Source organism: Lactuca virosa, chromosome 4 (genome assembly GCF_052849685.1).
Source record: "Lactuca virosa cultivar CGN04683 chromosome 4, Lactuca_virosa_CGN04683_v6, whole genome shotgun sequence".
NCBI classification, from domain to species: domain Eukaryota; kingdom Viridiplantae; phylum Streptophyta; class Magnoliopsida; order Asterales; family Asteraceae; genus Lactuca; species Lactuca virosa.
The window spans coordinates 457,328,682-457,400,770 of record NC_136429.1 but is presented as its reverse complement, the minus strand read 5'-3'; the positions used below and the strand labels follow the sequence as shown (position 1 = coordinate 457,400,770).

Genomic DNA, 72,089 nt, shown 5'->3' with positions numbered 1-72,089 from the left:
AGTCCAAGAACACTAGTGTGTGTTCTTGGTGTTCTTGGTGAAACTTGAAGATCAAGCCCTTTTGGACAAATTTTTTGGATAGAAGTGTGTTAAAACACTAGATTAAGTGATATACTAACTAAAAAGGGCTAGAAACACTTACTAGATTGAAGATCTTGAATAAAACTTGGATGATACTTGAGAGGATTTGATATTTGTTCTTGAGAATTTGGAAAAATGATATAAAATGACTAAGTGTCATATATATTCTCCAAATTTTTGGGTTTTTGGCTGAAACTATTTTATTCAAGCAGTAAACTCCAATTTCTTGGAGTTTAGGAATAACAGTGTTGCACTATAACCCTAAGGCATCCTCTCTCCTGATATCTCCTAAAGTGTAAATCCTAAAATACTCAAACTCATTCCAAAAAGTCTGAAAAATTTAACAGTAATTGTTTTGACTTCTATTGACTTGATATGTTATACAGAATAGAAATTTCGGGTTGTCACATCATCCCCTCCTTAGAAGGAATTTCGTCCCGAAATTAGAATTTAAGCAAATAAGTAGTTACAAATAACTAAGTAAAAAGACGAGGATATTTCAGTTTCATCTGATCCTCTCGCTCCCAAGTGAACTCAGGTCCTCGCTTGGCGTTCCAGCGAACCTTTACTATTGGGATGCGGCTTTGTTTCGTTTGCTTGACCTCCCGGTCCATGATCTCTACTGTTTCTTCCACGAAGTTGAGGCTCTCGTTGATCTCGATCTCGTCGAGTGGGATTACAAGAGTCTCGTCGGACAGACACTTTTTCAAGTTCGAGACGTGGAAGGTAGAATGTACGTTACTGAGTTTGCTCGGTAAGTTAAGTTTGTAAGCTACATGGCCGATTCTGGCAAGAATCTCGAAAGGCCCAATGTACCTTGGATTTAGCTTTCCACGCTTTCCGAAGCGTATTAAGCCCTTCCAGGGTGAGACCTTTAATAGAACACGGTCGCCCACCTGGAATTCCAACGGTTTCCTTCGTTTATCAGTGTAGCTTTTATGTCGGTCTCTGGAGGCTTTCAATCGTTCACGAATCTGAACGATCTTCTCCGTCGTTTCCCGAATGATTTCCGGACCTGTGAGAGTGCTTTCAGGAACTCGTCCCTTAGCTAACTGGGTCTCACCCACCTCGGCCCAGCACAGAGGGGATCTGCACTTGCAGCCATAGAGGGCCTCGAATGGAGCAGCCCTTATGCTTGTGTGATAACTGTTGTTGTAGGAAAATTCGACAAGAGGTAAATGAGTATCCCATGCTTTCCCAAAGTCAATCACACAGGCTCGTAACATGTCCTCCATGCTTTCCCAAAGTAAATGAGCCCTTATGCCCGTCTGTCTGCGGATGGTAGGCTGTACTCATATCCAGCCTAGTTCCTAGGGAATTTTGTAGCGACTGCCAGAACCTAGAAGTGAACCTACTATCTCTGTCCGAGATAATGGATATAGGAACACCGTGCAGTCGTACAATCTCTCTAATGTAAGTTCTTGTAAGCTTCTCCATCTTGTATGTCTCTTTGATAGGCAGGAAGTGCGCGGACTTGGTCAACCTGTCGACGATGACCCATACGGTATCAAGTTCACCCGTTGTCTTGGGCAACTTGGTTATGAAATCCATAGTGATCCGCTCCACTTCCATTCTGGAATCTCAGGCTGTTGAAGAAGACCTGAGGGTTTCTGGTACTCGACCTTGACCTTTGCGCAAGTAAGGCATTTACTTACGAAGGTAGCAATCTCTGCTTTCATGTTAGGCCACCAGTATAACTTTTTAAGATCCAGATACATCTTATCTGAACCTGGGTGGACGGAATAACGAGTGTTGTGCGCCTAGTTCATGACCAAGTCTCTGAAACCACCAAGTTTCGGGGTCCAGATCCGATCCATGAGATAATAGGATCCGCCACCTTTGACTTCCAAGTTCTTATCCATCCCTCGAAGGGATTTACTGTTCACATTTTCAGGTTTCAAAGTGTCGAGCTAAGCTGCCTGTATTTGTGTGGATAAGTGTGAATGGATAGTCATAGTCAATGATTTGACTCTACGACCAGAATATTCTTTCCGACTTAGGGCGTCAGCTACTACATTGGCCTTGCCGGGATGATAACGAATTTCGCATTCGTAGTCACTGAGTAGTTCGACCCACCGTCGTTGTCTCATGTTGAGCTCCTTCTGGTCGAATATATGCTGCAGGCTCTTGTGGTCTGTAAAGATTGTGCTCTTCGTATCGTACAGGTAGTGTCTCCGGATCTTCAAAGCAAAAACAACTGCTCCTAGTTCAAGATCGTGGGTCGTGTAGTTGACCTCATGTGTCTTCAGCTGTCTCGAGGCATAGGCGATGACCTTACCTCGCTGCATCAGAACACATCCGAGACCTTGGTTCGATGCATCACAATAGACAACGAAGTCTTCTATCCCTTCGGGGAGGGATAGTATTGGTGCGGTGCACAAGGCTCGTTTGAGCGTTTGGAACGCTCTCTCCTGCTTTTCTTCCTAGTCAAAGGGTACGCGCTTCTGGGTAAGCGTTGTAAGAGGCTTTGCAATGCGGGAGAAGTTCTGAATGAACCTGCGATAGTAGCCAGCGAGGCCTAGAAATTGACGAATTTCTGTAGGCGTCTTCGGTGCTGACCAGCTCTCAATGGCTTTGATTTTAGATGGGTCCACGTGGATTCCCTCTTCGCTAACCACGTGTCCTAAGAATTCGACTCGTCGGATCCAAAATTCGCATTTCGAGAACTTCGCATAAAGCTTCTCCGCGCGCAGGGTTTCTAAGACTAATCGCAGATGTTGGCTATGCTCCTTCTTAGTTCGCGAGTAGATAAGTATGTCATCGATGAAGACGATGACGAACTGATCCAAGTAAGGACGACACACCCTATTCATTAAATCCATGAATACAGCGGGCGCATTTGTTAATCCGAATGGCATCACTACGAATTCGTAGTGCCCATAACGAGTTCGGAAGGCTGTCTTCGGAACATCCTCCCCTAGTACTCGTAGCTGGTGATATCCGGATCTTAAGTCGATTTTGGAAAAGAAATTCGCCCCTTGAAGTTGATCGAATAAGTCGTCTATCCGAGGCAAAGGATAACGATTTTTGACGGTTAATTTGTTGAGCTCCCTGTAGTCGATGCACATACGAAATGATCCGTCTTTCTTCTTGACGAACAAGACTGGAGCTCCCCAGGGTGAGAAGCTCGGTCTTATAAAGCCCTTGCTGAGCAGTTCGTTAAGTTGACAAGATAGTTCTTGCATCTCTGCAGGTGCTAGACGATAAGGCGATTTGGCTACGGGAGTAGCCCCTGGAACTAAGTCGATTCTAAACTCGACTTGTCGTTGCGGAGGTAATCCTGGTAGCTCTTCTGGAAAAATGTCGTGAAAGTCGCGTACTACGGGGATGTTCTTGATGTCTTTCGCTTCTTGGCTCACATCGACCACATGAGCAAGGAATGCGCGACATTCCTTTCGCAAGAATTTCTGAGCTTGAATGCTCGAGATGATACGAAGGTTTGTGCCGGGTTTGTCGCCATATACTACTAGGGTTTCGCCAGACGAAAGATTAAGGCGGACAGCCTTTTCGTAACACATGATGTCGGCACGATGAAAACTCAACCAATCCATGCCAATGATGACGTCGAAACTTTTAATTGAGACTGGCATGAGATCGATCGAGAATGAATGGCTATATAAAGTTAAGGTACACCCTATGTATATGCAGCTAGTGCTCTCTGTCTTCCCATTAGCCATTTCTACTGTGAATGGTTCTTTGAGTGCTCGTGATTTTTGCTTAAGTAAATGAGCAAACTTTTGGTTCACGAAGCTCCTCTCCGCTCCACTATCAAATAGTATACAAGCATAAGAGTTGTCGAGGAGAAACGTACCAGTGACCACTGTGGGGTCGGAAACCGCCTCCTCCTGACCTATAGCCAGAACTCTTCCTACTCCACCGGCAGTCCCTGCCTTGGGGCAGTTCCTTTTGTAGTGGCCCACATTGCCATAATTGTAGCAAGCTTGGCCCACTCCAGCGCCGGGGACTTGGGTGATTGGCCTCACCGGAGATTTGCAGAAACGGGTTGTGTGCCTCTTCCTGTTGCAGTTTACACACTGCATTTCCCGGCAGGCTCCCACATGGTGGTAGTTACACTTGTTGCATAGTGGCAAACTTCCAGAATACTGCTTTAATGGAGCAGCAGCAGTGGCAGGTGTTGTCGCACTATGAACTGCCACGACCTGCTGTTTCTTGGCAGCCTTCTTCTTTTTCTTGTCATCCCAGAATTTCCGCTTGGACTCTGCAGTTCTGGCAGTTTCTGAGATGGCCAGGGTGGTTGTTGCAGCCGGGGTATGGACCCCGTGGTCAATTAGCTGCTGTGCCAATCGCTTGGCACTATCAAATGTAGTGGGGCGTGATGACAATACATTTCCCTGGTATGGTGGCACCAGCCCCCATATATATCTCTCGATCTTCTTTCCCTCTGTATGAATCATGTTGGGACAGAGGGCCACCAGTTCACAGAACCTGGTGGTATATGCGATGATGTCGGAGCCCTTCATGGTTAGGCGCCAAAGTTCTTCCTCCAGCTTTTGGATCTCGCCCCTCGGGCAGTACTCCTCAATCATGAGGTCTTTCATGGTATCCCAGCCCATAGCATTAGCCACCACTAGAGATAGTTACTTAACATGGCTATTCCACCATGTTAGGGCTTTTGATTCAAAGGTACAAGCGGCAAACTTGACCTTACTTCCCTCCGGGCACGAGCATATTTCAAAGACCGACTCTGTCTTCTCGAACCATTGCGAGAGGACGAGTACTCCGCCGGTCCCTTTGAAGGACAATGGCTTGCAGTTTGTGAAGTCTTTGTAGGAGCACTCTCTCGAGCGCATAGGGGTTTCAACCTGAATAGTCGGAACAGGAGTCCCTCCTCCAGTGGAACTTGAGGAATGATATTCAGCCATGGCCGTTGCCACAGCCGCAGCTACAGCAGCATTGAGTGCTGCTGTATCGAATTGAGGAGTAGGTGGAGTTAGTGCGGGAGGATTACGTCTTGTTGATTTACGTGGAGGCATCTTTTAGCTGAAAGTTTAGAATGACAAAGACATTGATAAGAATTTGATAGGAACCTTGAAGAGAATGACTCATGGACTAACTCTCCATAGCCCAACAACATAATTGAATGGAATACTTGAATGAACATGAAGGCATTTGGATAATAATTTCCATTAGATTAGATATCTGTCAAAGAAAGTGGGATTACAGATGTAACAAGTTCGGGAAAAATGACCTAGAAGTAGGTCTTACATCAACCAAGATTGGAAATTTTTGACAGAACTACGACCTAATAATTGACCTAACAGGTCTAAGGTTGAACAAGATAGGAAATTAGCCTAAAGTTTTTACATAAACTAGGTTATATCCAAAAGAGATGTTGGTAAGACTCTAACGGCGACGAGAACTGCTAGAGTGAGTTCTTGAATCCGATAGGAGACGCTCTATGTCCCTCACACGCCTATCAGATCTTGCTTGCTGAGTTCGAAGTTCCCTGACTTCGGCTCGGATTTCAGCAAGTTCCCTCTGAAGCATTGCATTACTAACCTGAGCCCTTTCATGAGCGGACTCCAGCTGGCGAATGCGGACAGTGTTAACACCAAAATTGGCATCCACTTCTACTACCCGGTCGATAGCTGCTCGACCATGTTCGGTGTTCCGAGCAATCCTACGAACCATGATAGGTAGGACCCTATCAGCTGTACCTCCATCAGTAAGGTTGTAGAAACTTCTGTCTCCATTGTAGGGAAAAGGTTGACCTTGTTCCTGACTCCACCTATTCAAGTTTGTGGCCCACAGAGGTGTGGGTCCTTGGAATGCGGGACGAGGGTTTGGGTTTTGAACAGCTGGGGGTTGGTTGTTGACTTCTGGCTCTGATTCGGAACCATCAGAAAAACCTTCAGCTTCATAATCATCTAAAGGAACTGGATGATTATCTTCTGGTTCTTCTTCCAGCCATCCTGCGTTGTCGTGGTTTGGGAAGTACGGGTCTCCGGGATGATGAAATCCAGCCATTATATCTATGCGAGAAAAGGGATATAAGAAATAAATAAATTAGACTAACTAATTAGATAATTATAAGATGATCTTTATTAGTTGCTTCAATACTTGTTTAAAGCATACTAGTTACATGTAACGCAGATGGGATAGACCTTCGAATAAGTGACCCTAACCCTAAGCCCACAACCAAACAAGGAACAGGAAGTAAGGCAAAGATCACAGATTCTAAGTCTATGACATCTTAGCACATATGACCTTAGTGTATCCACTAAACAACCATTGATATACTAATAAAGACCTTTAGTTTTCAAATAAGTAATTATTGTAACACAAAATACTCCTATAGTATTTTAAGTTTACAGTTCTGTTCTACTGTTCTTGTTGTAGTAGTGTTGGTAAGTTTTTAGACTTGTTCCAACCTCACAACCATACTTAGGCACATGCTAATCACTCCTCGGATAATGTAGTTGATCAGGCTACATCTTCCCAGGGTTTACCATATGTCTCTAAGTATACTTGTGTTGTCCAACAATCGTAATACTTTTGTTCTGTCCTAGTGACACTGATTTTAGTATGAATGCAGGTATGTATACTTTATTAAATATTTTATTATTTAAAGTATAAACTCTTCATCAGAGTATTTTAAATCCCGCTTGTGTTTATAGTTCGTATATCTTTTATGGGTTGATACACTCGATTCACTATAAACAATGCTCTGATACCAATCTGTCACACCCCCAAAACCTATGAACGGCGGAAACGTTCTGGGGTGGAGGACGTCATGTACAGTATCACAACAATGCAAGTAGTAAACAAGCAACAACATCATCCATTGCATTAATAATATAATTTCATACAAGTGTGTTCTGTCAAGTTTTAAAGACACCAAAACAATATACATCAAAAATATAAGATGAGTCTTGAACGAACTCCATCTTCTCAAAACCTGGCTCCGGTACCTGTCTACTGGTGACCTGAGAATACAAGTTATTTTGAAAGAGTTTATCAGCTTTAAAGCTGGTGACATCATAAGTATATTAGTGTCTGTGTTTGTATGAAATCATTTGTAAGATGTTTTGTAAAATGTACTGTATTTGTTTGTAAAAAGTTTGTATTTGTTTGAACTCTCCTAGAAAACCCTATGTTTCCTACTAAAAGTAGCCTTCTACCAAGGCATCTAGTGTCTATGTGTGTATCTCTTGTAAAAGTGTGTATTTTCCCAAATCCGACTATCATTAACCAAAAATATAGTTTTTACATCATTGTTTATTGTGTGTATAACACAAAGTAAAATGTAAGGGAAAATGTTATAGTACTGTAGTGATGTATTAAGTAACTACTACTGTACTAACTACCTTAAGCCAAATGTAAAATTTTAAGGTAACATGTGATCGGCCTGTATCTTGCTACCGACTCAATAGTAAAACGACAATGTAAGATGCCGTAAAAATGATGTTTGGCACCCGTACACTTGCAAGTCCCACTGTAGCGAGCAGCAAGGTGTAGGATAGTCAATCCAGTATAGATCTATACACAAACTCATACGCTCCCCAATTAAGGAGATTCTGATACAAAAACAGTCATGGCAGGTAGTGTCATGCCCTGTTTAATGGCTCACATAAATGTATTATTGTAAATGTTATGTGATTTGTGTGCTAGCTGTATTGTGTGTTCTTTCTCTGTCTAGCCTGTATGTTTGTTTCTCGTCATAGTGTCTATTGTTTGTTTCTCATCACTCTGTTTTATGTTTGTTTCTCATCATAGTATGTATTGACTCATGTATGAACTGACTCATTGTATGTTTCATTGTTCTAGTAATAGTATCTTCCTAAACTACCCCTATGGTAGCTTACTAGCAATGTATGAACATGTTTGTATACCCTTGCTACCCAAGGGCATGGAACTGAATGAAAGAAATAACCTTTTATATCTATATACATATACATAATATATAACTAGGATTTAAACGACCTTCGGACAACTAACCTTGATACCCTAAGTCCACAACCAAACAAGGAACAGGAAGTAAGGTAGGCTAGCAGTCCTAAGTCCTTTCAATCCTACTTATATAACTATATCTATATAGATACATAAAATATAAGTTTAAAAGAGTTTAAGTAAAAGTATTTGATAAGTAAAAGAGTTTGTAAAGTAGTTTGAGGTAAAACAGTTTGATAAACAGTTTGAAAAGTAAGGAAACCATTTGTTTGGTAGTTATTAATCATAGGTGATTGATATAATAACTATAGTTGTTCAACTTGTATCCCCCCCCCCATAAAAGCATTTAAAAACATTTAAAAGGTTAATTAAGGGGGTATGAACTCACCTATAGTGAGTGGTTTGGATGAACTGAGGAGATAGGATTGCTAAGTGTCAAGTGAAGACTTGTACACACACAATGATCCTATTTAACATATAAATACACATATATGTATTCAATTAGTCTTTAAACAACTAATTTATAAAGTTAAGACATCCTAAGACAAGTTAAACACTTTATATAAGTGTTATAAGTCCCAAGGATTGTATCTAAGTGTTGTAGGACCAAGCTATGGGGTTTAGGGTTCAAGGGAACCCCTTTCATGAGTTTACGGTTTCTTGACCATAACCACATGAGTTTACGCTCGTAAACCCATGCGTTTACGGCCGTAAACTCACACCCTTTTGACCATTTGTTGTTTTGAAGGTTTCTAAGTCCTTAGAAGTGTTTCCTCATGAAGTATAAGCCTAAGGAAGAAGTCAGGGCACCATTTCACTCCTATATGGAGTTTACGGTCCTAATACCATTTCCCTTTGGGTTTACGGCCGTAAACCCTTATGGATGATGGTATTTTGATGTTTCCAAGTCTTTAACACATCAAGGCATGGATCCAAGATAGTTACCTAGGCTTAGGAAGGAACTAGGGATACTTTGCCCTTTTAAGAAGGGTTTACGGTCCAAGGTGTTCTTGGACCGTAAACACCTTTGATCTTGGTGTTTCCTTGTGTTTTCTTGATGTAAAGATGTGTAGCAAGCTTAAACATACTCTAGGATAGAAGTACTTACAATATAGAAGCTTGAAATGAGCCAAAAGTCCAAGAACACTAGTGTGTGTTCTTGGTGTTCTTGGTGAAACTTGAAGATCAAGCCCTTTTGGACAAATTTTTCGGATAGAAGTGTGTTAAAACACTAGATTAAGTGATATACTAACTAAAAAGGGATAGAAACACTTACTAGATTGAAGATCTTGAATAAAACTTGGATGATACTTGAGAGGATTTGATATTTGTTCTTGAGAATTTGGAAAAATGATATAAAATGACTAAGTGTCATATATATTCTCCAAATTTTTGGGTTTTTGGCTGAAACTATTTTATTCAAGCAGTAAACTCCAATTTCTTGGAGTTTAGGAATAACAGTGTTGCACTATAACCCTAAGGCATCCTCTCTCCTGATATCTCCTAAAGTGTAAATCCTAAAATACTCAAACTCATTCCAAAAAGTCTGAAAATTTTAACAGTAATTGTTTTGACTTCTATTGACTTGATATGTTATACAGAATAGAAATTTCGGGTTGTCACAAATACCTCCCTCAGGTGCTCCTCATGCTGCTCCTAAGTCTTGGGATAAACCAGGATGTCATCAATAAATACCATCATAGACCGATCCAACATGGGCCTACATACGCGATTCATTAGATCTATGAATGCGGCTGGAGCCTTGGTGAGCGCGAAAGGCATCGCCACGAACTCGTAATGACCATAATGAGTCCGGAAGGCCGTCCTTTACATGTCCTCCTCTCTGACCCTCATCTAGTCATAACCCAAACACAAATCAGTCTTGGAGAACTAAGATGTGCCCTGAAGCTGATCAAATAAATCGTTGATCCTCGGGAGCGGGTAACGGTTCTTCACCGTTAGCTTATTCAGCTCCCAGTAGTCGATACACATCCGATACGTCCCATCCTTTTCTTCACAAATAAGATTGGCGCTCCCACAATGAACTACTCGGTCAAATAAATCCCTTTTCTAGCAGCTCTTGCAGCTGAGTAGACAAATCCTGCATCTCTAAAGGTGCTAACCGATAAGGTTCTTTGCCTATTGGAGCCGCACCTAGATCCAAATCAATTTGAAACATCACATGCCTCTCTGGAGGCAATCTTGGAAAGTCCTCCGGGAATACATCCAGGCACTCCCAAACAATCGTTACATCACCTATGGTCATCCCACTCTTCTCTTGGGTATCCATCACATAAGCCACAAACTCGGAACATCCTTGCTTAAGAAAATGTATGTCCCGGGCTGCTGAATAGAAATCCGACCCATACTGAGCACCCTTACCATTGATCACCAACTCTCCCCCACTTGGGGTCCTAACACGTACCAACTGAAGTCCACAATCAATCATCTCCTCATTGGGGCTTAACCAATCCATCCCCCATAATGACCTTGCTCTTGCACAGGGGAATCAAAACCAAGTCAATCGAATACTGCTCACTAACTAACTCCAAGGTGCATCCCCGGTGAATCCACGACACTCGCACCGGACAGTCATTAGCAATATCAACCTCTATTTGATAATCCAACTCTCCTGGGACATCATCAAACCTCTTCCCTTGCAGGATCCGTCATGTGCCCTGTCTTGTAGGCTCCGTCATGTGCCCTGTCTTCAGGATCCGTCATGTTCCCTGTCACACTCCCCGGTGAATCCACGACACTCGCACCGAACTATCTGCCTTGCAGGATCCGTCATGTGCCCTGTCACACTCGCCACATCGGCTCTGTCCCTATTGGCCATTCGATCTAGAATCGAAGCCCTTGGGTTTCTTCGTTGAAACCCTATTCGTCTGCTCATGCTCTGCCTTGCTCTTACATAGGTGCTCTAAATTAATCTCCCACTCTCTGGCCCTAGCTATCATGTCATCCAATGTCGGGCAGGTGGAAAAACTAACAAACTCCCGAATATCTGATCTCAACATATCATGGTACCAAGTCCTTCGCATTTCCTCATCTGCGGCACACCGGGGTACCAATAAAGCTCTCTCCCAGAGCTTAGAGGTGATCTTTGCCACGGTCTCAGTCGTCTGTCGTATATCCAGAAACTCCCTCGCTTTCTGTTGCATCTGAACAGCTTGTGCAAACTCTGCTCGGAATCGGGTTACAAAATTTGGCCAGATCATGGCCTCAATGGATGGGGCTCCTAGAGTATAGCCAACCTCCTCCCACCAATCCCGAGCACGCTCCCTCAAACATGTTGCAACGGACCTCACCTTCGACCCCTCGGGGCAGAAGCTCGTCGCGTGGGCACACTCAATATCAGCTAGCCAACTCCTGGTGGCAATAGGGTCCTTCACCCCAAAGAAGTGTGGTGCCCCATATCCCCTAAAATCCTTGAAGGAGAGAGCACGGGCCCCAGAATGGCTAGCGGACAGATCGGCCTTGAAGATTCGAAGAGGATCCTCCATCAACTCCATGATACCATCCTTGATCGACCCGAACATCACTGGGGTCGCATCAATGATGCCTCTAGTAATCTTAGACACAATGAACTCCAGTAATCCCTCATTAATTGGTTCAGTGTCCGTTCCCGAACCAGATCCAGATCCCGAACCCCTTGCTCCACCGCAAGTCATCACCATGCTGAAACATAACACATAAACAATCAGTATAGACACAAAGAGGTTCACACTCTTGAGCTTCCTAGATTCATCGTGGTCTTCCTGGTCTCGGGTATAAATCATGTGCTTCCAGTATTACGGTCCCAATACTACCTTCCACACCTATCTATACACTCCTCAATGGCTACCTTGATTCCTCCAAGTCACTCCTTTCCTCACCACTCTCTGCTATCAATTGCAGAAGGAACTCCCTCCAATACTATCTAACTACCACACAAATACAATTACATATTATTGATGCTACATAATTCTTTGAATGAAAGGTCCCACACTACAACGGTTGGACTCAAACAAGAGCTGCGTAATAGAGTTAAACCTAACCTTCTAAAATTATCTAATCTCAACAATACGTAACCAAACGCATTCATCAACTAGTCATCTGGTACTAATAAAATTCCTAAAAGCACAAAGCATGCAACATTCGAGCATCAAACAATTCAAATCAGAACACACCCTAATCATGCCATCCTATCTGATAACTGATCTCATACTAGCATGCAAATCTATTAGCTCATACAATAGACACATAAATGCATCTATCCTAGCATTCTATCATGCAATTATGAGCATAACCTAAGCCCTAATCTAGCATGTAATTCTCATATCATAGTGTAAAAAATATAACAGGTATGTGTATTTTGGGAAGACAGACTTCAGCTCGGCTGATTGCACACTTCACACCCTTTTCTTTTATTAAAATTGTTGGATTAGGTGTCTAAGCCCATAACTATAATTGGTATGTACTTGATTTTATTGTAGCATGGTCCTTTCGGGTTGCCTTCACTCATGTAACTTGACAAGATGACTAGTGGAGAGATAGTAGGATTTATTATTTGAAATAATAAATTGGTACTAAAAAAATATTTTATTAATATATTATAAAATTAATATATTATTTTAAAATCATATTATTAATTAGTATTTAATCAGAAATTAATTTGATATTAGTTTTAGGATTAAAGGAACTGATTAATAATGAAGGGGCAGTTTTGCAAATCATTGATAGTTGCAGAACTAGGCTATTAGACTCCTTAATTAGGAGTGGACGAAATCCTATAGGGAAGCCCTATAGATTTCGTCCAAGGCCTCATAAGGAGGAGTCCATGGGCTGCTTAAGCCTTAAGCAGGAATTAGGGTTTCCTCCAGAAACACTAGCAACCCACAGCTATATAAAGAGCTCCATGTCATGGGATTTTCGGCCAATGCACTATTGATTGAAACCCTAGCCGATTTTCCACCTCTCTCCATCTCATCCTTTGCATTGGGTGTTTGTGACTCCATTAGAGGTGCAACACTTGGGGCACTAAGCTTTCAAAGGTCAAGATCAATCCAAGAATTCTTATTATTACAATATAACAAGTGAAGTAATCTTCTAACCCTAATTTATACATGAATTTCGAAAATTGTATGCTAGTTCTAGGGTTATTGCTTTGGTGTTCTATTTACATGTTCAATTAGTGAAAAACTTAGATCCAAAGCAATTAGGGTTGCATGATCACATAGGAATGTAGATATGCTCAAAACTCATCAGTGGTATCAGAGCCATGTTGTTTTTCAATTGAATTGATGCAATAGTGAATTGTACAAAGAACAAGAAAGTCGAAATTTGTTGTCTCGAGCTTAAACTCAACGATTTCATTACGAACTCGACGAGTTCACATGCCAATTCGATGAGTTGACTCGTCAGTTTCCAGCTTTTTCGATTTTCTGATTAGTTTTTGAATAGGATAATTACCATAATTCGTTTTTATTGCCTAAAACTGAATTTTTTGAGTAGTAACTTGATATCCTTATCAAAATTAAAAAGATTTAGTTAAATATGGATAATTATAAGATTATTTTAATTTGAAATTTAACCTAGTATTTTTGAAAATTTTAAAAATACACGCTTATGGTTTTATAGTTTATATTTGAAATTAAAAGTTTTAATTTTTGGAAATTTAAATGGTTAAACCATAGTATTTTTTAAATTGTTAAAAAAATACACCCTCATGGATTTTATTTATTAAGTGTTTAATTAAAAGAGAATTAAAAATCCATTACATGGTTTAAATTTAACTAAATTAAAAGTTCAATTTATTAAAAGATTAAACCTCTTAGTATTTTAAAAGTTTAAAATACACCCTTATACTATATAAAATTAAAAGTTTAATATATATATATATATATATATATATATATATATATATATATATATATATATATATATATATATATATATAAGAAAAGTCAGTCTTACCGTTAGTAGGCCTCATTCACGAAGCTGGTCTATAAGGGGTGTTTGAGGAAGCGGCCTGTAAAATGACTGTCATTGGGTACCCAGTCTTACCCACCGTACTCTTGACTAGTGGAGGGTTGTTAGCCAAAAGGGTAGGATAGGACCCAAAATCGTCATTAAAAGTATAATGAATTATAAAGTAACTAAACGTTTTTATAAATTTCCAATCTTAGTTACTTTAGGGAAAATGTGAATTTGATGTTAACCCATTAAATTGCACATTGCACCTTATTGGTCGTTAGTGGAGCGTGTGTGGTTAACCGGGACACTAATATGGGACAAATGAAGGATGGCAATGGGTAGCTCGTAAATTATCGTTGATCAATGGAGCGTGTGTAGTTAACCGGCACATTGATTAGATAATAAATGACATCGAGAGTACCAAGCTAATTTGCATGGTTATTCACACCTTGTTTGTGATCCTCGGTATCCCAGTCACAAACTTGAAGGGCATAATCGAGATTAAACATGCCATTGAAAAGTTCAATGAATCTCAAAAGATGTAGGAATTTCATTTAAAACCTAATTCGTTAAAATTTTGTTTTGATGGTGAAATTGGTAAATCGTCATTTACCTACCTTCAAATAATTTGCAATTGAATTACAGCATCCCTTTGCCGAATTGTAAATTATTGTGTTGGGTCCTAGCCTTAATATTTCATTTCGGTGTTATATTAAGGATTTAAATCAACTAACTTGAATTTCTCCCTTTTGTAGATGTCTAGTTCTGACATATATAACTTTCCTCAATCCTTTGGAAAAAGCTATCCTTTTGAAGATGATGTTCCACGTGTCGATCAAGGTGAAAGATCATTCCCTTCTTCGTGCATTGGTGGAATTGGAAATCATACTTCTCTTCCTTCTCCTCCTCCCATGATTCTCCCTGACCCATGTTTTCGTCGACTTGAAAAGTTCAAGGTCACTCACGCCCTATTGGCATGCAAACACAGAGATGGAAGGTCTATGTGTGCACACGTCTTGAAGATGAAGTCGAACATTGACAGACTGGGAATGTTGGGTTTTGTTTTCCCAAGGAAGCTGACTGTTGACTTGGTTCTTCAATCGCTTCCCGAGTCGTATAGTAAATTCGTTAAGGATTACAATATGACAGATCACGACGTGACCCTCATAGATATAACATATTTGCTAATTGCTGCTGAAGCAGCAATGCTTTGGTGCACTGGTCAAGCAAATTTGTTTGGAAGATCTACCTCCCAAAGTTCCATGGACGTTGGTGACGGCAATCGTCATAGTATAGAAATGGTTTCGACTCCTAAGGGAGGGAAACCGACCAAGGTCAAATAGTTTGACCACAAGAGAAAGGCCAATTCTAAGATAGTTTCACGTGTCACTCCGGAAGAGTCCAACTGTATATATTGCCGATTGAAGGGGCATTAGAAACGAAGCTGCCCAGACTACCTGAGAGATATTAGAGATGGTAAAGTCAAATTGTATGACTCTACTTCAGGTACATCCACTATCTAACTCTATTAAGTTCTTGTTTATAGATTCTTATTACATGATGTGTTTATCACATTTTGATGTTTTGTAGTATCAAATGAAATAAAGGAAGCCTAAGAGGAAGTAAAGGCTGATTCTGATCTGAAGAAATGGATTTTGGTCACATGGTTCAAAAAGATCGAAATTTGGAGCTGCTACTTAGGAGTTATGATAGATTGCTTAGGAATATTAAGAAACAAAGTTTTCATATGTATTTGCATTGCAAGGACAAGTTTTCTGCATTATATCAATAAAATAAATTTTGATTTTATCTTATTTTACGTTTGCTTGCAATGGCATTTATGAAAATTGGTATTTGTATTTCTATTATTAGCAATGTTGAGAATGGATTTGATTCTTAGTTATATTGCTTGTAGTAGTGTCATAATTTACCAAGTGAGGAAGGATTCTCATCACCCAAGTTTCAATTAGAAAGAAACTTGGAATCATGTGATTTGTATTGTGTGATGTATGAGAATCTTGATCTTTGGAAGATTAAGACTAATTCCTTGTTCACATGTATATGTGAGTCAAGTGAAGGACTGAAGGATCTAGTACACATTGATGTGGACTGGTCAGATCCACCACAAAGGACGATAGGCCTATTCGTCATCTTTTACTGTTGGTTCGGTAAATATGGTTATGCTTATAAGATTAAGTATAATTCTGATACCTTGAAAAAAGTTTCAAAATATAGCAGAACGAATAAGAAGAATCCATTGGGCAGAAAGATAAAAGTTTCTCCAATCTATAAGGAAATGAGAGTACTTTAGTATCGTGTTTTATGATCATCCTAATGGTTATGGAACCATGTCACAATTGATCCTCTAAGGACACCTTAGTGCATTTATATGACTAAGAAGAGGAATCGGGTATTATTGAAAGGGTTAAATCAAGAAGATGAGTCATACTTCGTTCCGATATCAAGTTTTAGAGTTATACTCTAGTTACTCCAAGTTGTACCTTGCGTAATATGTTCTAAGTAGGTTTACAACACCTCATGAAATGTGGAGTAGAAATGTTTTCTTACTCTTGCACATTTGAAATTGGTAGTTGTGATGTTTTGGTTTAAACCAAAGGCCAACTAAGACTAATTATATGAAGTATGAACTTGAGAAGTCTAGATAAAGACTTATCGAAGCACCACGTATCAAAAATCTGAACTTTGGTAAGAAAGTCAATAAGTATGGATTTCTAGAAGTCCAGCTGATTTCTGAGTACATGTCAAAGCTAGTGGGAGCATAATTGTTATGCTGGAAAAAACATAATTGCTATGCTAGTGGGAGTGTGATTATTATGTTAAGTTTTGCAAGTTAGCAATGCTATTTATAGGAAACAAAGTTCTAAATTTGCAAAGTTGTTTGGAAACTGTTTCGCTATAGTAAGGCTTAAGGGAGAGAGCATTTATACTTCATTTCGAATAAAAAATTTTAGATTGCAATTTTAATAGAACTTAGTCATGAACATATATGAATGTCATGTTGAATTGATTCAACATAGGAAATTCTATATATGGAAATATTATAGCGAGAGACTGGTCTAGTATCATGTCTTTATGTAAGTCGTTATGAATCGTATCCCATATGCTTCGGATATAGGATCGATTGCATATGATATAATATTCGCCTGATCTGATTTTTCCAAATGCCTAGCGCATTAAGAGGGAAAAAGGACTAGAACTGGATATGACTAAAGTTGTTAACAACTGTCAAGGACAATTTGAGGTTCGCTAAAGATTGGTTACTTATGGAAAGTTGGAAGTATAGTATATTTTTGGAAGAGCCATATTGACTTGTTCTGAATAGAGTAACTCTTGTTCACAATTGTTGGTCATACGGAAATATGGAAATGTTTCCTTTATGGGAGATGGATATTGAGATATATGTGCGAGTTAGAAACTTTAATGCAAGAAGGATGTTCAAGGAATGCTTTTTGAATGTGAAACTTTAGTTCAATGGAATTGTTTTTCTAACCAATCTCCAATGAAATGCTTTGTAATATCATTGGCAAAGTCTCTGTGACTTGGTGCCTTGACATTACAAAAGGATTATTGCATGTAAGTTTAGACTCTAACGGATTCTAGTGGTGGCAAGAATTTGGTATTCTTACACTTGTGATAAGGTTTTGGAATTGTGAAATGAGCATCATTGGAAATGTGTTCAATTGATCTATATCACAAAGGAAAGGACCATAGATAAACACAGTGTGCATGCTTGGAGCATGAGATGACTATTGTTTTAATTCAAGTATTAAGTTGATTGTTCGAAACATTATACAATGAATAAGTTCTAATTAATATGGTGATTAAATAATAAGTGTTTTACTTATATTCAAAAGGTTTGAGACCATATTGGATTAGATTATTCTTGTGTTTCACTTCGCATGTTTTTCTTCCCGAGTAACTAGGTTATTCAAACATCCACAGTCGATCATACTTTTGGAAGTAAGTAGTGAATTAAGACTGTCATGAATCCGACTGTAAATTGTCTAAGTTCTTAGACATAGCAAATGTTTGCTGTAGTGTTCATGACTACTCCTGAAATAACAATTTGAGTATTGGATAAACCCACGCTCAAGAATTACTTCATGGATTCTATCACAAGTAATTTTGAGACGATAATATCTTATATTCTTGAAACGGAGACATATGAGTTGTTGTTTACGAGTCGGTTGTGCATTGATAATACGTAAACGCACAGTAACTTGATGTTATAAAACGTATTGTTGTGTGTTATTTGATGAGTAAATTGTGCAAGAATATGAGTCAAAGTTTATTTGTTCCTTTTAGCCTAAATGGGATAAAAGCGATATAATTAGTCAGTCGTCATAAATCGGAAATCGGGAAACAACTCTTGGATAGAGATAATGATAATAATCCATGTCTCGTGCCCATATGATATCTTATAGAACAGAGGAATATTTGATCCCTTATCTAAAGGACATGTCATTGACTAGTTCAGAGTTCGACAACGGCTTTTGAAAGCTACGATTGTTGATCAAATGTTGAAGTTATACTTAAAATAATAGTTATTAGACTTATCCAAGTGGGAGACTGTTGGATTAGGTGTCTAAGCCCATAACTATAATTGGTATGTACTTGATTTGATTGTAGCATGGTCCTTTTGGGTTTCCTTCACTCATGCAACTTGAAATTAATTTGAAATTAATTTTGGGATTAAAGGAACTGATTAATAATGGAGGGGCTGTATTGCAAATCATTGATAGTTGTAGAACTGGGCTATTGGACTCCTTAATTAGGAATGGACGAAATCCTATAGGGAAGCCCTATAGATTTCGTCCAAGCCTCATAAGGAGGAGTCCATGGGTTGCTTAAGCCTTAAGCAGGAATTAGGGTTTCCTCCAGAAACCCTAGCAACCCACAGCTATATAAAGACCTCCATGTCATGTGATTTTCGGCCAATGCATTCTTGATTGAAACCCTAGCCGATTTTCCACCTATCTCCATCTCATCCTTTGCATTGGGTGTTTGTAACTCCATTAGAGGTGCAACACTTGGGGCTCTAAGCTTTCGAAGGTCAAGATCAATCCAGGAATTCTTGTTATTACAATATAACAAGTGAGGTAATCTTCTAAGGCTAATTTATACATCAATTTCAAAAATTGTATGCTAGTTCTAGGTTTATTGCTTTGGTGTTCTATTTTCATGTTCAATTAGTGAAAAACTTAGATCCAGAGCAATTAGGGTTGCATGATCACATAGGAATGTAGATATGCTCAAAACCTATCAGAAATCCCTTAATTAAAATATTTCATTTTATGAAAATCTACCAAACCCTCGATTTGAGTTTAGGTATACCTGAGAGTATCCCCGAATCCCTCAAATCAAGGCTCAGATACCAACTTGTAACATCCCAAAATTTCTAAGAAAATTTTCATTTTTAATTCATTCCAAAACATCTAGTAACCTTGTCAAAACAATCAAAAGTGAGTCATAGTGTAACAATATCAGAGTACAATCCCAAAATCACGTATATGCGGAAAACATACACAGGTGCGGTGTGATCAAGTCGGGTCCTTCCCTTTCGAGCTGGAGGTACCTGAAACATAAGCTGAAAACTGTAAGCACAAAGCTTAGTGGACTACCCCAAAATACCCTATACCATATATACATAACAATCAAAAACATATTAGGTCCATGTCATCCCTTTCGGTATCTTTCAACCGGTACTGGGTCTATTTCACCCCCTTCGGTATCTTTCAACCGGTACTGGGTCTATTTCACCCCCTTCGGTATCTTTCAACCGGTATCAAGTCTATTTCACCCCTACAGCTAGCATATAGTCATAACAACAAAATTCACATAGACAACAAAGCAAAGACAGGAAAAACAAGTAATTTTTATGAAGACAATCATCATCCTACAAAAATAATCTAGTGGGTCGGTATTGGTGCCTTCGACCCATGAGTACAATGAAGGAAACTCACCTCTCCATCGATAATCAACTACTGCTGTTCTCACGGTCAGCTACACCTGCGCTACACCACACCTAGATAACCATGCAAGGCAAACCTTAAGTCTACCCTTCAAAACTAAGAGTTGACCAAAAGTCAACTCTGATCAAAAGTCAACGTCTAAGGTCAAAGGTCAATTTTCCCCTCAGTCCACCCTCACATCGTGACAACTATGGCTCATGTCGTAAGAATGGACTCCACCCGACCCCACTGAACGAGTCAACTCAGTAACAACTTATCTAACCAGAATCCTCAGATCGAGACAACCTCATTTCTCATATCATGAGATTCCAATTTCTCATGTCGTGGGATCTGTTCTGATCAACTTTGAGTATTCAGATCTTAATCCTTTAATACATTCTTTGGGACTTTCTAGAGCACCTTCCTTGACCCTAAGGACTGTATGAATCGTAGCTTTTTATTCATGCATGTCTAATGCATGACTTAGATACTAACTAGGTCAAAAGAAAGGTAATAAGATAAGGACTCATGCTTGGAGTCTAAAACCAACAACAAAACTCATATACAAAGCCTCATATATAGAAGATGTCCCAATGATCCATAAATTTACCAACTTTATAGATCCCATGCATGCTACACAACCCAACCATGCAAAGAAAGCTCTAAAAAACTAGATCTAACATGCAAGAGGAAAAATGGTAAGAGCTTTATGACTTATAGAGATCTAAAAGCTTAGAAAGACCAAGAGGTAGAAGCTAGATTGCCAAAATGAAGCACCACAAAAGTCCTCTTCCACTTCAAAGGACCAAAAATCACAAAATAATCTCTTTAAGGTCACCAACAATGGCCAAAGGTCTCAAGGAGGTCGAAGTTAGGGTTTTCAGGAGGCTAGGGAGTGCAAGAGGATGAGGATGGGCAACCCTAGCTCTCTAATTCCATTAAATATGTGAAAATTAGGGTTTTGGGTCATCAGCCCTGGCTCACATCATGCGCCCTCATGCTCACGTCGTGAGGTTCAAGAATGTGGGTCAAGCAGTCAGTGGTCACTCACGTCGTGCTTGTTATGGATCACGACTTGACCCTTTTCCAAAATGCAAGAAATTAGTAAATTAAGTACCCTAAGGATTCAGATGCTACAATTAATGTATGTACGTAACATATAAGATGCTTTATTCTTATAATAATTAAATTTTATATTTCAGTATTGCCAATTTTCTAAATCTATAAAAATAATCATTTGTTTATTTCCGACTAGTTATGATGTTATTTTTATTTTGATTCTTAGTTTTTATTATTCACTTAAATAAATATTTTACTAATAACAATATCATAAATTTAATTTAAACGTTTTTTCTTGATGAATTATAAAATGCAAATCTAATTATCATTTTATATTGTTTATGGCAATAGAAGAAAATGAATATATATATATATATATATATATATATATATATATATATATATATATATATATATATATATATATATATATATATATATATATAGGGCTAGGTTATAATGTGGATGAACAATTATTGTGTGCACGTGTGGACAGTGCTATTCTATGAGAGTTACTAAGAGAATAAGTTGTTTAGTAATACGAATACGTTTAACCTTACAAAAATATCGTCATTTTCGTACATTCTCACTAATTCTTATTAATTTTTGTTCTCACGCATCGTTTTTCACTCATTTTCATTTTGACAGAATACTACTAAATAAACATTATGACAACATTCTGACAGAATGAGAATAATAATAAAAAGTCTATAATAACCTTATAGACGATTTAATTAGTTAGAATGCGTGATAATGACAATAATTATGTAAGATTGAGCGTATTCATATTATCAAACAATATATTTTCTTTGTCATTCTCACATAGTAGCATTGTCCACACGTCCGCACAATAGATGTCAATCCACATTTGATTATATATATATATATATATATATATATATATATATATATATATATATATATATATATATATATATATATATAGGTAGGTTCCGTTGAGAGTAAAAATAAAATAGAAATCTTGAGATTCAACCTCAACCACGTAATTTACATATGCCGCTCTAACCCTCCGGCATACCGGCACGGAAGGCCTGGTATAATCATAAATGATTATACAGTGCCGCCCGTTCCTTTCTCCTCCACCACCATAACTACCACCACCACCACCACTACCACCACCTCTGACACCAGTCGACCCCACCACAGTCACCTCCGTTACTTATACCACCGTCACCTCTGTCACCGCCTCTTCTGCCACCAACAGTCATAATCATTTATGATTACTCAATCTGTGAACAGACATATATGTATAATCATTTATGATTAGGCATATACGTATAAATATGTGTAATCCTATATGATTATACCTCTCTGTCATATAATTATTTATGATTAGGCATACGTTGTTGTTGTCGGTACGCTGGACCATTAGAGTGGCAAAAGAGAAATATGTGACTGAGATTGAATCTCAAGATCTCTATCTTTTTTTTAATCTCAAGTGAACCCTCCCATATATATATATATATATATATATATATATATATATATATATATATATATATATATATATATATAGTTATGAACTTAGACACCTAATCCAACAATTTTGGAGTCTACTTAATGGCTCCAGCTGATCGTACACTCTGCATCCTCTTTTACTTATTTTGAAAATCATTTAAAAATCATTTTGAAAATCTTTCCTTGATTCGAGACTGGATTCACACGAGTGTTCCTTCAATTCACTCAAACCAAGGCTCTGATACCAACTTGTAACAACCATAAAAATTCAGACCAATTTAAAAAATTTTAAAATATGTAGAAACCAATAGTTATTACAAATCTGTTTTCAAAATAACTCCATATCAGAGTATCCCAGAAACAAAGTCATAAAATGTGAGGAGCTGTACGATCACACCTTTTCCTACCCGCGATCATCTGAGGTACCTGAAACCAAAACTGAAACTGTAAGCCCGAAGCTTAGTGAGTTCCCCCAAAATACCCATACACACAACAATATACATATAATCACGAACAACATATTATGAGTCCAGTCAACCATCAGGTTGGAATACCCTAGGCCCTCAACCATCCGGTTGGAATGCCAACATACTATAGGTCCAATCATCATCGGGATGGAATACCCCAGGCCCACAACCAACAGGTTGGAATGCCCACATACTACGAGTCCAATCATCCTCGGGATGGAATACTCACAGCCCACAACCATCGGGTTGGAATGCCCATGTCTATTGGCTTTCGCACAAAGCAGATAAGCCTCAACCACCAATCAAACATGTGGACATATATCAACTAATCACATAATAGTCTATAGACAGACAAACCGATCTAACAGATCATAGCAACATATAACATCCTATCTACCAGGATACTGATCTAACAGATCATAACATCATATAACATCCTATCTACCAGGATACTGATCTAACGGATCATAACAACATATAACACCCTATCTACCAGGATACTGATCTAACAGATCATAACAATACTCGAGCATATAACATATCAGGATAGCAATCCAAAAGTGCCGGCCTTGGTGCCTTAGACCCTTGAGTATAGTGAGGAAAACTCACCTCTCAACTGTCGAATCGAAGTGATAAACTCAAACTCTCAAACCACGACCACGAACTCCACCACCTATATTTACCATAAGACCATTTCCATAAATTTGCAATTTACCAAAATACCCTAGAAGTTAACTAGTCAACCCTTGGTCAAAGTCCAAGTCAATGGCCAAGGTCAACAGTCCATGTTGACCCGACTTGTCGAGTGAAGTTCACCGAATCGACGAGTCCTTCCTGAACTCGAGAAGTCGTGAAATCCCCCGTTGACTCGTCGAGTTTCCGTGTAACTCGCCGAGTTCATGCATGTTCAAACGTCAGGAAAACCCTAGCTGACTCGTCGAGTCTTCCTACTGACTCGCCGAATCCATGCAAAAATCCGTGCACGACAATCTTCATCGGACTCGCCGAGTTGTCCATGCAACTCGTCGAGTCCCTTCAGTCCTTTCTCCATCTAGACGATTTTTAAGCCACTTTAAAGCTCCATAATGCAGATCCAAGCTCCTAAGGCATACTTCTTACGTAAAGTTGCAAACTTTACGTACATGCAAGGTGATAATGGCCCAAATCAAGCTAAAGAAAGGTTCTAAGGGATGAAGAAGGTATTAACTCACTAAAGGCTGAAACTCTATGATCTTGCAGACCAAGATAAGCCTAGATCTGAAGTTGCAACTTCAGATCACGCCTAATACCCAAAATAACATATCAACATGGCCAAAGTGGCCCTAATCTCATACATGCATAGATCTAGATAGAAGAAGCTCAAGGTAACAACTTGTTACCTCAAAGACGATGCTAAGATGAAGAAGAACTTGGATCTATAGCCTTCCTCTTGTTTCAAGCTTGAGTACTTCAAGATCTTCCTTCCACAATCCACCGCAAGGCTTAATATCACACAACAAGAGAGAAAAATGCCAATTTAGGGTTTCTGGACTCACAAGGGGCTGTGAGGGAGGCTAATTGTGACAACCGTCAATTTCCGATCAAGTCAAAGTCAACCGGTCAAACCGATCAACTCATTTAACCCTTGTATATTAGGGCTTACACTATGTACTATTGTGCAACTCACTATTTTAATAAGAAGTTATCACTTGGAAAGTTCATTCGTTCAGAAATTTCAAACCCTAATAAGGGTAAGTGATGAAACTATTCGATAAAACGTCATTTCATATCCCTCGGGGGGAGGGGGGATAAAACCATCATAACTAAGCTTAACGGGGTGTACGAACCTTGTATTGCAAAGCTAAACACCCAAAAAGGTCATAAACAAAGTCTCTCTCAACCTCTCCCAAATCTCTCTAACTATGTGAAACCTCTCCCAAATCTCTCTAACTATGTGAAACCTCTCCCAAATCTCTCTAACTATGTGAAACCTCTCCCAAATCTCTCTAAGTATGAGAAACATCTCCCAAATCTCTCCAAGTATGTGAAATCTCTCCCAAATCTCTCCAAGTATGTGAAATCTCTCCCAAATCTCTCTAAGTATGTGAAATCTCTCCCAAATCTCTCCACGTACCTCAAATCTCTCTCAAATCTCCCTAAGTACCTTCCTCAGTCGAAAACAGCTCAAAACCGGAAGAGGAAACCCCAAAAGGACCCTCTTGGTCCGGAACCTCTTGGTCCGGAATGGCTTCTTAGGAGCCAAGAGGAAGCATACCTTCGGAACCCTTTTGCTTCGGATCTTCTAATGGATTCCAGAAGGCTTCGCTCCGGATGCACCATGTTCGGATCTTCGGATCATCACTCTGGAAGACCTTACCTCGCATTGCTTCGGAAGTCTAGTTAGCCTCGCATCCTCGGCCCGGACCAACTCAAACGCGCGCCTGACTCCGGAAGTAAGGAATGACTTCGGAACCCGCCTAGTACCTCCGGAAACCCCCCTTGTACTCACTTCGGACCATCGCAGGATGTACCCTTCCCTCCGGAATTTGATGTAGAGCTTCGGAAATTACACTATGACTCCGGATTTCACCTTATGACTCCAGATTTTCTTCAATTTCGGACTTTTTAGTGTTTTCAAGTAATTTTTGCTCCGGAAATTTCCTCAGACATTTATTTTTATAATTTTAAACACTCCAAACTTATATTTTTTATATATAAGACCCTATATTATCATATTTTAAACCATATTTTGGGAAAGGATCGTAAACCAAGGACAATATCTATTGGGTGAGATATTGTGTTAAAGTGTTGATTTCCCTTAGAGTGTGACACAAGTTATCCCCCATACCCACTTAGGACAACCCCCAGTCACTATTCACCCCTACCTAGTCAACTATTTGTCCTCTCACATCTCTCCTCCAGCTGGTAACTTGATCAAAAGTTGGAAACTCCTATCTCTCCTTCCACTTTACTCACACTCTCACCAAGAAACAAACACTTCTCTCTCTTTTCCCTCTCTAAGAACTCGAGACTGCAAGGCTGCCTTTGAACTTCTCACCCTCATTCAGTAAGTATTCTCATCCTACATTGAACATTCTTTACTCCTTCACTCAACTTATGAATCTCTCATAACCAATGTCACCATAATTGTTCTTAGATCTTCAACTCTCCAAGCTTCTATCAAGTGTTCTTGACTTAGAAACCCTTTCTCTTCAGCATACATCTAAGGAAATCACTCAAGGTGAGTTCATACCCCTATCTCTTCACGTTTTTCTTAAGTTTTAAGGGGGGAATACAAGTTAAAACACCAAGAACACAACTAAACTCATCCAACAGCTTTCATCAGAAAAGTTTAACTCCATTCACGGACTGTTTTGGTCAATTTAAACATCTTAGTTTTCAAAACTGTTTTAGGTGCAATTATTTCAGGTTCATACCATTAAAATGACTACTTTCACATCCCCATACGATTTTTCTACAATTTATGATGATTTTTACAAAACTGCATATCACTGTAGCTACGATTTTGGACCAGTCTGTGAATATGAACGTGTTCACACCAGATCTAGACTTTTAAAAATCACAATAAAATTTATGGACAAACTAGACACATTTTCTAAACTATCAGAGTTTACGGATTTAGTTTTAGATTCCGTATAATGTTTCTATAATTATTCCAAGAACATGAACAAGAAAGATAACACTAGTAAATTATTGATAACTCATTTACACCTTGTAACTTGCTGAGCAAGGTGTGTATTATCATATATAAATATATGTTGGTTATATTGCATGTCTTTTATCTCTTTACAGAGGTTTACATCATATGTAAAAAGGATTTCTACCATTACATAACGTTTATGATAAACTTTGGTAAATATAGTTTATGTTTCATATACATTATAATCATGTTTCCATTAACACAACAAACACATTTCGGAAGGTTCTATTCCCATGGAAAAAGGTTTTACACTCATGCACACTACACGTAAACTTGTTAACGTAAATTGTGAGACATTCTTCTCAGTACTCCTAGAGTACATGTTAAAATTCCTGGTAGTTATAACCAGAGTCTCTTGTAGGGAGAACGTGATAGTTGTGTATAGATCTATATTGGGTCTGACAAACCCACACCTGAGCTGCATGCAACAGTTAGACCGACAGGTCTGAGGTGACAAGTGTCATTATCTTTTTCGACGCCTGAGAAACGTCGTGGCAGGTTCATTAGTCATAGTATGGTTATAGCGACTCACATAGGAAGTTAACAACACATAAAGTTTACGGGGATTTTCTCAAATCAAAAAGGGTTTTACGTCGATTTAAAATCACCTTTTATATCAATAAGTATGGATATTACTTGTACATTTCGGTCTTGGTATTTAAGACTACACAACACTCTTGTAAGGAAAATATTGGATTTTTCTTGGTAACACACAACTCATTATAAAGATCGGTTTCCAAACTCTTCATCTAAAAAGCTTATGAACTCACCAACTTAATTATTGACACTTTTTCAAAACTACTTGTATTCTCAGGAAATCAACGAAACCAGGTAACCACAAGCTTTTGAGGATGGAACGCTACGGCGTTGAACAACTATTTTTATATCATGTTGTAATCAATCATTGAAATATGTAACACTTGAAACCATGTAATTCTTTTCTGATTATATTTATGATTGGTTGTATTTACTTTGAGCACTATTATACTCATTGTTGTGATACTATACATGAAGTCCGCCACCCCCGGACGTTTCCGCCATCCTTGGTTTGGGGGTGTGACACTAATGACCCTTTAAATAGGGTGCAAAACCCCAAAAATTAAGGTTTCATCCTCCATCTCCAACTTGTCGAGTCACGCCTCTGATTCGGCGAGTTGGTCACTTAAACACAGGGCCAAAAACGTTCCTACTCGACGAGTCAGGGCATCCAACTCCTCGAGTAGACCTTCCGATATGAAAATAAAGCTGTAAAATTAATACCTGAGAGTCGGGGCGTTACATATATTGATTTAGGGATTGGAATGAACATTAGAATCTTCCATTCCAAATGTAATCAACAACATTCTTTTAGACAAAAAAAACATTTAACCCATCAAGACACAACTACAGTCACTACAAATTGGCATTAATTCTCACAAAGTCACATTGCTAAAACATAAAGACTACGTCATCAGTATCACTACAAACATAACAAAAAAGGGGATGATGCAATACTTGTGAATCCACAAATTCCTTCTCATATGTTCCAATGCCTTATTTGTCTTCACTTTGTAAACATTAAAACAAAGTTCATTCCAAACATTCCAAGCCCAATGTTTCTTTGTAGAACTTGTCATCTTTAGTTGGACATTAAAGATTGAGAAGAAGAAGAAGAAGAAGAAGAAGAAGAAGCCATGACAAAAGATCGAAAACAAACATCGTTCATTTTGCTCTTCTCCAAGCCGTAAATCGATATATATAAAGGGCAATTCTAATCTGTTTATTCCATGTCAATACATATAATGCCAGGTCATTTGCCAAATAATTTTATACCTAATGAATCCGGTTGCCTCTAATGAGAATTGAACAAAAATATGAGTTCGTTTGGGTTTTTTTTAGACAAAAGGTTGAGTTCGTTGGGTATTTTTAGTAGTTAAAACATGATTGAGGTTTTTTGAACGGTTTGGAAAGTTTGTTGGTCTTAGAAGTCATTTTCCCAATATTTAATTCCACATCATATGTTTCTCTTCGTTGACTTCCATTAGCCAATAAAGTATTCTGTGGCTTCCACAAATGCCGCTTGACCTTAATGAGAACTGATCAATTGAACAAAAGCGTAATTTAGTTGGATTTTTTTAGACAAAAGGTTACGTTTGTTGAGTTTTCTTGAAAAGACAAAACATGATTGATGTTTTTTAAAGATTTGAAAACTTTGTTGGGCTTTGTAAGTCATTTTCCCTAAAAAAATTGGTGGTAAAATGGATTAAATGAAAAAGTCAAATCCCCAACCACATCCCAACCACCAAGACCTTTCTCTCTCTTCTCGCTACATGGCCGACGAGTCTCATCCAACGAGCCCCATAGTGCGTGCCAGGGGCGATATTCAACGCAAGTGGAAAGCGATAACGACCTCCGCCTAACGTCCCATTTCGTCCAGCCTAAGACAACATTGGCTGACACACTGACATACACTGACATAGATCTACCATCTAAGTGGTAATCTATTAAAATTTAAATGTCATATATTAATAAAGTATTTCAACTAGCCAGTGGAATCTGATGTTGCCATTCGTCCTTAAGGTCAAGGATTCAAGTCCTATAGTGGACATAAGTGGAATAACTTAGGACTAGTTTAGTATATTCGCCGTTTAAAAAAGGGATAAAACCATTAAAATATATATAGATATTAGGGTTTTATGCAAGGTTCTAGAAAGCTCGGCATGGCTCCGCCATGGCGAGCCATGACTCTAAGGCTTGTACCTACCGCCGAGCTTTACCAAAGCGCCGTCTTAACTCATATATGTGTATAAAATAGAATAATAGTTGAATATACATATAAAAATAAGAATTATATACAAAATTGTCGCCTTATGTCACGTCTTACAAACGACGTGGCTCATCAAGACTCGAAAAAGCTTGAGGCTTGACATTGCAGTCATGCAACGCCTTAAGATTATTTAGAACTTGTTTTTCTGCGGGGAGTTGTTTGATTTACGGGGTTACCTTTTTGAATCGACCGAGCCTGATACCACCAAATTTAGCAATGCCTTCCTAGCTCCAGCGCCTTTCTCTTCTGGCGCCACCCTCCTCCAGTAAGCTTCTTTTCTTCCTTTCTGAAACCGTTTTTCTCTCTTGTGAAGAGGGTGTTTGGGATTGCTTTAAAAACAACTTTTGGACTTTTCACTTTTCCAAAAAGTTCAAAAGATTTTTAAAAAGTTGAAAATTTCTTTTTAAAACAACTTTTGAGCAAAGGAAAAAAGTTTGATTCTAAAAGTTATAAAATTGTGACTTTTGTGACTTTTAAAAACAATTTTTGTCTTTTGTCCATCCAAACACATTTTAAACCACTGTTTTTGAAAAAAAAAAAAAAAGACATTTTACAAAAAGTTCTTTTATGAAAAGACTTTAAAGCTAAAAAAAAGTTATCCCAAACACCCCCTAACTTGAAATTGAAATCGTTTTTCTCCTCTGTGAAATTGAAATGGACATCGCAGCATCAGAGTCTATGAACTTGAAATCGATTCGCTGAAATTATGAAACTTCGTTGATGAAATTGGTGTTATACATCTAAAATCAAAGATATATTTGACAAATACAATACAAATTACATGAACTTGAACTCGTTTCTAAAATTTTTGTCGATTCAATGATCACATTTACTGGAGGAACTACATCTAAAAATTTAAAACATGCAATAGGTAAATAAAAGGATGACATTACCCTTTAGTTGAATTTTTGATATTGGTGCTAAAAGATTCTCAATGGTTGCAACTGTTGCAACGTTAAAAGTAAGCATCAAGGTTTCCAAATGCTGCGATGAGTGTAAAACAAACACATTCAAGTACAAAAGCCCATGTTGCTCCCTACGCTCTTGCAGTCACCCTTGTGTCAAAGCTTACAAGAAACGCGTTGGATGCTCAGGCAAAAGACAACAGCACACAGACTTCGTTCCTCTTTCAAAATTTGATGACAATCTCCTTCTCTCTGGTAATTTGATGACAATTCTTCAAATTCAGTTTCTACTTATTATTAGTAATTAAGGTTCCGAACTTCAAAATTAGTTTCTACTATATTGATGTTTGAATTTCTTTAGATTCTGGTAAATTTCCTAATTTTGAATTCAGATGATTTAACTTATGACTATAATGTTAGATTATAGTATGTTGGAAGGTGTGAAGAGAATAGCTGATTCTGCTAAGAGAATGAGAGTACATATATTTGGGAAACACCAATACTTTTATGGGCTTAAACAATTGTTGAAAGCTGCTAGGAGTCGGAGGATTAGACATTTTTTCTTGCCAAATGCCATGTCAAAGAGGGAATTCAATAAGACATGCTACAACCACATGTAATTTTTTTTAATTTTTAATTTTTATTTTTATTTATTTTTACAATCGATCTGATTTTCATTTGGGAAATAATAATAATATAACAATCATTGTGATTATGTTTCCCAAAACAAATCTATCTCTTGGACAATAGAATGCCACTTTCATTCAACTAATGTTAAGTTAATTGACCATGGGTAAGTTTTCGTTACTATTAATAACTAGATGTTTAAAAATATTATTTCTCTTGTCAATTTAGAATTACTTGTGTTGTTTCAGTGTACATGAAGATTCAAATCTTTACTCATTTATTGAGAAGCATATAAAACCTGGTCCAATAAATCATCCATTGAAGCCGTTTTGTCTTGAATCTCTAAGAACTTTTATTAGTAAAAACCCAAAGGTATTTGTAAAAATTCAATAAACCAATATAATGGTTACAAGTGCTTTACTTTATTCAGTGATATATTATGATTATCTTTAATGTTTGGAAAAATGCTTTTTTGGGTAAATGTAGCAACCAAGATCAACATTTCGTGAGTTGGACAAAAACGCCCCCATACGAGAACAGTTAGCCAATTTAGTGATGGTAGAGTACCCTGTGATTCATGTTTTTCTTGCTTCACATATCCGTGATTTTCAAGTTGTTAAAGACATTGTTCCAAGTTTTAAGTGGGCCCCAGTCACGAAAGAGCGCAGGAAAGAAGACGGAATGATACATATTAACTTAGATCATATAATATATATTTGTTTAAAGGTAATCTTTAGAAAAGTCCAAATATTTTGGTTATTGGTAAAAAATAATGAAAAAGCCCTAAAATTTTGATTAATTAATGAAAAAACACAAAAATTTGGATCAATTAACAAAAAAAGACGAGATACCGGCTAAATCTGTGAAACAGGCCACATAGGGTTATTCCGAAGTTTTAGCCGGTAATCTGTCATTTTTTATAAACAAAATTTAATTTGGGACTAAATCGTAAACTTGTCTAAAATATTAAGACGTTATTGGAGATTATTTTGGGAAAAATATATTTTTATATACATTAAATGTGTTCACTTTTGTTTTGTTTAAGTTAGAATCACTTTAGTAGTAGTAGCAGAGGACACCTATAGACTGCTATGGTCTATAATACCCTTTCATATCTTTTTTTATTCAACTATTCTATAAAATTCATATTTTTTTTAAATAGAATCTACATATTTCTAGCAACATAAGATATATGGCTTTGAATAAGGTAATACTAGTAAGTAGTAACTAATAAGCTCGAACAGAGGCCATGTATTATTTATTATTTTTTTAATTTTACACATACCGTATGGTTGGTACTTGCTAAATTGGTTATCTTTTTTTCAAGACAAAGTTTGTAAAAACAGTTTTTGTAGTTGTCAAAATTATATGATTTTAGTTTAAATTTTTTTTGGCGGATGCACGTGGTTCAATTTTAGATCTTTTTGATAATTTTGGTCTCTATACACTTAAAAGGTGATTATGCCCTTATAATTTATAATTTTTCATTTAATTTAAATGTTGAAATACATAAATTAATTTAATTTATCTTTTTTTTTTTAACTTTAAACAATAAATAAATAAAAGCAAATAACCCAATCCCCCACCCCCTCTTGTCTTTATGGGAGGAGAGAAGCCCCCTTCATCACTAGCTCCACCCTCCAACACCGGTATTTGGAACCACCGTCGGTAACCACCATTCTCGCCGGAGTTCACCTAGATCGCCACCATGACCACATATATCACAGATTTGGTTGCCATACTCCCCATACTCCCCATCCCTACCATCCTCTCTCCTCCAGTCTCGTCGAAATCAAACCCCTTACCCCCATTAAAACCACCACAACTACCCGTTGCTCCATATGCAATCACCGCCGAATCTCACCAGCATTAAAACCACCATCAACTATCTTACCTGTTACACCACAAAATGTCATCCTTATGCCACCAAATTACATCCATAGATGAAACAACCTTCATCACCTCCACAACCTCTATCACTAGTTGTTACAACCTCATGCACCACCATAAACTTTCATCAACCTACCGAAAACACTCCTTTAACCGTCGAGCGTCACCTCAACCGAAAACCACAATAGAGAAACACCTCATCGAGCCTCCTACAAACAACGCCAGTGGGGTTATAAACGGATTTGTGCGGATCTGAGCAAACCTATGAGAGAGAAGGAGGGACAAGTGGCGACGAGGGTCGGTGACGGCAGGTGCAGTCTGGCAACGATGGATGTCCGCCAATGGTGGGTTTTAACAGGATTCGACTGAGGTAGCGTGCGACGACGATTAGACCGATTCTCCTGTTGTTGAGCCACCTCCTCCTTCGGTCTCGTAGATACTATGGAGAAGATAGAAAAAAGGTGGGTTTTTTTTTGTACTTTCCATGACACATCCGACATGTGGTGGTGGTTTGATAACAGTGGTGGTGTTGGGTAGGTGGCGGTGGTCTGACAAGTAGTGTGTCTGGAAACAAACAAAGAATTACGTCCAACTCACGTGAAAACGAAAAACACGATCGTGTTTCTCATAAACACGATCATGTAAAGGGTTTGAAGAAATTTTATGACGAAATTATGCATTTTGGGGCTTTTGGGAAAAAACACAATTATAAAAACGATCGTGTTTTTTATTGTACTTCTCGTACGCGATATTTTTCGACATGCAAATCCTCGAAGGACAAACACGATTGTGTTTCTCAAGAAAGCATGATCAGAGACGACTTTTGAAGGCGATTTCTACACTTTTTCTATTTTTAATCCTTGAAGGAAAAACACGATCGTGTTTTTTTTAGCATATGATATTGTCGGCTTCCATATAAATACCTCTTGTCTAATCAGTTTAAACCCTAGACGTTCCCATACAATCAAAGACGACTTTTGAAGGCGATTTCTGCACTTTTTCATATTTTCTAAAGATCTGAAGGTTGTGGATCATCTCTTTTATTTAGTCTAGTAAGATTTAGCTATTTAATGTCTCTTTTTTATTGTTCTATATTAGATTTTAGCCATGTATGGCTAAACTTTAGATTTCAGTTCTACAAGATTAATATTTTTTATGTAATCAATCATTAGATCTGGTTTTTAGTTTGTGATTCTATCTGAGATATTTCAGTTTTGATCTTAATAAATGTTTGATTTTAGTTTTTTTTAGCCTGATCACCTAATTAATAACTAAATCAATTTGGTCCAAAAAGAAGGGGATATATGGAAAGGAAATGATTACCTAGTGCTTATTTACAAATGCAAAAAGGAAGGAGAGGTGAATGAGAGGGGAACGTAGAGGTGAACATACACCTGTGATCATGACTCATGAGGAAGGCTGAAGCATAAAACCGAAAGATTCCTACGATTTAGGAAGGGCATTATGGTCCATTAAGTTCTTTCTTTTCAACTATAATGATTTTAAAATGTAAAAAAAGGCACTACAAGGAAATGAGCAATTAGCGACGACAAAAGTCGCCGGTAAAGGGTCGAGAAGTCGCCGCTAAAGCTAATAGCGGCGACACGTCGCCGCTAAAGAGTCGCCGCTACTGCTTCGTCGCTATTGATCAGATTGTCGCTGTTAAAGACAAATGTCACCGCTAATGCCCCTGTCGCCGCTAATACTTCGTGTCACCGCTAAAGAGATTGTCTCCGGCAATACTCATGTCGTCGGTAATAGTGTCGCCGGTAATAACGTTTTTCATTTTTTTTTATATTTGTGATTTTGGGTATAATTTATTCCAAATACTGTTATAATTAATTCTATACGAAAAATTACACAACAACATCAAATTAAATACCAAATACTCTTATAATTAATTTAATACCAAAATAAAACAACCAAAAGTTTGATAATTCTAAATAGTAGCAATGTAAGTTTTACAATTCTAACAAATAGCAAAGTGTGACAAGTATAACATACAAATAAAGTTCCTCCCTACATATCATCATCTTCGTTCCCATCATTTCCTCCTTGATTATTCTGTGATTGAAAAAACGAATAAAGCTCCTCCCTACATGCTGGGTCGTTGAGCAATGGTCGAAGATTTTTTTCCAACTACATAATAAATAACAACATATATAAATTATAAGTTAAATTTTCCAACTAGGGACAAAAACACAATTACCAAATCCACATGCATTTTATGACGCCAAAGTACATTGCTATTTTTAAACCAAGACAAAAATGCCAAGTACATTGTTATTTCTTGCATATGGGACAAAAACTCATATACCACATACACAACAAACACACATACATTCACATACATACATAATAACATCCTACTTATACCAAATACACATAATTTCACATATATATAGATAATAACATCATACTTATACCAAATACTCATATACCACATATACATCAAACACACATACTTGTGATGATGAAATTAACAAAAATGGTCCAGTGGTGGGGGTAGTCGCTGGTGGTGGTTAGGAACATAATCAACAAAACTGAAATAGACAATTTTTTGCAATCAATCACTACAATAAGCTTAAAATCGATGTTATAACAGAAAAGGGACCGGAAATTGACCTGGAAACACCTCTCAGTCGCCGGAAAAAGGTCAGTGTCGCCGGAAAAATAGACCTCACCGGAAAATGGCTCTCTCCGCCGGTATCTTCTTTGTGGCCGATTTTACACAGTCACCGGAAAGTAAGTAATGCCTATCACTCACTTACTTGACGACTTAATTGAGGAATCGTTGATCTATGCCGAAGAGAAAAAACAGCAGCGAATGGAGAGTAACAGAACAACAAAAGGAAAAAACGATGAATTTTTGGGGTTAACTGCGTCGACCTTTAGCGGCGACACCTTTACCGGCGACTAATTCAGCTTTAGCGGCGACTATACGTCTTTAGCAGCGACTCTCCGGAGGGAATTATTACCGCGTCATTTTTCGATCTTTAGCGGCGACACCTGCAGGTCTTTACCGGCGACGCAAGTCGCCGGTATTGAGTTTATGCGTTCCAAGACCACTCTAGCCGTTGGATTAGAACCACGATCGGACGATTCGTGTTTACCAGAACGTCAAAACGCGGATCGATGTCTTTCAGCCTTTAGCGGTGACACCAATAACAGCGACACGGAGCTTTAGCGTCAACTTTTTAATATGTCGCCGCTATTAATGTCGCCGCTAAAGGCTAAATTTCTTGTAGGGAGGGATTATTAAATAATAAAAACTATTTAAAAAAACAATTTGGGCAAATCTAATATTTTAAAAATTAAGCAGAAAAAATATGATATTTAGTGTTTAGGCAGGAAAAATATAATATACAGACGTTTAATAAAAATATATATGAAATTCTCCTTAAAATAAAAATCTTTTGAAACATATATGAAAGAGACTTTAATGCCGCCTCTTATCATATCAATGTATTTAAGCTTTGATTTAGCGTTTCCTTTTCTCCCCTTATTTATCACTTAACAAAATTAAGTCTTTTTTTTCTTTTCTTTTAAATCAAACCACTATGTTAAGACTGTCGTCCTAGATTATTTTTCTTATTTGTCACTTTGAATATAAAATCTAACAAAAATAAATATTTTTTTATCCATAAAACCCATTAACTATATATATCATATTATTGTACAAAGAAAATAAATTTCAAATAAATATATATCAAATCATTTCCGAACAAATATATTCAAATCACACCGACATTAAAAAAAAAGATTTAACGATATAACATTCATCATATTCAAATTTCATATCACCACTTAAGAATTTGGAACTATCCATAATTGTATCTTCTTTTTATTTTGGAGTTTATAAACTATAATGCAAATACACACCAAATATATCATTTTTAATGGTTCTTCACCTGAAGTAGAAAATAGAACTTTTTTTTTTGAACCAACAAATTTTATTAAAAGAATGGAAAGAAGAACTCAAACCCCCAACATGTAGCCAAGTAGTAAGAGGGAGAAATGTACAGATACACCCGTTTTAGACTCCAATGTTTCTAAACTCAGCCGTGAGCTATGATCTCCTAATAAAACATTAGACCATAGGCCCTAACATGTTAATACAAAGACACTATACTACACCAATGGGTTAATACACCATTGTGTGCAGTGGAATGCTCCTTCTTTGCTTCTATTTTTGAACCACAAGAACACTGACGCTTTGATGATATCCGCCACCTTTGTAGGTGTGAGCCTCTTCTTATTGAAAGTTCGTTCATTTTGCGTTTTCCACAAACTCCAACACGAACCATAGCAAATTCCCAGAAGGATTTTTTTTTGGATAGTTTCCCCAAGATGTAGCATATTTCAACATCTGCTTTAAATTATCACATTGTGGTACTCCTAGACCACACCATCTAAAAATCCATTCCCATATGACCTTTGCAAATGAACATTTCCATAACAGATGATCATTGAAGAATGAAAACAATGTGTTTCTCGGCATTGTCAATCGCAATTGGTGGGTATAACATGTAATTGCTTAACGATAATAATATCAATAATAAACTTATAAATTAAAACTAAAAATGTAGAAGAAAAAAGTATCAAGGAATTAATAAATTAAAAATATATTTGTGATAGAGGTGTTTTTAGTGTACGGTTAGAATGAAAATAATAACTAGTTTGAAAAGTTACTCAATTTTAGCATTTTTATAGTGAAATTAGAGCTGCTCTTAATAGGTTCCATGGATATAAAAGAAAAAAAATAATTTTTTGTTAGATTTTATGTTCAAGTGATGAATAGAAACGAAAAAAAAAAAACTCATGTAAATAGATTGATGGATGAGAGACATTAGTTGGTTTATTATAAATAAGAAAACAATTTAATTTTGATAAATAAAAACAGGGAAACAAAACGTTTAAATATATTACTCTTAATTTTTTTTTTCTAAGTTTAAAATAAAGGCAAAAGGTCAAAAGAATTTTATTTTAAGTGGAATGATCAAATTAAACAAGAGATTTTCTAATATGAGTATAATAAACATTAATTATAGAAAATATTACAATAATTAAACTTAAAATACATTAATTATAAATAATATTTTTTTATCATTAATACATTTTATATTTTTCAATAAAAAATATTCTCTATAATTAATAAATTTCATATTTAATTATGATGAAATTTCTCATAATTAATATTTTTTATGTGTTAACTTATTAGAAAATCCCGATTAACGATTTGAAATATCATCTCCCATAAAAAATACTATTATGTCCATTTAATAAGCGCATGTTTTGTAAAATCCTTTGGATAAAGACAAGTTTTGTGAATAATTAACCGGAGCGTATTTAAACATGGTGGATAAGTAAATCAAATAGTGTTTGAATTATAGTCAAAATAGTTTATGTTTCCTTTATTTTAGGCAAAATTTGTTCTTTTATTTAAAGATTTATCGTGTTTTTTAACTGAGTTGCTTGATATTTCCCTCTTCTACATCCTACTTTTTCCTACAACTGGTGAATCGTAATGACGATAGTAACAAAAATTTTAACTGCTCCCATGTTTTACTTGCTTTTCACCATCACGAAAGAGTGGAAATCTCCGATGATCCAAGCCGATCCCTTATGCGAGCGTGACATGTCGTACCTCTGCTTGGCGTTTATCATGTTTTATTTAATCTATCTAGCGGTTTGGTATCCAGTTTGCTCGAACGCAACACCAACTCTTCGTAGGATTCACTGGCTTATGGCTGCATTGGTCCTTATGAAGGCGCTCACAAACTTGATGCCAATTATTCATGGGAATGTCTTCGTCTTCCTTTCTATCTTCCTTTCTATGGCGATGAGTATTAGCCGTTTGTCTTTAATCATTGTGTTGATTAGAAAGTGTAGGCCTTTCGTGAATCCTTTTTTGCATGATGTGGATAGATACGTTTTTACAGTGACAATCCTGCTTCTAATTTTGGGTGAGATAATTAAGATAATCATAGGTGTAACTGGCCCCATTATTATTAAAGACCAGGATGCTTCGGAAGATATGCTTTTTTGGATATATTCTTGGATTCGCTATGAATTGGTATTTTATATATATGATAATCTTATTATGCTTAGGGTGAATATTGATGAAAGGACGACTAAAGTTAGGTACTTCTATTTAGCGGTTATGGTATATTTTTTGGTTTTGCGTATGATAAAAAATCTAAAAAACTTTGGCAATATTGATGAAGAAAATGCTATTTGTTTTCACGTGGTGCATTATACTTTGTTGGAGGAAACATCGAGTGCATTGTTCTACCCGTTGATGCTTAAAATGTTCACGGATCACTTTACTCTTGTCGATGAGATGCTGCGCAAAAATTTAAGGGATTACAATTGTGATGTCCATGATCATGATGAATAGCAGCAGAGGTGGATACTTGGGATGAGGAGTTTGATTATATTGAAATTTGATATTAATTTTTTGTTTTTTTATTTGTTGTCAACTATGGAATTTGATGTTAAAATTGATCATAGCTGGTTCTTTTCCATTTATTTTAAGTTAATTCATGTCTTTGAGTTCTCCTTAAATCTTACACAAAATTGCAAATATTATAGGCACTACTACAAGAAAGGGCATTATCAATGGCCAAAACGTCGGTAATCCGTCGCTATGGACTATACCTACTGAAATGCAACATATCCAAATACGTTGGTATATTCTTGTCGGTAAATGTTTGTGATGGATTTCCGACAACTACTACTAATTAGCGACAAATTTTGCCGTCGGCAATAGTAACGGTTTACTGACGAAATGTGTTTTAACTGATTACCGGTGGAACTGGTTTCCAATGGATTATTGAAGGAACACCTTAACGGATTGCCAACGAAATATGTGTGATGGATTACCAATGGATTTTAGCATTATAAAAAAATTAAATCATGAGAATCCAAAAACATTTATGTACTCAAATCAGAAAAATCTTAAAACATATATCAAATAAATATTTCAAAACCAACATAAAAGTAAATAAGTTCCTATAGACAAACTTTAAGTCTATAAATTTTAAATACATATTCATTAGACATTAAACCAGAATAGTAAAGAAATAGAAACATAGTTACCATTCATTAAACTAATATACATAACATGAAGTTTTTAATGAATCCCAAGCATTTGTGACACAAAATATATGGAGTTTTTTTTTTTTAGATATAATGAGAGGTTTAGAAAACTGGTCTTAAAAAAGAAATGCAACAAAAGATAAGAAAAAAATCTAAAAGCAAAGAATAACAATGTACATTCTATTTTTTCCCCATATAATAGCATTGAACTTTTGGAATTCTTTAACTTTCAAATTGTTTCTTACTTTGGCAGTGTACTTTTAAAAGTTTCCTGTTATAGCAATGTAGACATCAACATAGGTTGTCTATTTGTAAATTATTGTTGATATGGCAAAAGAACTGGTTTTTTTTTTCTATTAAAACTGCTCACATAGGGTTTTGCTGGAAAGACATTTTCTTTTTTCGATTTTCTATTGTTATATCATCAAAATTTTATATATAACTATCCAGATTTTCTGTCACCTAATCTAATAGGATTATTCATATTAAACAAAACTTTTTAAAATCCACTTTTTATTTATTTATTTTTTTTATTTTTAGAATACAACATATTTTAGGAATAGAGAAACGAGTTTGATAACCACTAGAGTGAGAATGGTTTGCCATTTGATTAAATTCAAAACCAAATCGAAAATTTCATTTTTTTTTTTTTGACTTCAAAATACCCACACATTGGTGTTTTTGGTTTCTCACCTTTTTTTTCTTTTCCGTTTCCTTTTTTTTTCATTGGTTTCTTCATAAAAAGCTGCTTAATTAATAAATAAACACTTAATTTCTTAAAGCGTAATACAAAACGGGACCTATTAGAGCATATGGTATGGGCAACTTGAAGTGGTGTTATGACAAGAAGCAACAAGAAGAGGAGGTGGTGTTCATGGTGTTATAACACCATGTTAAGAGGAGAGAGATAGAGAGAGAGAGAATTTGGACAACCAATAGAAAATCACGTTGCATCTAGTCATGGCCACAACAAGAAGCAACACAACTAGATACAACAAGAAGGGGGGGGGGGGGTGGTGTTGATGCTTCTTAACGGCGTTGAGGATGCTCCACCTCAGCAACAACGAGATGCAACATGACCCATACCTTATACTCTTAGTAAAAACGATAAATACATAATAATTATTATTATTTTTATAAATTGTAATTAATACACGCAAAAAAACCCTACGGCGGTGCTTTCCGGCGGGTTCAAACGCCAGATCGACCCTGTTTTCTCATCCTTTGTTTCATCCCATCTTCTTCTGAATTATGCACATGGATGACGTTCCACAATCATTACGAGTGCAACATTGGAACTAAGAAATCAAATGGGACTTCGGTTAATCCTAATCAGAGGGAAATTGAAAGATTATCTGCCACGTTTTTTGTCACAAATTTCCCAAATAATTTGAATGAAAAGGATCTGTGGAAGATGTTTGATGAAAATGCCAAGGTCGTTGACATATATATTGCCAGGAAGTTGCCCAAGTCAGGGAGAAAGTTTGCGTTTGTGAGATTTCTGAACATAAAAGATGAGAAAAGACTTTAGGTGTCACATGGTGGAGTCTAGGTAGGCAATTATCATCTGTTTGTTTCGTTAGCAAGATTCAAGAGAGACCATAAAAATATTCCTAAACCCACCGGAGATAATCAAGTTCACGAACCTGGAAAAAAGCGTAATAACCATGGAATTGGGGCTGAACAGGTGCATAGAAACTCGTATGCCAACATTCTTAGAGGCTCTAATGGTGAAAAGAAACAGGAGAAAGCAAAAACAACAAAAATAATTTCTCTTGCTGCAGGGGATTTTATGACTATAGATGATTCTACAAAGATTGTCCTGGGCAAGGTAAAAGATGCTTCTATTATCCCTCAGCTTTACAGTTTATGTAGTGTTGAAGGTTTTGAAGAGGTAGAAATTAAATATGTGGGAGGCAGATGGGTGTGGTTCCAGTTTATGGCGTCAACTACATGTGTTCTATTTAAACAACATGGTGGGATTAAGAAATATTTTTATGAGGTGATTCCGGTTTCCAAGTCTTTTGTTGTGAAGGAAAGAGCAGTTTGGCTAGAGATTCAGGGTCTCCCACTCTATGCATGGTCTATTACAGCTTATAAGAAGATTGCAGGGATGTATGGCAAGGTGTTGTTTGCTGATGAGGATCTTGATGAGCAATTAAGTAGTGGGAAGGTTTGTGTGGGTACTTTTCTATTAGACTTCATTAACGATAATCCAATTGTTGATATTGAAGGCAAATCTTATGCTATTTAAGTCCGTGAAATTGCTTTATGGTGCCCGGAAATAAAGAAGCCTAAAGATGATGCTATAAATGATGGGGAAGCTCAAAAAGAAGAGAATGATTTAAGTGACGATGAAGATGCGGAGAGTATAGATGAAGAGTCAGAAAATGAAAAAAACGATGACGGGATGAATCAATTTCTACCTGATGATCCAGTTTTTTATAATGATAAGTTTGTTGGGTTGAAAGAAGGTATTATTGAGAATGTTTCAAGTGACCAAGAGTTTTATAATAAGGATCCAGTTAGTGCATCGGTTAATTCAAAAAAAGTCGATTCCTAACAAAGGAAATGTCATCGATGACGACCGTGGTCTCAATCCGGAAGAGTCAGTACCTTCTCTTGTGGAAAAAACTGAACATGTTGGGGTTATTGGTGTTGGTACAGGCGATGTTGGAGAAAAAGGCGAGGTTGGAGAAAAAGGGGATGGATCTAGGGCGGATAAAAATTGTCATAGTTCAGGGTCTTTATCTGCTCCACCAGGATTCAATGGTGTTAAATTCCACTCGCCAGAACATTCGAAGTCAGTCCCTTCAGAACAAACATTCTCGGCTTCATAAATCAAAGGTAATAATTTAAAATATAAGGAAAAACAAGTTAGTGTGGGGTCTCTTATGGAAGTTATGGAAAACTATATTGAATTTGGTAAAGTCCTGGGTTATGATTTCAAAGGGTGTAATGAAGATTTGGCTCGTATGATTGAAAGGAAAGGAGAACAAATTGGTTTTAAATGAATATTATGTCAATTAATTTATGTGGTGTCAAATGCCACAATAAGAGAGGGTGGATAAAAAACTTTGCATGGAACACTGTATTAGTGTGTTGGGTATTCAGGAGTCGAAATTAACCAGGTTGGACATGTTCTTGGTGAAATCTCTATGGGGTAATTATCAATTTCAGGTTGCTAGTAGCAGTGCTCAAGGACGTTCTGGAGGTATTCTCACCATTTGGGATCCTGGAGTTTTTTTAGAACATAAAACTTGGTCTACGAGTAACGTTCTAATTATGAAAGGGGAGGTGGTTGCGTCTCGTTCTATTTGTTTTTTGGTTAATGTCTATGCTCCGCAAGGAAGACAAAATAAGAAAATGATTTGGGAATATATTCGTTCTTTTATGTCACATAATAATGGTGAGTATATTGTATTTGGTGACTTCAATGTTGTTCGAAATTCCAATGAAAGAAGTGGGACAGCTTTCTGTCAAAACGAATCTGATGATTTTAACCAGTTTTTGATAAATACAGATCTTCTGGATGTGCATTTAGGAGGGAGGCAGTTCACTAGGGTGGATCGTTTGTGCTTAAAAATGGCCAGACTAGATAGAATCCTTGTTTCTAATGGTGTTATGGATTGGTTTCCCAACATGGTTGGTGTGGTTCTTGATAGACTTTGGTCGGATCATAGCCCCATTGTGTTAAAGAATGAAAAATTCGATTATGGTCCCATACCGTTTAAGATTTTTCATTCTTGGTTTATGCTTGAAGGCTTTGAAGACACAGTTAGGGATGCTTGGTTGAACGATCATATGTCGTTAGAGAATAGTAAGTTCTTGGCTTTCAAAAATAAACTTAAAAATTTAAAAGAGAGATTGAAGGTGTGGCATAAGGGGGTAATTATTAAAAACAATGGTTTGAAAAAAGATCTCTTGTCAAAGCTAGATGATATTGACTCACTGTTGGATGGGGGTAGACATGATGGTGATATTGCCTCAACGAGAATTGATGTGTTAAAACAATTAACGGATTTAGAAAAGATTAAAGGATTGGATGCGGCTCAAAAATTAAAGAAAAAATGGGGTGTAGACGGAGATGAGAATTCAAACTTTTTTCATAGTATGCTTAAAAGAAAAAGAAGAAAGTTGGCTATTTCGGGCTTCCTGGTTGACGGTTCTTGGGTTGTTGATCCTGTTAATGTCAAGGATCAATTTTTATGGTTCTATAAAGAAAAATCAAAAGTTTTTTCGGGTGTTTTTTCCCCTCACCCAAACTCTCGGATCAGACAACTCTCCTCGGGCTTTAAGGAGATGTTGGTTGCGAGGTTTACTGAAGATGAAATTCGCGCTGCTATCTGGTCATGTGGTAGTGATAAGGCTCCTGGTCCCGATGGTTTTTCTTCCCGTTTTATAAAAAAGTTTTGGGATCTCATGAAGACAGATATCTGTAATTTTGTTGATGAATTCTTTGACTCGAGCATGATCCCAAATGGATGCAACTGATCTTTTCTCACTTTGATCCCAAAAAGAGATAGTCCTTTGAACTGCAATGATTATAGACCGATCAGTTTAATTGGTGTGCAATACAAAATTATTGCAAAGCTTCTTGCAAATAGGTTGACACTAGTGATTGATGATCTTGTGAATCCTGTGCAGTCTGCTTTTGTTAAAGGCAGACAAATCCTTGATGGTCCATTGATGGTGAATGAGATTATTCAGTGGTATAAAAGAAAAAAGAAGAACTTAATGATCCTTAAAGTGGATTTTGATAAGGCATACGACTCAGTGAGTTGGGAGTATTTATATCAAATTATGTCTTTCATGGGGTTTGATCATAAATGGATTCAATGGATTAAAGCTTGTTTGGTGTCGTCTCGTACTTCAATTCTTATCAATGGAAGCCCCACAAAGGAGTTCTCTCCTCAGAGAGGCCTTCGTCAAGGTGACCCTTTATCCCCCTTCCTTTTTATTCTCGTCATGGAAGGTCTGCATGTAGCGATAGAGGATGCTGTGAACCAAGGTGTTTTTCGGGGAGCATTGATTGTAGACGGAGGTTTTGTTGTGTCTCATCTTTTCTATGCTGATGACGCATTGTTCTTGGGAGAATGGGATGAACAAAATATTGCAAATCTGGTTACTATTCTCAATTGTTTTTATTTGGTGTCAAGTCTTAAATTGAATCTCTAGAAATCTAACCTTCTTGGTACTGGTGTTTCTTTTCAACAAGTGGAAGAGATGGCTGTTATCACCGGATGTGCGCCTGCAAGTCTACCCTTTTCTTACCTTGGGTTACCAGTAGGTGTAAACATGAATCGTGTTGATAATTGGAATAAGGTCATTCAAAATTTTGATAAGTGTTTGTCAAGTTGGAAGGTGAACTTGATTTCTGTGGGTGGTAGGCTTACATTAATAAAGTCTATCCTTAATAGCATTGGGATTTATTACATGTCTGTATTTAAAATGCCGGATATTGTGAATTCTTATCTTGAGTCTTTACGTTCTCGATTTTTTGGGGGTGGTAGTAGTATGGAGAGAAAGATCTATTGGGTTAAATGGAACCAAGTGTTAAATTCTAAGGATAAAGGTGGACTGGATATCGGCAGTTTAAAAGCTTTTAATTTGGCTTTGCTTTTAAAGTGGAGATGGCGTTTCTACAATGAAAACCACGCACTTTGGGTTAAGGTGATCCATAACATTCATGGAATGCATGGTGGGTTGGGTGAGTCTTCTTCAAAACCAAGAGGAGGGGGGGGGGGGTTTGGTCTAATCTCGTGAAGCTTTATGATAAGCTCGTTTCTCTTAATATTATTCCACACTCTTTTTTTATTAGAAAAGTTGGTAATGGAAGAAATACTCGTTTTTGGAAGGACATTTGGATTGAGAATGTGAGGCTTTCTTCTCATTTTCCTAGACTTTTTGCATTGGAAGAGAAGAAAGATTGTTCGGTGGCAGATAGATGGAATGCAAGTGGTTGGCTTTGGAGATGGAGTCGTCAATTACGTGATAGTGGAAGCACAACCTCTCAGTTCTCGGCCTTGACCAGAGTTGTTTCTCATGTTACGTGCGTCGATCAGGCATATAGTTGGGAGTGGGGTGTTGATCCAGATGAAGGCTTTACTGTTAATAACACTAGAAAATATATTGATTCGATTTTGTTGCAGGAAGGCATGATTCAGACGAGATGGTGTAGGCTAGTGCCTATCAAAGTTAATATTCATCTTTGGAGAACTATTCTTGATAGACTTCCCACTCGTTATAATTTGGCTTGCAGGGGTGTTGACATGTTCTCGGTGCTGTGTCCTTTATGCTCTACTCAGATAGAAGTCTGTAGTCATGTGTTTGTCAATTGTGACGTGGCAAAGGAAATTTGGAATAAAGTGTTTAAGTGGCTTGATCTCCCTTTTCCTTTGTTTGAAAATGTTGCTGAGATATTGGATTGGATGGATGTCATTCCTTCAAGTCTGTCAAAAAAACGAAAGCTTGAAGTTATTATCAATACCACGATCTGGGTTATTTGGGCTTACATGAATAGTGAGGTGTTCAAGACGTACAACATGCGGAAAAATCATATTTTTGAAAGCATTGTCATTCATTCTTTTAATTGGTTCCCTAATAGAAATAGTAAAAATAATATATCTTGGACCTACTGGTTGCGAAATCCCATTTTATATGACTCTTTGTAATTGGTTTTTATTCACTAGCTTTTGATAGTTTTCTTTTTATATGTTCAAAAAAAAAACATAATAATTATTTTTAATTTTAGCATACTTTAAAACAAGACAAGACAAATACATACTTATCATCGTTGGTTTTCCAAGTGACTTGCTTTTTCAGTTTCACACTAACTTTTTTTTTTTTTTTTGAATATTTGTACGGTTTGGTTTATTCTAAAATACAATCAAAAGCACGTTTGAGAGATGTATGTTTAATTTTTAAATATGCACATGACAAAAATAAAAAGCATCTCACATTTATGATCATGAAAAGAAAACACTTTTTTTTAATCTAAATGATATTTCTAAATATTTTAAAAAATAAAAAGGATTTTCTACAAAAATATAAAACATTAACTTTCAATGAAAAAATATAATAGTTTTTCCGAATATTCCTATTCCTATCTACTCTAATAAATAAACAAATAAATCTATTCTAATAAATGAAAGTTTTTTTTTTTTGCCATTTGTTACACTCATTTAATTTGTCAAATGTCATTTTGTGGTTATTTTGAATTAATTTTTATTCCACATATCATTTTATGGTTTTATAATTTATTAAATTCCACATAGTATTTAATATTTAAATGCAATAATAAATACATATTAATTTCCTTAATGAACTTTTCCTTTTAATTTCAAAAGTACTAAATGAAAGCTTCATTAATTTCCTTTATTTATTTATCTAAATTATTTGTTTAAATTTAGAAAAAAAAACACTTTAATTTTTATAATTCAATATTTTTTTATATTTTTTTTTATAAGTTAAACTTCTCAAATGTTTAGAATTTTATATTTAGTTTTTTTTCTTTTAATTAAACTCATGTAATATATAGGTCTCATATCTAGTATCACAGTATATGTCGATCATATACCAATAGAAAAGGCAATGGACCTGTTCAAAAGCTAGGTTTTTTAAAGATTTTATTTTTAGTTTTATAAATAATGCTAAGAAAAAATAAAAAGTTTCGTTTATGAATTTAAAGTTTTTGTTTTAAAGAAAAAGTGAAAAAGCAACTTCAAATAAATGTTTAACAAAAAGCGCGCATATATATATATATATATATATATATATATATATATATATATATATATATATATATATATATATATATATATATATATATATATATAGAGGGAGAGAGAGAGTTAGGTTCATATGTTCCTAGCGTCTATTGTGTGCTTATAGGATCCAATATGTATTTAGGAATAAATAATCAAAATAAGGATAGATATATAATTTTGCATATAAAAAAAATAATAACCAAATTTAAATCCCTTGATTCATGGATCAATCCCCTTAAATCAAGCCATCTGTAACCCTATGCCTCCAAGAAGTCGTCATCTTCTTCACCCAACAACTATCGTCAAAACTCAATGTGATCATCATCTTCTCTACTACAACCCACCAGATAACCCCATTAATCCCCTCTAATTACATCAAGACTGACGCAACTACTTTATACCAAGAAGAAAGAGCATTATACTTTAAACAATTGGAGATTGGAGAAGAACAAGAAGTCGATTTGGCTTTATTAATTCAATATAACAACTACAAATGTTCGATTATCATTAAGTTTTTGCTCATCAGGTCTGATTTCGTTATCTATTTTCTTTTTTGTGTGGCTCTAATTGACTTCTGTTTCCTTTGTCCCAAAAATGATCTCTTGCAAATCATTATTAGTCGTTTTCATCGATGTCCAATTAGGTCCGATTTGTACTTAGTTTGTATTTGGGATCGCTAATTTTTACATCAGCATTGACAGATGCTTCAAGATAAACTCCGAGTTAAACATGCCTGCCAGGTGTTTGTTGAAATGTCATATGCGTTGAAATGGTTGATGCTTTAAGATATACTCTTGCAGTAACACCATTGGGAAAATGGGTTGTTCTTGAACACCACCCTCACTTTATTAGAATGTATTGGGGTGTTGTAAGCACTGCTTTTTGTGCATAAATTATTGAATCGACTGATGCTTATGTGTTTGCTAAAACTATATTCAAGGATTACAACTCCTTAGGTTACTTTAAAAGTTTAATTTTGTGTTTTGCTTAGCCTCTTTACCAATTTACTGTTTATATATCTTCGTTGAATTTTTTGTTGACTGATTATGAAACTAGTTTTTGTTATAACAAGTTTCTCGGAGAATGTTATCATCATATAGTTCGATTTGATGGCAATTATTCTTATAGAATGGACCATTTAGGAACACAATAGTTACTAGAAACACATGAACCTAGCCCATTCTAATGGCAAATATTCTTAACATTTTTTTTTGATGATTGCTTTATCTATTTATAAGGATCATGGTCTTTGTTGATACACACCTAGCACCCACATTATTATTCTAACTTCATTAATTGGTTTAGATGAATTTTGGTTTGTTTGATAATAATGCCTAACAAGTGTTTGTTGAAATGCTTGAAAGAGAATCTAAAGAATTTAACCTTGTGGTATGCATTCTTTCAGAATTACTAGCAACACATGTTTTATGTATTTATTTAAAAAAGGTAATTAATTTGTCAGTGTATTATTTTGGTTCAATTTGTGATTTTGAATTCCAATTTCTATTGTCCCTCGTTATTGTTTATTTGGAATCTAAAATTATATTAGCAGTAAATACGATACTTTTGAAAGTATTCTATGTATTCTGTCAGAATGTATTCTCTCAGAATAAATTATATGTATTATGTCATAATGTATTCTATGTATTCTACCAGAATATATAAAGTGATAGTTAATTGCAAGTAACATGTTTTTAACCATTATTAGTTTTTTTTTTGTATTTGTGATAGGAATGGCTAGAAGAATGTGTTGAAGACCAAATATGAATAACTTGAAGAATGAATAAAGTTTAATCATACTCACAATTTAAGAATGTTGTTATTATTTAAGAATTTTATTTATTTTTGTTGATATTCTTTTAGAATATGTATAATTATATTAAAATGTATAAGACTTTTAGTCTATAAGAATATGTATGAATTTGTATTTAAGTTCGGATGTATAAGAATATATTAGAATGTTGTTATTTTTCAACCTTGGATTCAAGAATTTTGTTATTCTTCAATAATATTCTAATAGAATAATATTCTAAAAGAACATCATTCTAACAAAAAAATATTCTGATAGAATAAAATCGGTTATTTGTACAAATTATGTTATAATTAAAATTAATTAATTAAAAAATTTAGATTTTTAAAATTAGGAGAATTAATTATCCCTAACAATCCGAAAATTACCTTTTATAAATGTAGTTAATTGTTCAAAATACCATTTTGCTAAAATTTATGTGATTATATGGTACATGTTATCCCATTGTAATATCATACACTCTCAAATCATGTCCATTGATTAATTCCATCCGTTGGGCCAGATCTGTGCATTCTGGGTTGTGCACTGCTGTGCCAAAATGGGATGGAACGCCCAAATCTGACTTCGTATGAGGAAGTTATGATTTTTCTAAGATTTGGCATAGAAGTGCACAGCCCGGAACTCGAATTTTAGATCGAGCAGTTTTTGGCCAACGCGACCTAAATGAGAATTTGAGATCTCATTATTAGTAGGGCAACGGTAAAGAGACAGACGAAAACGGACGTCGGATGAAGAAGTTATGAATTTTTAACGAACTTTTTCTGTCCCGGCCTGTTAAAAATGTATCTGTAAAAATTAATTCAAAATTAGCGGACAGAGTCTAAACAAAAGTTGTAGAGTATGATCCCACCTACGCATGGATATACAGAATGTCGAAAACGGAGCTCGTATGCGAAAGTTATGAATTTTCTAAGTCGGGAATGAGCTGTGCGAAATCGAGTGACGTGGCGAAATCCTGGCCGTTGCTTCCTCCCCAAGGCTAGCCACCAGATGATGATATCTGGAATGGAATCGACGAGTTAGAGTCACAACTCGACGAGTTGGGTTGTTTCACAGCCTATAAATAGAAGTGTCGGGTGAAGCTCATTCCTCACACCATTTCCCTCATTCTTTCCCTCTCTAACATCTCTCTAAACCCCCCCCCCCCCAAAGCCTAGGGTAACTCCCTAGCACGAGAAGGAAGCCCGAAGCTCCCGAAGGCTCCAAAAAGAAGAGCTTTCTGCTCAGAAACGCTGCTTCAGCAAAGCCCGATTTTGAGAAAAACCCGTTGTAAGTGGGATATACTTATCCTGCCTTAAGTATAGCTTATGTTTAAATATAGCAATGTTATTAGGACCTTATAATAAATATTTGGGCTATTATTATGAGTTATATAAGTGTCGTTATAATATCTTTTTAACCACTCGCGGTACGGATAATCCGGTTTGAAGGGCCGCTTGGGTTGTTGGATTTCAGAAGTGCTATATGCCAAAATGGTCCTACCCTCCGGTGTTTCATGTCTGGCCCCAGTCTGTACATAGTGGGTGAAGAGTATTGATTTAACGCTTATATAATAGTAATAGTACCAAGACTAATATTTAGTCTCGTTGAACATTAGACTAAACTCTAGTGGTAATGATACTAGGTTTTGTCAAGGGAAATTGTTTTAAGTAAACGAAGCGTTGTCTGAGTACCGAGTCACCACCTTATCAAGTGAGTGCATAGTCCCTTTCATGAACATGATTTTAATACAAGTATTGATTGAAGTATTAAATATATGTTTATGTGCGAGTTATTTGATGTTGCCTGAAATACGTGTTAAAGAACATACCTGATTATATATGATGATTTAGGATAAAGAGTAAACCTAAATTAATTATGAGGAATATTGGGTGGTATCTTCTTACGAGTACGAGTGAGTTATACTCAGAGAATAGAACTTTAATATATGTCATTGGTCTGGGAGCAAGGATTAGACATAGTCATTGTCCCTAGTCCGAGAGTATGGATTGGACATAGTCAAATGTCATTAATCCGGAAGTATGGATTAAGACATAGTCAGTTATCCTTAGTCTGGGAGTATGGATAGGACATATTTATTCGTCATTAATCTGGGAGTATGGATTTAGCCATAGACACTTTTCCCTAATCTGAGAGTATGGAATGGGCACAATTATTGATCCGAGAACATGGATTAGATCCGGGAGTAAAATGTAAAATATAAGGTCCAAGAGTATGGATAGTCTCGTTGTGAGGATTGACGGGGTGGGGTAAGAGTTGATTATATATATGGGGAAATTGTATATATTGTGAGTTCTAAATTATATATATATGTTATAACATTGTGGGATTGAAATCCCTATGTACTCACCAGGTTTCCCAACCTGACCCACTCAAGCTTGTTTGTATCTCAGGTGTCGATATGAAGCTACTTTACACTGAGAGATTAAGGAGATATAAATCATTAGTGATAATGAATGTAAGTTATGTTTATGCTTATGTTTCTATATTGACGATGACATCCCAAATGTTTTAAAATGAATAAAAATACATTTCCTCGGAAATGCTTTGATAACGTATTTATCATGTTTTTCTGGGAACAAATTCCGCAACATTTTTATTAAAAGAGATACTCTGATTTTTATAAAGCATAAACAAAATCGGTCTTTTATAGCCGTGAAAATGGGGATGTCACAGTTGGTATCAGAGCATTAGTTTAAGCGAACTAGGAATAAGGATTTATTTCTAGACTTAAACTTAGAATGTTAAGCGATGATCGTGACGAGTGTGTCTATTAAATTTAGGTAATACACCTGAATAGACACAAGCACTAGCTTATTTAGGGAAAATGCCTAACATGCTTTTATGTGCTAAATGATTCATGATATGCATTATATGATCGGATCTATGGTCTGTTGCCGACCGGATCTGGAAAATTTATGTGTTCAGATTTCTAAACGTTTAATTACGGTATTAGAACTGGAATATAACTTTTCGGAGTGATAAGGAGATTTATGCGTCAATCGTAAATAAAATCTCTCCTATCTTAATTCTCGTCACTACACACCGAACATTTAAATTGGTGTATAGATCGACATGGTAAGAACTTGAAGTGGACTCGGAAATGTTAACGGAGATGTTAATCAGTGGCCTATGATTGAATGTGCACCAGAGGTAGCAACTGTACCTGAGCCAATCACGATGGTCGGGGTACAAGCGATGATCCAGATGATGTTGGATTGTCAGATGGAGGAAACAAGGAGATTACTGCTACAAGATAGGGATGAACCTACGATGCCTGTTAAACAGCCCGAATTGAATGATGGGTAGTCTGAGGAGGGAAACTACAGCAGGACCGTTGGTCAAGCTGATCCGCCGGTGATTAGGAGGAACAACCAAGATAACGGAGTCGAGAGGAATGGATGCAAGTACAAAGATTTTCTAAATTGCAAGCCATAGACTTTCACTGGGAAGGAAGATCCGATCGGAGTTATGTATTGGATCTCAGAGATGGAATTAGCCTTCATGACATGTGGTTGCAAAGGGAAGCTACAAACCACGTTTGCAGTGCGTCAGTTCAGAGGAGGCGTTGTTCGCTGGTGGAACACCCTGGGGAAGAGTCTAAGCCCCAATGAGCCCCTGCAACTGACTTGTGCAGAGTTTTTGGTGCATTTCAAGCGCAAGTATTGCTCAACCCAAAATCTGCTTGAGCTAGAAAACCAATTCCTGACTTTGAAGAAAGGAAGCATGTCCATCGATGAATACACCAAAAACTTCACGGATAAAATGGAGTTTTCTTTGCTCTTTGTCCCAGACGAGTTAACAAAAATAGACAAGTACGCAAAGGGACTTCCCTGGGAGTACGCGGTGCCGGTACGTCAGGCACCTACTCTAGAGGCAGCTATCTGGGCTGCCAAGTCTGTTGAAGATATGATCAAGGGAAGAGCCGCCAGCAAGGTTGAAGTTGGCGATAAGAGAAAGTTTGAAGATCCACAAGGTCCGACGAGAAGAGAAAATTCTCGAAGTCTGGAGAAGGAGCACAATGGTGTGACAAGTGCAGAAGGAAGCACATTGGGAGATGCTCTAAAGAGATGACCTGCTTCAAATGCGGGAAGACTGGTCATTATGCCAGCGAATGCACAACCAAGAGAGAAGAATGCTTTAAGTTTGGTGAAGAATGACACTTCAAGCAAGACTGCCCAAGAAGAGAAGAAGCCACAAATCCAAATGTGCCGCCAAAACCAAAGGCAAGAGCATTTCAAATGATCCTTGACGAAGCATATAACAATGCAAGAAATCATGAATGAGGATTTTATATCCAAAGATCAAGATATGAAGTAGGCGTACGGATAGTATCATATGATGTAGCCTATTAGAGGCATAGTCTAGGGTGAACTTGAACACCTATGTAATCGTTTCAAGGAATAATATAAAACCTTCGTTTTGCTATCTGATGTGTTAAGCTGTTGTGTGATTTTCTTTTAATGGTGACCTGGAAAACTGCAAGACAATACTTGGGACGAGTATGAGTAGGTGTGAATGGTAGTAGAGTCCTATACTACCGGAAGCACAGGACTCACACTTGGATCAGGAAAAGTCACAAGGTTACCAAGAAGCTAGTAATTGATTCCGTTTTGTTCATGTATGTCATTACCATTGTTTCGGTAATTATTAAGAAGATGATTGTCATTTCGACCCTAGTGGTCATATCAAATCAAGTCTGACTAAGACGAATATATTACGTGGTTCTGAGAACTAAGTTCAATGTCATATCTGACTTAAGAAAAAAAGATCGAAGCGATCAGTAGAAGTATCGCGATAGTTATTAAAGAAGCTGGTAGCTAGAAATGCTACTTTTTAATATGTGACTATATCACATTAGAACATGAAGGAAAGTATATTCCATTCCGGAATTTGACTCTAAGAGACCTGAGTCTAAGCGTTGCAACATACGATGGGAGGTCATTAGAACGTGACCCATCGGTCTATTGTGGAAATAAAATAACTTATCTTAAGTTTGTTAAGAAGAAGAAGGAGTATCCAATAAGTATCGGGATTGTGAATCGAAGGTCATAGGCCTAACATGAGATAGAGAGCGGGAGCGAGATCGAGCACCGCCTGCGGTCAAGAAGTCCAAGAGTTAGATACTCATTCAAAAGAACATAGAAGTTACGATTATTACCTAGGATGAAGAGATAACGTATGGAGTCATTATACAGCCCTGTTTCATTGATGATTTCAGGGCGTAATCATCCTAAGGGGGAGATAACTGTAACGCCCGCATATTCGGGCTAGTCAATTTAGAGACAGTGAGCATCAAAAATGAGGTTTTTATGGAAGATTATTTAGAAGGAGTAATCTTAAACAAGTTATAGTATATGTTACAAGGGTTCCGTACATCTAAAGAACACCGAAATCCGAGTTATAACGAAGAAGTTATGGCCGGTTGAAGTTTCGCGACAAAACCGGCACGACGCTATGTGACGTAAATAGTGAATTTACGATAGAAGACTTTTTAGCCTTATCAATCTAAAAAAAATTCGTAGTATACGTTAAACCGAAAGCGTGCATAAAAAGAACGCCCAAATCTGACTTCGTATGAGGAGTTATGATTTTTCTAAGATTTGACACAACAGTGCATAGCCCGAAATTCGAATTTTAGATCGAGCGGTTTTTGGCCAACGCAACCTAAATGAGAATTTGAGATCTCATTATTAGTAGCGCAACGGTAAAAAGACAGACGAAAACGGACGTCGGATGAAGAAGTTATGAATTTTTAACGGACTTTTCCTGTCCCGGCCTGTTAAAAATATATCTGTAAAAATTAATTCAAAATTAGCGGACAGAGTCTAAACAAAAGTTGTAGAGTATGATCCCACCTACACGTGGATATAAAGAACGTCGAAAACGGAGCGCGTATGCGAAAGTTATGAATTTTCTAAGTCGGGAATGAGCTGTGCGAAATCGGGTGACGTGGCGAAATCCTGGTCGTTGCTTCCTCCCCAAGGCTAGCCACCAGATGATGACATCTGGCATGGACTCGAAGAGTTGGAGTCACAACTCGATGAGTTGGGATGTTTCATAGCCTATAAATAGAATTGTCGGGTGACACACCATTTCCCTCATTCTTTCCCTCTCTAACATCTCTCTAGCACCCCCAAAACCCCCCAAAGCCTAGGGTAACTCCCTAGCACGAGAAGAAAGCCCCGGAGCTCCCGACGCCTCCGAAAAGAAGAGCTTTCGGCTCAGAAACGCTGCTTCAGCGAAGCCGGTTTTGAGAAAAACCCGCTGTAAGTGAGATATACTTACCCTACCTTAAGTATAGCTTATGTTTAAAAATAGTAATGTTATTAGGACCTTATAATAAACATTTGGGCTATTATTATGAGTTATATATTGTGTCGTTATAATATCTTTTTAACCACTCGCGGTACGGGGAATCGGGTTTGAAGGGCCGCTTGGGTTGTTGGATTTCAGAAGTGCTATATGCCAAAATAGTCCTACCCTCCTGTGTTTAATGTCTGGCCCCTGTTTGTACATAGTGGGTGAAGAGTATTGATTCAACGCTTATATAATAGTAATAATACCAAGACTAATTATTAGCCTCATTGAACATTAGACTAAACTCTAGTGGTAATGATACTAGGTTTTGTCAAGGGAAATTGTTTTAAGTAAACGAAGCGTTGTCCGATTACTGAGTCATAACCTTATCAAGTGAGTGCATAGTCCCTTTCATGAACATGATTTTAATACAAGTATTGATTGAAGTATTAAATATATGTTTATATGTGAGTTATTTGATGTTGCCTGAAATACGTGTTAAGAATATACCTGATTATATATGATGATTTAGGATAAAGAGTAAACCTAAATTAATTATGAGCAATATTGGGTGGTATCTTCTTACGAGTATGTAACATACATGTTTAGTTATTGTGTTTTTGTTAGTTTAAAATGAATATTATTATTAAATAATATATGGTTTTGAGCAATGAGTTCTAACAAGATAGTTTTATGAGAATTGAAGTAAAACTATGTTTAGAATCATTCGGGAAGTATTGGAAGTCTTATGAGATTCCAATCAAAAGTCAAAAATTAAAATTAACGAAAATATAAAATAAGTAAAAATAATGTTATTGAAAGTTGTATATTATCTCGTTAGAAACATTTAGGCGAAAACCTCATCGAAATCCGAGTTATAACGAAGAAGTTATGACTTATTGAAGTTTCACGACAGAACCGGCACGACGCCGTATGACGTAAAAATTGAGTTTATGATAAATTACTTTTTAGCTTTAGTAATCTAAATGAAAGTCGTAGTATTCGTTAAACCGAGAATTTTCATAAAAAGAACGTCAAAATCTGACTTTATATGATGAAGTTATTATTTTTCTAAGTTTCAGTACAAGAGTATACAACTAAGAACTCGAAATAAATATCGAGTGATTTTTAGCCGACACAACCTAAACAAGAATTGAAGGTCTCGTCAATAGTAGTACAACGGTAAAAAGGCAGACGAAAACGGACGTCAGATGAAGAAGTTATGAATTTTTAACGGACTTTTCCTGTCCCGATATGTTAAAAATTTAATATTAAAAATGAATTCAAAATTAGCCAACAGAGTCTAAATGAAAGTTGTAGAGAATAATTTCACCTACGCATGGATATAAAGAACGTCAAAACCGAAGCTCGTATGTGAAAGATATGAAATTTTGAAGTTTATGGCACAAATTACGAGGCTGGACCGGAGAAGTACGCCCAACGTATTTCGTACGTACGCCCAGCGTACTACGAAGACACGTATCAGCCACCAAGCGCCTTCGCATGACGACGCGTGTCCTAACTCGGCCACGTCCGAGGCCCGGGTTCCAAACCATTGCCACGTCTTGTACGCCCAGCGTACCGGAGATTTACGCCCAGCGTAATGCGAACTCTCGGTCCCCTATAAATAGTAAACGAAGGGAGCCGAATTTTGGTTACAAATTCTCACATCTTTGACTCTCTACTCTCCTTTTAGCCTACTTTTAACCCCTCGAAGTCCTAGTATCATCCCCGACATCCGCAGCAAGTCCCGACGCCCCGAAATTTCCGAAAAAAAATAATATTTTCAAGTCGAAACTCTGTCCGCGTAAGGCCGGTTTTCAACTAAAATCTCCAGTTTTCATCGAAGAAAGTTAATTATAGAAACGAAGTGCTGCCCAAATTAATACTCTAACCCCCGGTTGTTTCACGGTGAGTTCAATATATAGGAACAATTGTATGTTATGTGTTATATATGCCATGTGCTTTTTCCATGTTATTTTCCCGTGTTATTATTTCGTGCTATTTTGATAGCAAAGATGTACCATTAAACCATGTGATCAGTGAAAGGACTTAGATTCACAGTGGCACTGGTATGTACCCTCTGGCCGTGTAGAGCATGTCTCGTAAGAGAATGACTTCTACCCCTATGGCATTGGCAGAAGGTTAGATAGGGCTAAATGCCTGAAATCTACCAAAATGTTTAATCAGAAATTGTATGTCTTCTGTGCCATTTGGGTAGAAGCTTTATTGATGTATATCAAGTATTGAAATTTTTATGTCTCATTGATTGTACATCTTTGAATCAAATCATTGATTGACATATGGAAAGCTTGTCACATGATTCACATATGCCTTTGTTTTTCCTTGTTCCTCTTTGCTTCTGCCATATTGATGTATATATATGGCATAACGTTATATTGTATCTATTATTGAACTCACTGAGCGTCACCGCTTATCCCTCTCAGTGTTTAACAATTGTAGGTGATAAGCATCCAGTATAGTCATATACTGTTAGAAGATTTTGAATAGATAATACCATTACTTTTGTAATTAGTGTTCATGTATGTATAAAACTATAATATCCTGGGTAGTTATGTAATAAATATAACACTTTGTAATAGTCTTAATAGTCGGTTTGTATCCAGTCTTTTGTAATAAGACCATATATCTATAAAATATGTTTATGAATATGCATGTAGCATGTTTGGAATAATATTGTAAAGTTTAGAAAGGGGTTCTTTCAGTCATGGTATCAGAGCAGTAGCTTAAGTGAACTAAATATCATGGATTGATATTTAGACTTAAACCGTCGGAAGTTCAATATATGAACGGATTCATTAGGAGTATATGGATACAAACCATAGGAAAGAAATAACTGGAGTATTGAATAATGATAAATCTTAATATTTTAAAGTATTAAGCTAATTCAAAATTTTTATGGCATTAGTTTAAGCGAACTAGGAATTTTTTGGATTTCTAGGCTTAAACTTGAATTGCTAAGTAATAATGGTACGATGTGTGCCTAGTATACTTTAGATTGAATACCTCACTTGCTATAGTGTGCACTAGCATATTTTAAGGGAGATGCCTTATATGCTAATATGTGCTAAAAGATAAATAATATACCTGAAAGCGCGAGCACGACTTAAAGATATGTGGTGCCACTCTTTCTGTTTCGAAGCATCCACGTGGCAATCGAACTGTTTCTGTTTCCTCTATTCCATCGGCTCAATCTAATTCTAGTAGACAAGTATAATCTCATAATACCTTTCGTGGCCGCGGTAGGTCACAATCTTTTTCTCTTCAGTCACCATCGTGTCGAAAATGTGGAAAGAATCACCAGGGTCAAAGAAGAACAGAAAAGGACTGGTGATTTGTTATGGATGCGGAGAAAAGGGTCACACGAAGCCCGTTTGCCCGAGGAAGAATGTTACATGCTATGCTTGTGGTGTTACTGGCCATAGGAAACGTTCCTGCCCTACTCTTATTAGCCAAATGGCAGGAAGTCAAGCTTCCGTTCAACAACTGATGAGCACTTCAACTAAAAAGGAGGAAGTGCCAAAAACTAAAGGCCGTGCTTTTCAGATTACCACATAAGAGGCACGCGAAGATCCTAATGTTGTGACCGGTACATTTCTCGTCAACTCTAGACCTGCTTATATCTTATTTGATTCTGGTGCCTCAGATTCTTTTGTGTCTCATGAATATGTGCGTTCTATTCAAATTGCTTACTTTGCACTCGCCCAACCGTTTCATATAAATACCGTAGAAAGTGTGTCATTACTTGTTGGTAAAGTCTATAGAGATTGTGTCTTAGAAATAGAAGGATATAATTTTTCTTGTTTGTTAACCTGATTCCTATATCCTTGTCCAACTTTGATATCATTCTCGACATGAAACTTTTCAAGATGATAAGGAGACTTACGATAGTTGACATCGATAACTTCATAAATAAATGGTCAAAGGATATCGTAAAATAATATTTATGAAGTGTTATCGTAAATAGTGTATTAATACCTATAGATTGGTATTGTACATTTAAAGTATGTTTGATGAAATAATGACATCTTTGGAAGAAAGATATGCGTTTGAAACACATTTGGGCGAGATAAATGTGTTGGTGCAATCTATGAAGTTGTTCCACCGTTGTCCAGATTGAAGCAGTGATTGTTTATAGAGTCAGAAGAACCAAAGATGGTGATCAATACTTCGGCAGTATCACAATTGGTGTTGTGCAAAATTTAGAAGAATTAAATGAAGATCAAAGGAAAGGCTAATGAAGTTTTCAGACTCAATAGGCCAAGACCTTGCCTAACATTGTGATGTAGTATGCAATTCGATTAGTATAGTAAGAGCTGATATGTAACGCTCAGACTTAGTATTTAATAATACCGAGTGACAATTGACTTCTATCACATCCTTATGAAAGTTCCATAGTATGTTAAGCCGACTTTAACATACTTGATTAGGATGGTAAAATGAGTCATTTAGTTAGGCTGAATGACTTACTAGTTAGAGTAAGGTAGAGTACATAGTTGAAGAAAATATACACTCATAGTATTGTATGAGAAGAGGTGTTGCTATTAGGAATGACAGAGAACCAAGTTGAAGCTAGTAGAACATGCTGAGATGCAGCTATAATGCGGACTTATTTGGATAGACTCCTATGAAGAAGACTTAAAAGATACAACCATGAGAAGAAAAATTTTCTCATATAAAATAATGACGATGTCATGAAAGGATAATGAAATGAATAAATGTGCATGGTGACTTGCATGAGTTAGAAGATGATACAGATAGTTGGAGATCGTTTGTCTCCACACTACTAGAGTAAATTCTGGTGTAGTATGTCTTGTAAAGTAGACACTACCCGAGAAAAATTTATATGAAGAATTTGGAAGTGAAATTCCTATCGACCTAAGAAAAATATTAGGATATGCTAGATCGAGCTTATACATAAAAAGAATTCTAGAAGGCGAATTTAAGAAATCCAAGATTTGTTTGATAGAAACGTGAAATCCCTAGTTGAGTCTAGGAGAAATTGTTGTATGTACTTGTTTGAAAACACTCAGGTGTGAAAAGTTGTTTTGTGAAAGCTTTTGAATGGTGACTTGGAAAACTGCGAGACAATACTTGGGACGAGTATGAGTAGGTGTGAATAGTAGTAGAGGCCTATACTACTGGAAGCATACGACTCACACTTGGATCAGGGAAAGTCACAAGGTTACCAAGAAGCTAGAAATTGATTCCGTTTTTGTTCGAGTATGTCATTACCTTCGTTTCGGTGATGACTAAGAAGATGATTTTTGTTTAGACCTTAGTGGTCATAAAGAATCGAGTCCGATTAATATAAATCTGTGAAGTGAGTTGATTGGTTCAGAGAACCATGTATTGTGTAGCGACGAAACTTCAGTCGGAAGGTTGAAGAAGGAGATGGTCGAGGTAGTCGATAAAAGTATAACAACCTCATTAAGGGATTAAGCAACTATTAGCTAGAAATGCTTCTAGTTATGAAGATATTATATCACATTAGAACATGAAGGAAGGTTTCTTATATAATAGTGTTTGACTAATAGAAATAAGAGTATAGTTCGTTGTTTGTCTGTTGCATTATGAAATCAAAAGTCATTAGAATATGACCATTCGAGTTGTTGTTGTAACATAAGTGAAGACCTTATCTCGGGTTGCTCTCAGCACAACTTATCATCCCCAAACAAATGGTCAGAAGGAGAGAACAATCCAAACAGTATAATATATACTGAAGGTATATGAAACACTATATGGGCGTAAATGTCGTAGTCCATTATGTTGGCGTGTTGTAAGATAGAAAGTTCTTGGTGGTCCTGAAATGATTCAAGACACCACTGATCAGATTCAAATTATACGAGAAAGAATGAAAGTGACCCAGGATCGACAGAAGTCCTATGCAGTAAAGAGAAGACGACCTATAGAACTTCAGGTGGATGAATTCGTAATGCTAAAGGTATCCCCGTGGAAAGGCATTATACGATTTGGGAAGAAAGGAAAATTGAGTCCTAGAATTGTTGAACTTTTCAAAATCATCCAGAAAATTGGTAAGAAAGCATACCGCTTGGAATTGCCGGAAGATTTGACAGGTATTCATGATGTGTTTCATGTAAGTTATCTGTGTAAATGTTTAAGCATATATGATGAAACGGTCCCGTTATCCGAGGTGAAACTGGATAATAAATTAAGATATGTAGAAGAGCCTGAAGAGATCGTAAACGAAAGAACGACTGAATTATGTAATAAAGAAGTAGAGTTGGTGCTTGTCAAGTAGAAACACCATCGAGGCCCAAATTGTACTTGGGAAAATAAGAATGAGTTAAGAGCGAAATATCCCCAGTTATTTAAATCGATGTGATTTCGGGGACGAATTCCTCAAAAGGAGGAGGTATTTGTAACATACACGTTCAGTTATCGTATTTTTGTTAGTTTAAAAATGAATATTATTATTAAATAATATATGGTTTTGAGCAATGAGTTCTAACAAGATAGTCTTATGAGAATTGAAGTAAAACTATGTTTAGAATCATTCGGGAAGTATTGGAAGTCTTATGAGATTCCAATCAAAAGTCAAATATTGAAATTAACGAAAATATAAAATAAGTAAAAATAATGTTATTGAAAGTTGTAGATTATCTCGTTAGAAACATTTAGGCGAAAACCTCATCGAAATCAGAGTTATAACGAAGAAGTTATGACTTATTGAAGTTTCGCGACAGAACCGGCATGACGCCGTATGACGTAAAAAGTGAGTTTATGATAAACTACTTTTTAGCTTTAGTAATCTAAATGAAAGTCGTAGTATTCGTTAAACCGATAATTTTCATCAAAAGAACGTCAAAATCTGACTTCATATGAGGAAGTTATGATTTTTCTAAGTTTCAGTATATAGCAGTATACAACTAAAAACTCGAAATAAAGATCGAGTGATTTTTAGCCGATACAACCTAAACGAGAATTGAAGGTCTCGTCAATAGTAGTACAACGGTAAAAAGACAGACGAAAACGAACGTCAGATGAAGAAGTTATGAATTTTTAACGGACTTTTCCTGTCCCGGTCTGTTAAAAATTTAATGTTAAAACTGAAGTCAAAATTAGCAGACGGAGTCTAAAAGAAAGTTGCAGAGCATAATTTCACCTACGCGTGGATATAAAGAACGTAAAAAACGGAGCTCGTATGTGAAAGATATGAAAATTTGAAGTTTATGGCACGAATTACGAGGCTGGACCGGAGAAGTACGCCCATCGTACTACGAAGACACGTATCAGCCACCAAGCACCTTCGCATGAAGACGCGTGTCCTAACTCAGCCACGTCCGAGGCCCGGGTTCCAAACCATTTCCACGTCTTGTACGCCCAGCGTACCAAAGTACGCTCAGCGTAGAACACCGCGACGCAGTACGCCCAGCGTACCGGAGATTTACGCCCAGGGTAATGCGAACTCTCGGTCCCCTATAAATAGCAACCGAAGGCAGCCGAATTTTGGTTACAAATTCTCACATCTTTCACTCTATACTCTCCTTTTAGCCTACTTTTAACCCCTCGAAGTCCTAGTATCATCCCCGACACCCAAAGCAAGTCCCGACGCCCCGAAATTTCCGAAAAAAAATAATCTTTTCAAGTCGAAACTCTGCCTGCGTAAGGACGGTTTTCAACTAAAATCCCCGCTTTTCATCGAAGAAAGTTAATTATAGAAACGAAGTGCTGCCCAAATTATTACTCTAACCCCCGGTTATTTCACGGTGAGTTCAATATATAGGAACAATTGTATGTTATGTTTTATATATGTTATGTGCTTTTTCCATGTTAGTTTCCCGTGTTATTATTTCGTGCTATTTTGATAGAAAAGATGTACCTTTAAACCATGTGATCAGTGAAAGGACTTAGATTCATAGTGGTACTGTATGTAGCCTCTGGCCGTGTAGAGCATGTCTCGTAAGAGAATTACTTTTACCCCTATGGCATTGGCAGAAGGTTAGATAGGGCTAAATGCCTGAAATCCACCAAAATGTTTAATCAGAAATTGTATGTCTTCTATGCCATTTGGGCCGAAGCTTTATTGATGTATATCAAGTATTGAAATTCTTATGTCTCATTGATTGTACATCTTTGAATCAAATCATTGATTGACATATGGAAAGCTTGTCACATGATTCACATATGCCTTTGTTTTTCCTTATTCCTCTTTGCTTCTGCCATATTGATGTATATATATGGCATAACATTATACTGTATCTATTATTTAACTCACTAAGCGTCACCGCTTACCCCTCTCAGTGTATAACAATTGCAGGTGATAAGCATCCAGTATAGTCATATACTGTTAGAAGATTTTGAATACATAATACCATTACTTTTGTAATTAGTGTTCATGTATGTATAAAACTATAATATCATGGGTAGTTATGTAATAAATATAACACTTTGTAATAGTCTTAATAGTCGGTTTGTATCCAGTCTTTTGTAATAAGACCATATATCTATAAAATATGTTTATGAATATGCATGTAGCATGTTTGGAATAATATTGTAAAGTTTAGAAAGCGGTTCTTTCAGAGTATGATTGAGTTATACCAGAGAATAGAACTTTAATATATGTCATTGATCTGGGAGCAAGGATTAAACATAGTCATTGTCCCTAGTCCGAGAGTATGGATTGGACATGGTCAAATGCCATTAATCCGGGAGTACGTATTAAGACATAGTCAGTTGTCCTTAGTCCGAGAGTATGGATAAGACAGTTATTCGTCATTAATCCGGGAGTATGGATTTAGACATAGACACTTGTCCCTAATCCGAGAGTATGGAATGGGCACAATTATTGATATGAGAACATGGATTAGATCCGAGAATAAGAGGTAAAATTTAAGGTCCGAGAGTATGGATAGGCTCGTTGTGAGGATTGATGGGGTGGGGTAAGAGTTGATTATATATATGGGGAAATTGTATATAGTGTGAGTTCTAAATTATATATATGTTACAACATTGTGGGATTGAAATCCCTATGTACTTACCAGGTTTCCCAACCTGACCCACTCAAACTTATTTGTATCTCAGGTGTCGATATGAAGCTATTTTATACTGAGAGATTAATGAGATATAAATCATTAGTGACAATGAATGTAAGTTCTATTTATGCTTATGTTTCTGTATTGACGATGACATCCCAAATGTTTTAAAATGAATAAAAATACATTTCTTCGAAAATGCTTTGATAACGTATTTATCATGTTTTTCTGGGAACAAATTCTGCAACATTTTTATTTAAAGAGGTACTCTGATTTTTATAAAGCATAAACAAAATCGGTCTTTTCTGGACGTGAAAATGGGGATGTCACAAATATAAATATATGTGTATTCATATATGAATATACCACCTCCGTTCTCTACCAACCACCTTCTCTGAATATCAGCTCTACCCGCCACGTAAACAGTAACCAATCATTAGATACAACTCAAAATACCTCAACACCTCCCTTCAGGTCAAACCTGGTCAAAGACAAAAGTTAAAGCCAAGGTCAACAGTCCATGTTGACCTAACACGCCGTGTTCACTTGTAAACACACTGTGTTTCACCATCATCCAAATAGTCGGGAAACCCCTCGCCAACACGTCGTGTTGGCTTTCAAACAGGCCGTGTTTGCTTGAGTTCCAACGACTTAATACATTAAGCTACTTTCTTTGACTCCAAGAGCTCCAAAGCTCAGATCTAGACCAAAATGAGATTTAGAAGGGTAAAATTTCTAACTTTATCCATTGGGACTACGAAAAGGGTCCAAAACCCAAACCATAAAGCTTGATAATGTAAGAGCTTAACCAACAAGCACTTAATCCTTAAAGTCCTTGGTCCATCCTTTCGAAAATTGGTTCAAGCACCAAAACCATCCCAAAGGTTGGTGCTTTATAGACATAACATGTCCAATGCATGTCTTGAACCCGAATTAGGTCAAAATGGGGATTCATGACCTAATCTCTATGCATTACATCAAAACTTGATTATAATCCAGATCCAAAACACTACTAACTCCTCTTGACCTGGAGATTCATAAAGTTGCCAAGTTTATGAGGTCTAACCATTCCATCATTCAAGAATAAGAAGCTAAAGGAACAAAACTCAAGAGCTTACAAATTGGAAGGATAAAAATTGAGTCTTGGACACTTACAAAAGTCCAGAAGAGTGCCAAACTAAAAAATGAGGGCTTGCTTGCTGGATCCTTGCTTCCTACCTCCACATTCTTCCTTCTTTAGCTTCAAAAACACCAAACTAGCTCAAAATGGGAAGGAAAGATGATTAGGGTTTCTTTGAGGGCTTGAGGGGCTGAGGATGAACAAACCCTAGCCATGTTATTCCTTTAAATAGGGGGCAAAACCTAGAAGATTAGGGTTTTCATTCCAGCAATTAACACGTTGTATTCGGTGAGGCAACACGCCATGTTGACCTTAATGAAAGTCGCTCTTCTTCATATCTAAACACGTCATGTTGGATCTTCCAACACGTCGTGTCCAATCCTAAAAAGGGGATTTATTTCCAACAATTATTCCTTAAGATTCTGGGTGTTACAGGTTAAGAAAAGGTACAAAAGTAAGTAAGGAAAGAAGAGTAGATATACTAAGTTAAATTAGGGTTTTTAAGCTAATAGTGTTAAATGGTGACATATATCACGAGGGAATCTTGATGGTTGAACGCAAAAATGATTTATTGCTAAAATGAGCATGATGGAGAAGGATATGGAAACTTGGAGGATAAGTAAGATGATATGGCATTATATCAATGGAATGGAAAACGGGTTGAAAAAATGGAATGATGTGGCTACTTCTAATTGGTAGTAAGGGAATAATATTTGTGGAAAAGTTAAAAGGGTGATGTGATAAAGGTGGGAAAAACAAGGAAGGGACGTGTGGAATTCCAGACCATATGATGGGCTCAATTGAGCATTTGGTTTGCTTAAGGAGGATGGTCCAAAGATGCGCATCTTGTGCATAATGGGTTGCTCGTTAGGAGTGTCTATTGAAAGAAGTAGTGATTGTTGGAAGCAGAGTCTAATATGCATCTAATCTGGAGTGAGTTGGTCGTTTGATCCAGGATAATTGAGTGTTTGGTACAAAGTCAACAACATCTAGTCGGAAACCTGGAACGTCTGGTCTGAAAGCGACCAGTTGTCTCAGTAACATGGAGCGTATGATCCATAGTGACTTGGTTTCTAGGAAAATTTGAATGTCTAGTGCGTAAATACTAGCTTACTGTTGGAAATAGATGTCCAATATCATAACCAATTGGTATAACTTTGGGAACAATAACAAACTCCTTTATTGGTTGCACTTAAGAGCTAAAATAGCTAAAAAGGAGTAAAAAGAGTGAGATAACTAGTTTGTTAATTTATTACAAGTTAATAACTTAATTAGAAACTAGTTTGAATTAATTTGGAATTAATTAGAATTAATCATGATTTATATAAAGGTACATGGACTGGATGTTAATTGTTCTATAGTTGAGCAAAAGGAATGTAACACCATAAATTTTCAAACAAAATTTTCATTTTAATTTCACATAAATCTCATAACACATTTCATAAAAATCTCATTTATTTAATTTACAAAACATAACTCCATAATTAATAATCCAGGATCCTCAAAATATAACTCTTTCTCTGGTGTGTAAAATCAAGCCGGCGCCTTCCCGCGATTCTAAAAAAACCTGAAACACATATCACATAACACTGTAAGCACAAAGCTTAGTGAGTTCCCCAAAATACCACATACAACACATTAGCCACTCGAGGCTATAACTCTGTAAGACCCTCCGGTCAATGTGTCTCAGTGGAACCCTCCAGTTCCACAGCTCGTTGGACCCTCTGGTTCGGTCTGGTTGGGACCCTCCAGTCCCATGGCTCGTTGGACCCTCTGGTCCGATCTGGTTGAGAACCCTACGGTCTCATAGTACGTTGGACCCTCCGGTCCAGTCTATGTATCACATAATATAACATACATCACATATATCACACAGAAAATGCATAACTCAAGCAAGCGCATAAGACCCTCTGGTCACACATAAATTACCACTCTTGGTAAGTATAGTGAGAAGACTCACCTCGGATGACGAACAACCCCTGTAAACGCTGCTGCTACACACCGGCCACTAACTCTCTGCAAAACCCACAATTATCCCAATTAGGAACTAAGTCCAAACTCTCACTCATTAGGTCTAAAGGTAGTCCACTAACCAGCCCATCAATGACCTAAAACCCATTGGGCCCTCCAAGGCCCAATAATAAATGGGCTCTCCCGAGGCCCAACTCTCAAATCTAAATGACAAGCCCAACTCAAGGGCCCAAAGGACATATATAATACTCTGGCCCAAGATTCTATTGCAACAAGCCCAAACTCCAGGCCCAACACTCAAGGCCCAAATGAGACTTAGCCCAAAAGTCCACAGTGAGGTTACGTGGGGCGTACCTCCCTTGGTACGCTCAGCGTACTCACAATCCAGATTTGGCCATTGGGGACACTGGAGCAGTACGCGGGGCATACATTAATTACGCTCAGCGTACTCCCCAGATTCACACTTTCTACTCCTTTGGTCTTAATCGGTTAAGACATTAACTCAAATCCAAGATCTGGACTCCCTAATGGCTCTTACTCCATAAAGTCAGTGACTTTAAGCCTTTGCATGGCTGGAAACAAACACCCAAAACACTCACTCCCTTATCTCAAAGAGCTCATAACACATGCATGGCTTGATTCTAACGACCAAGAGTGGATTTTTATGACATCACACCACTAATATACTCAAAAGGGGTTGGTCCTAGTCTCTGGAACTCAAGATCTCATAAAGTCTCCACCTTTTTTGGACAAAACCCTAAAAGTCTCATCTATGATGCACATAACAAAAGAGTGGTAAAGTTTGAATGTTTATACCTCTATATGAAGCTCCCAACTCATATTTGCTCAGATCCAAGAGCTTGGACTCCCACTCCTTCTTCTCCAAAGCTTTCTCTTCTCTTCAAGAACACATAAACACTCTCCAAGGCTCATAAATGCACTCACAAGCTCTAAAACGAGGGTTAGGGCACACTTAGGGTTTTATGTCTGAGAATGGTGGCCAGAAATGAAGCCATCATTGTTGGATAAGGTGTCTAAGTCCATAACTTATTTGGTATATACTTGACTCGACCCGGCATGGTCCATTTGGGTTGCACTTCACCCGAACTAGTTATGGATAATTTTATGAGAGTTGTATACTTACGATTTATTAATATATTATAAGTTATAATATATTAATATAAAGTCATGTTACTTAATTAGTTTTAATCTTGAATTAATTATGAATTAATTTAGTGATTAAAAGGAAGACTAATTAAATCATGGGCTATTATATTTATATGGTGTGGGCTAACACTCATTTGGAATGGGCTAAGCTTATATGGAAGTCCATGGATGATCCATGGAGCTTTTACCCATGGATCATTGGAAGAGGAAAAGACATGGGTTATTAGGGTTTCACCCTAACCATGTACACTATATAAACAAGCTTATGTTGCATGAAAAAGACACTAATGTGTGTGTAAGTGTGGTGGCCAAAATCAAGAGTTAGTATACTCTCTCATACATTTTCCAAGTTTGTGGTGATTTGTGATTTCCATTTGAGGCATTCACATTATTGGTGCTTGGCTCTCAAACTCCAAGGAATCAACAATCAACAAAAGGTATGTAATTCATCTAGTTCTTTTATGGTTAAAAGTACCCCATGCCATGCTAGATAGGTTATAAACCTTGGAAAATAATATTTTGCATGTATCTTAGACAAACATAGATCCAAGGTTTAATAGGGTTGCATGTACACTTAGGAAGTGTTAGAATGCTCAAAACCCAACAGTGGTGTCAGAGCCTAGGCTTGTTTGTTTGATACTTGATGCAAAATAGTGAAAAAAGTCGAATTTTTTGCTGTCTGCCTGATGAACTCGCCGAGTCCATGGGGGGACTCGCCGAGTTCATGTGTAAACTCATCCTACTCGGCGAGTAGGTTCGTGCACTCGGCGAGTAGGAGTTTCAGAATGCAGATTTTCGACTTTTGCTGCTGGAAATGGACTAGAAACATTACCCTAAACTGTTTTGGTGTTTTAAAACTTGTTTTAGTTGGTGTAATGGTTGTTCTAATCCATTTACAATAGCTTATATCAAAATTTCATGCTTTGTATGTGTTCATATAATTCTTGAAACTTTGATGATCATGTTCATGTTCTTATGAATTTAGAAGATGATAGGAATTATTTGCTGAATTGTTTAGGATTAATTCTTGTTCATTTATGTGTTTTAATGGAGTCCATAATTTGTCCTCAAGTTATGGATATCCAAAGGTCACTTCTTTTAAACACACACTTAAAACACATAAGTTACATGGAAATGAAGAGTCTTCATTTTTATGAACCTTTAATTCATAAGTTATGAAATGAAAAGTTTTGAAAAGTTTCAAAACTTGTCCTCAAGTTTTGGAATTTGTAAAGTTACACACACTTTAATATACTTTAATTCCAAACCCTTAGAGTTTTAAAAGTTAAAATTCAACCCTTATACTATTTATAACATTAATGGTTAATTATTATATATATATGTATAAGATCAAAGTCGTCTTACCGCTAGTACGCCTCATTCACGAAGCCAGTCTATAAGGTGGGTATAAGGTTGTTGCCTATAAAATGGCAACTTAATGGGTGTCCACTCTTACCCACCGCTTGCTTGACTGGTGGAGGGTCGTTAGCCGAACGGGTAGGACAAGGACTTATAAATTCTCACTAAAAGTATGATGAATAGTATAAAGTAACTAAACCTTTTATAAATTCCCAATCTTAGTTACTTTAGGAAAATGTGAATATGGTGCTAACCCATGAAATTCACACTTTGTACCTTACCAAGTCGTTGGTGGAGCGTGTGTGGTTAACCGGCACACTAACTTGGACTAGTAAGGATCACAAAGGGTGACTTAATGTTTATCATAGATCGGTGGAGCGTGTGTGGTTAACCGGCACATTGATTAGGTGATAATATTAAGGGTACCAAGTGAATTTGCATGGTTATTCACACCTTGTTTTGTGATCCTCGGCATCCCAGTCACAAAACTTGAAGGGCACAATCGAGATTGAAACATGCCATTGAAAAGTTCAATGAATCTCAAAAGAATCTAGGAATTTCAAAAACCAATTAAACCTAATAATTCATTTCGTTTTCATGGTGGAAATTGGTGAATCGTCATTCACCTACCTTCAAATATATTATAGCTTAGATTACGGCATCCCTCTTCTAAGTTATAATATATTGTGTTGGATCCTAGCCTTAATATTACATTTGGGTGTATTATTAAGGATTCGATATATCTAATCTAAACTTGTTTTCTTCTTTTCAGATGTCTTCCAACAACAAAGCTTCGGGGTCTAACCCTACTGGCTCCTTTTCCCTCATGAACCTTTGTGGGAGGGTCATCTTTGATGGTTCCAACTTCATGGATTGGATCCGGAACATCAGGATGGTTACTCGTTACGAGGACAAGGAATATGTCCTCGATAAGGAGCTAAAGGAGCTTGATGAGTCCACTGCTACTCCTGAGGAGGTCGCTGAGTATCAGGCACATGAAAGAGATGCCACCAAGGTGGCATGCATCATGATGGCCACCATGACAGCTGAACTCCAAAAGTCCTATGAGGACTATTACCCTTTTGAGATGCATCAGGATCTTATGGAAAGGTACCATCAGAGTGCTCGTCAAGAGTGGTATGAAATAATCTCCTCCATGATCACTACCCGTATGAAGGATAGCGAACCAATCACGAGCCACATGCAGAAAATGCAAAGGTATGTGGATCGTCTAATGAAACTGAATGTGAACTTCCCTGAGGAGTTGGCAATTGATATCATTTTGCACTCCTTGCCCTCGTGTTATGATCAATTTCGTATGACATACCACATGAACAAGGAGGAAGTTACACTCAGTAAGCTTCAAGGACTTCTGAAGACTGCCGAAAGTGGTCTTAAGAGTAAGTCGGTTGCTACTCCTACTCCTACTACTACCCCTGTTTTGGCTATCAGGCAAGGCAAAGGGAAAAAGAGGAAGCACCCTTCGAAGGGTACCAAGGGAAAGTCCCTTGAAGGCTCCTCATCTGGAACCAAAGGTGGTTCTATCACTCCTTCTGCCATCCCTAAGGATGCTGAATGCTTCTACTGTCAAAATAAGGGGCACTGGAAGCGAAACTGCCC

General features: G+C 36.9%; 2 protein-coding genes across 2 annotated transcripts; both read left to right on the top strand.

The window, feature by feature from the left end:
* Nucleotides 1–30,367: 30,367 nt before the first annotated feature.
* On the top strand, nucleotides 30,368–34,443 carry LOC145106779 (uncharacterized). The gene is made up of 7 exons (XM_079043708.1): nucleotides 30,368–30,593; nucleotides 30,759–30,928; nucleotides 31,037–31,131; nucleotides 31,214–31,337; nucleotides 31,452–31,691; nucleotides 32,128–32,172; nucleotides 34,375–34,443. The coding sequence occupies exons 1-7, from the start codon at nucleotides 30,368–30,370 to the stop codon at nucleotides 34,441–34,443; spliced, it is 969 nt and encodes a 322-aa protein (XP_078899834.1).
* Nucleotides 34,444–38,382: 3,939 nt separating this feature from the next.
* LOC145106778 (protein CANDIDATE G-PROTEIN COUPLED RECEPTOR 7-like) lies at nucleotides 38,383–39,255 on the top strand. The gene has a single exon (XM_079043707.1). It carries the CDS (start codon nucleotides 38,383–38,385, stop codon nucleotides 39,253–39,255), a length of 873 nt encoding a protein of 290 aa, XP_078899833.1.
* The last annotated feature ends 32,834 nt before the right edge of the window (nucleotides 39,256–72,089 follow it).

Bases quoted from the DNA above. Each gene is read 5' to 3' on its own strand.
- LOC145106779 (XM_079043708.1), top strand. From the start codon at position 30,368: ATGGTTGCAACTGTTGCAACGTTAAAAGTAAGCATCAAGGTTTCCAAA. The intron at 31,692-32,127 runs GTAATCTTTAGA...TTTTTTAAATAG, and splicing joins TAATATATATTTGTTTAAAG to AATCTACATATTTCTAGCAA. The intron at 32,173-34,374 runs GTAATACTAGTA...ATGTAAAAAAAG, and splicing joins GATATATGGCTTTGAATAAG to GCACTACAAGGAAATGAGCA.
- LOC145106778 (XM_079043707.1), top strand. From the start codon at position 38,383: ATGACGATAGTAACAAAAATTTTAACTGCTCCCATGTTTTACTTGCTT.